The sequence below is a fragment of the Chenopodium quinoa genome, unplaced genomic scaffold (assembly GCF_001683475.1).
Source record: "Chenopodium quinoa cultivar QQ74 unplaced genomic scaffold, ASM168347v1, whole genome shotgun sequence".
Classification (NCBI taxonomy): domain Eukaryota; kingdom Viridiplantae; phylum Streptophyta; class Magnoliopsida; order Caryophyllales; family Amaranthaceae; genus Chenopodium; species Chenopodium quinoa.
Genome location: NW_018744874.1, coordinates 2,097,688 through 2,166,897, shown reverse-complemented (window position 1 = coordinate 2,166,897; position 69,210 = coordinate 2,097,688). Strand labels below are relative to the sequence as shown.

General features: G+C 34.8%; 10 protein-coding genes and 1 pseudogene across 12 annotated transcripts; 7 read left to right on the top strand and 4 right to left on the bottom strand.

Moving 5' to 3' along the window:
- Positions 1–196: 196 nt before the first annotated feature.
- Positions 197–838, top strand: LOC110704882. Its single transcript, XM_021882696.1, has 2 exons — positions 197–264; positions 313–838. The coding sequence occupies exons 1-2, from the start codon at positions 197–199 to the stop codon at positions 836–838; spliced, it is 594 nt and encodes a 197-aa protein (XP_021738388.1).
- Positions 839–10,536: 9,698 nt separating this feature from the next.
- Positions 10,537–15,771, top strand: LOC110705147 (protein SHI RELATED SEQUENCE 1-like). Its single transcript, XM_021882991.1, has 2 exons — positions 10,537–11,342; positions 11,952–15,771. The coding sequence occupies exons 1-2, from the start codon at positions 11,030–11,032 to the stop codon at positions 12,302–12,304; spliced, it is 666 nt and encodes a 221-aa protein (XP_021738683.1). The 5' UTR covers positions 10,537–11,029; the 3' UTR covers positions 12,305–15,771.
- Positions 15,772–18,958: 3,187 nt separating this feature from the next.
- On the top strand, positions 18,959–24,945 carry LOC110705144 (DNA replication licensing factor MCM4-like). Its single transcript, XM_021882988.1, has 18 exons — positions 18,959–19,298; positions 19,395–20,063; positions 20,176–20,304; positions 20,403–20,484; positions 21,107–21,239; positions 21,318–21,389; positions 21,475–21,600; positions 21,687–21,800; positions 21,887–22,099; positions 22,211–22,309; positions 22,503–22,663; positions 22,949–23,045; positions 23,131–23,292; positions 23,404–23,484; positions 23,606–23,684; positions 24,301–24,437; positions 24,525–24,578; positions 24,660–24,945. The coding sequence occupies exons 1-18, from the start codon at positions 19,262–19,264 to the stop codon at positions 24,732–24,734; spliced, it is 2,520 nt and encodes an 839-aa protein (XP_021738680.1). The 5' UTR covers positions 18,959–19,261; the 3' UTR covers positions 24,735–24,945.
- A 154-nt stretch (positions 24,946–25,099) lies between these two features.
- On the bottom strand, positions 25,100–27,979 carry LOC110705146 (pentatricopeptide repeat-containing protein At4g21065-like). The gene has a single exon (XM_021882990.1). It carries the CDS (start codon positions 27,006–27,008, stop codon positions 25,296–25,298), a length of 1,713 nt encoding a protein of 570 aa, XP_021738682.1. The 5' UTR covers positions 27,009–27,979; the 3' UTR covers positions 25,100–25,295.
- A 109-nt stretch (positions 27,980–28,088) lies between these two features.
- On the top strand, positions 28,089–38,412 carry LOC110705145 (V-type proton ATPase subunit a3-like). Its single transcript, XM_021882989.1, has 18 exons — positions 28,089–28,367; positions 29,580–29,624; positions 30,466–30,588; positions 30,719–30,826; positions 31,203–31,310; positions 31,405–31,578; positions 32,546–32,683; positions 33,416–33,523; positions 33,685–33,792; positions 33,899–34,047; positions 34,505–34,658; positions 35,527–35,687; positions 35,802–36,008; positions 36,235–36,418; positions 36,525–36,608; positions 36,694–36,887; positions 37,579–37,638; positions 37,841–38,412. Exons 1-18 carry the CDS (start codon positions 28,233–28,235, stop codon positions 38,043–38,045), a joined length of 2,445 nt encoding a protein of 814 aa, XP_021738681.1. The 5' UTR covers positions 28,089–28,232; the 3' UTR covers positions 38,046–38,412.
- Positions 38,413–38,947: 535 nt separating this feature from the next.
- Positions 38,948–41,588, bottom strand: LOC110705143 (cysteine protease RD19A-like). Its single transcript, XM_021882987.1, has 4 exons — positions 41,081–41,588; positions 40,276–40,395; positions 39,848–40,094; positions 38,948–39,559 (listed from the first exon to the last, which is right to left on the bottom strand). Exons 1-4 carry the CDS (start codon positions 41,549–41,551, stop codon positions 39,282–39,284), a joined length of 1,116 nt encoding a protein of 371 aa, XP_021738679.1. The 5' UTR covers positions 41,552–41,588; the 3' UTR covers positions 38,948–39,281.
- Positions 41,589–44,535: 2,947 nt separating this feature from the next.
- LOC110705140 (ABC transporter E family member 2-like) lies at positions 44,536–50,436 on the top strand. 3 transcript variants are annotated; one of them, XM_021882983.1, is made up of 13 exons: positions 44,536–44,666; positions 45,571–45,692; positions 46,149–46,234; positions 46,376–46,473; positions 46,558–46,675; positions 46,757–46,846; positions 47,083–47,387; positions 47,504–47,699; positions 47,778–47,963; positions 48,130–48,399; positions 48,663–48,908; positions 49,134–49,269; positions 50,037–50,436. In XM_021882983.1, exons 2-12 carry the CDS (start codon positions 45,590–45,592, stop codon positions 49,251–49,253), a joined length of 1,818 nt encoding a protein of 605 aa, XP_021738675.1. In that variant the 5' UTR covers positions 44,536–44,666; positions 45,571–45,589; the 3' UTR covers positions 49,254–49,269; positions 50,037–50,436. The 3 variants fall into 3 exon arrangements, with proteins under 3 accessions (XP_021738675.1, XP_021738673.1, XP_021738674.1); XM_021882981.1 differs by having other exon boundaries at positions 44,537–44,666; positions 45,538–45,692; XM_021882982.1 differs by having other exon boundaries at positions 44,542–44,630; positions 45,538–45,692.
- Positions 50,437–51,083: 647 nt separating this feature from the next.
- Positions 51,084–53,521, top strand: LOC110705142 (purple acid phosphatase 2-like). The gene is made up of 8 exons (XM_021882986.1): positions 51,084–51,384; positions 51,499–51,699; positions 51,803–51,914; positions 52,029–52,258; positions 52,346–52,484; positions 52,573–52,793; positions 52,896–53,017; positions 53,122–53,521. Exons 1-8 carry the CDS (start codon positions 51,181–51,183, stop codon positions 53,312–53,314), a joined length of 1,422 nt encoding a protein of 473 aa, XP_021738678.1. The 5' UTR covers positions 51,084–51,180; the 3' UTR covers positions 53,315–53,521.
- Positions 53,522–53,616: 95 nt separating this feature from the next.
- LOC110705141 (sugar transport protein 1-like) lies at positions 53,617–57,092 on the bottom strand. Its single transcript, XM_021882985.1, has 3 exons — positions 56,253–57,092; positions 55,788–56,110; positions 53,617–55,083 (listed from the first exon to the last, which is right to left on the bottom strand). The coding sequence occupies exons 1-3, from the start codon at positions 56,386–56,388 to the stop codon at positions 53,977–53,979; spliced, it is 1,566 nt and encodes a 521-aa protein (XP_021738677.1). The 5' UTR covers positions 56,389–57,092; the 3' UTR covers positions 53,617–53,976.
- A 1,182-nt stretch (positions 57,093–58,274) lies between these two features.
- LOC110705139 lies at positions 58,275–61,893 on the top strand (annotated as a pseudogene).
- A 1,303-nt stretch (positions 61,894–63,196) lies between these two features.
- On the bottom strand, positions 63,197–66,062 carry LOC110705138. Its single transcript, XM_021882980.1, has 2 exons — positions 65,283–66,062; positions 63,197–65,157 (listed from the first exon to the last, which is right to left on the bottom strand). Exons 1-2 carry the CDS (start codon positions 65,986–65,988, stop codon positions 64,385–64,387), a joined length of 1,479 nt encoding a protein of 492 aa, XP_021738672.1. The 5' UTR covers positions 65,989–66,062; the 3' UTR covers positions 63,197–64,384.
- Between the last annotated feature and the right edge of the window lie 3,148 nt (positions 66,063–69,210).

Sequence of the window (69,210 nt, the reverse complement as noted above, 5' to 3'; positions counted from 1 at the left end):
CAAGGAACACGTAAATATTAATGCCATAAAAGATTCGGTTATTCCATTTTTATTTAAATTCAAAAAAGCCAAGTACATTTCACATTTCACAAGCAACACCACCATTTCTGTGATAGATAGATAAGCAACCAAATTTTAGAGAGAGAAACTCACATCTACTTCAAAAATTACCCACAAAAAACTTCAACAATCATCAATGGCGAACCAATCAATTGTTTCAATCGCAGCCCCAGAAGATCTCTGCAACTGGGAATTTGTCAATCGGTTTGATTTTGAAATTGGGGCTGAATTTGATGTTGATGATGATGAAAGCATTTACGATCTTGTTGAATCGATTGATTCTCTCTCTGTTTCGTCTTCATCTGAGGTAGATGATGATGGTGCGAAAGAAGATGATGAAGAAAATGAACCCACAAATGATGTCATCAAGAATCTCGATTATGATGGTATGAAATGTTCTAGGGTTTCTGATTTGGGGCAAAATCATGATGTTGATTTGAGTAAGTTTGGTGATGATTATCATGAGAAACCTGATGTGTTCTTTGAGTTTTCTGATGGGTCGAACTTGAATTTTCATGGGTATGTTCATGATGCTGCTGCTGATGATGTTCAAGATGATGAAGATGATGATGATGTTCATGATGATGATGATGGTGGGTATGGCATGGATGATGAATTGGTACCATGGGAAGTTAAAGATCGATTCGTGAGACAGAGGATGATAAAATCTGGGAAGAATTCGTTTGGAAAAATGGCGAAATCCAAGAAATCTGCTCGTGTTTTTACTCGACCTGGTTGTGTTCGTGGTAAGCATGGTTTAGGGCTCAAAGTTTACTGAAGATAGTCTTGATTAACATGGTAATTTGGACCATTTTATCATTGATTTTAGGTGTTAATTTTAGTTGATGTTTCTGTAATTTTCTTTTCCTTTTCCTTTTTAGTTGGATGATTATGATCATGGGAAAGAAATTGTAAGTAAATTGTCTACTTCGTATGTAGTAATCAAAGTATCTTGTAAATAAATTGATCTTTCTCCAAAATGATTGGATGTTATGTTAATATGGTAGATGCTTCAATTGATATTGTGGCCCTATGTTATATGATTCTTTTCGGGTCTAGGCTGAATTCAATTACGATAAGATGGTAATGTAGGCGGGATTTGATTCCATACGTTATTTACGATTGGTAATGTAGGTGGGATTTAATTCCGTACCTTAGCTTATGTGATCAAATCGATGATATTGGATTTGTGGTTTTAGTTTATGATGGTTACGACTTATAGATTCCTCAACTGTTGGTAACAATTTGTTGGCATTTTCATAAGTTTCTAAATGGTGGGTGTAGACATCTCTTGGCCTTTTCCTTTATTTTGCTTTTTTATTGATGACATAATGTTATAATTTGGAGGTAACTTGTTTGGAATTATTGAATGTGGTTGGTGTTTCGTGAAGAACATGTATGTGATAAAGATTTTTAAAAGTCTATTACTCCTAGAGTGTTTGTTAGATTGTCATTTTACTCATTTAGTTCATAGTGCTTGTTTAGTCGATTACAAGAATTGAGGTTGTAATGTTGGGAATCCGTCATTTTGAGATTTAGGAAGTTAGTGCTTAATTAGGCGATTACAAGAATTGAAGTTGTAATGTTAGGAGTCCATCATTTTGAGATTTAGGAAGTTTTTGGTTGTGCAAATTTTCATTTTGCAAGTAAATGATTCCACGTCTAAATTTTTCTATGAAATTTTCTGTTATTACATTTATTTATATCAACCAAATAAACACATATAAATATTAACTTTGATAAAGACTATCGACCAACAACCATAGACCTAACAATTCAAAAAAATATGAATTATACTATACAATTATGTAAAACAATACTTTTATGATGTATTCCCTTCACTATTAATGTTTTCCCTATTTATAGTATTCATTTGAAGAGGGGATTTTCGATTTTGTTTAATCAATATATCTAAACATATGTATGTTGGATTATTTATTTGACATCTTTTAAAACACATTTTATAGAAAGATGGATGATCAAATATTTGATTGAAAATAATGTAAAAGATAAACATGTGCAACGTTTAAAAACGAGTAGATTAGGATGCTATGGGCATATTGCACGAAATAGATTAGTTAATTTTTTATTTTTATTTTTATTTTTATTTTTATTTTTTTTTTACAAAATTGTTTTGCGATTTGCTCAAAGTAGGGTGGTTTCGTGAAAGGAACGAGTTGATCATTGCTTACATTAAATTCTGCAGAATATACAAGTGTACAACATGTTTCACTTTATACGCAATTGTTATTAATTTCTCATGTTATTATTGCTAGAATAGTGTACAAGATTGAAGTTTCTACCATTCTAATTAAGTTACTCCGTATAAAAGGATTTAAAGAGGAAGAACAGGATTACAGCTAAATAGCTAATGGGTATTGTACGATCGATAATACGAGTAAACCTCTAAGTTAGTTGGCTTAACTAGGAATGAACAACCAGTTTATGTAATGATCGAGAATACATAGATATGGTTCATACGAGTCCATAACGCTCAAAACCAAGATAGTTCAGGTTATTTAAGTAAATACTTGTCCTTACATAAAGTCAACAATCACGCTCATTAAAAGTGAAAATATTTTTAAAAAAATAAACATGAATTATATTGATTGGTGTGCAATTTTGACATGCATTTCTAACTTAAAACGAGTACTGGTGCTTGTTAGCAAGACCCAACATAACTGTATGTAATCAACTTATGGCTACTTATACGAGTAATAAATTTGATAATATAAGTAACAAAATTAGAAATAATAAGCATTAATGACATTGTTAGACACGTGATTACACTATTACTTTTACACTTCTATGCAGAACCATTTGAAGATAATAGTAGTCATAGTACTATTACTACTATATACAAGTACTTAATGGTAAGATCGAGTTACGTATAATACCGTGCATATCATGAATCTCTACCTAATAGTTAAAGTTTAGATATTGAGTGGGAATGTAATATACTTATCTCGTGGTTAATACTTCATTAATCCTCCCTTTCACCTAATTACGTCAACTATTGGCCAATAGGAAACTTTAATTTAGTTGAGCTATCATCAAATATCTATGTATGTACGTAAGTCACATTCTAAGTGATGTACAATAGATGGACACCTAACCATTATATATTTATATATGATTACCTACCTACCTGGATACCTTGTTGCAAGTTTGATGGCCAAGGTGAACAATTATTAACCATTAAATTTGATTAATTATTGTTCAAATAGTGTTTTAAAGTGTGATTTATATTAGCTTTATTCTTTCCTGTCATGAAATTGAGTGATATAGTGTTTTTTTCTTCTAAGGCTAAGACGTTATATGATGAAATGAAGAGCACATCAACGACAAAAGACTCTAAAAAATGGAGGGATGGAGTCGTCGCATATATTTCTTGCATTCGTTATAACATAAAGCGTCACTCATGTCTCCTCCTCACGACTTTACCTAGTCATCTAGTTGAAATGCCCCATATATGCCCCCTTTAAACCCCTTATATTTAGTGACTAAAACGAGTGGTTAGACAAAGAAAAATCATTGACATTTCGTGGTATGGCATATCTCATCCCACCAAATCCTTGGTGTGTGGCCTTTGGAAGAGAAAAAGTTTGATGAAAATGACCTCTTATTTTGGACTCCACATTTACTTGGAGATATGATATGATGTTTTACACTGTTACCTTCTTAAAAACACCCTTTTAGAGATGATTTCATGGCCAGCATTGATAATAATTGTATTTTGATATAAATTGTTAGTGGATTTTTTTTGTATGATAAGACATTTTTAGCAATATGCTAGTTAATAGTACCATGTCATTGTGTCTCAGTGGCCCATTAGCATGTGTTATTTGTCTTTTGCATTCAGCCCATTTGCTATTTGTAACTTGAATTTTAATGTTAGATTCAATTGTTGCCTACTTCTTTTCAACATACTTTTTCATGAACAGAGTCAACTGTTGCTGGTCAAGATTAGTCCTATTTTTTTACTACGGAGTAATTGTACTGAGGGTCTGTTCACATTTACTGAACTGAGCTGATTAGAGCTGAACTGAACTGAACTGAGCTGAAATAAATATTTTATGAGAGAGGGAAATTATGAGCTGAACTGAACTGATTAGAGCTGAACTGAACTGAACTGAGCTGAAATAAATATTTTATGAGAGAGGGAAATTATGAGCTGAACTGAACTGAACTGATTGGAGCTGAACTGAACTGAACTGAACTGAAATTAAGTAAATGTGAACAGACCCTGAATCTTGGCTAATTAATGTAATTGTGTTTTTGTTGCTATTTTTCCAAGTATTGTAATTTTTTGAAATGGGTAAAGGCTACAAGCACTTATAAAGCGTCGGATAAGAAAACTAAAAGTGGAAATGTTAAAGTAAAATTAACATTAATTACATCAATTGATGTGTGATTTTGTTATACATTCCTAACTTAAAACTATTTTAAGTAATAATCTAACACCCTGAGACACTGGTTAGCAAGATCCAATTTTTTTTAAAAAATACGATACTAACTTAGTATTATAATTATTTTTTATTATGGCGCAACCAAATGCTTTTTACCCTCCAAGTAATTTTAGATGAAATATAGTAAAAAATTTACATGGTAGCTAGGTGAAGAGCTAAATGGCCATTCAAATGCACAATCTTAAGAATGTTAGTAAGGTTGTTGGTAAGGTTTCCTTCTTATGTCAAGAATGTAGAGTGGGCCGGACCAGGTCCATTAAAATCTTGTTGAACCAAGCCTCATTGTTAGTTAGTCAGTGCTTAAAAGTTAAAACTCAACAAATTTACTACAATCAGAATCTAGTACAGAGTAATTGTTTTTATGAGGTGACAATTGGGGATTTGATAATGGATAGATATTAAGTTTATTTCCTTGATTTAAATATAAGTATATAAGTGATAACCTGGTGATAAAAACAAAAATATACATTCAATAATCTACATTCTACGTAAATTGTACTGCGTATAATGTTTTAGGGAAAAAAAATGGATACAATAAGATTTAAATACAAACAAAGTATTACCTTAAGACTCTTACCTTAAATTCCAAAGGTTTGGGGTTTGAATCCTACCAAGTGAGATAATTGGAGGGTATGAATTCTCTTACCCTTCCCTCGAATCCCAAGTACCTGACCTATAAATAGTTAAATACTGGACCAAAAATTTGTGAGGGTCGAGGTAGGTTTGATTATATTCTTCATACCAATTATTTTTACTTTTTTTTTTTTAAAAAAAAAAAGTAAATTATAGTACACAATTGATGGGAAAAAAAAGAACACAATCAAACTAATGCGATTATGCATTTATGTGCAACTAAAAAAAATAAAAGAAGAAAAAAAAAATAAAAAACCCTTGATATATGCTTGGATGAGATTGAGTGACTTTTTTTTTTTTTTTTTTGACAAAAGATTGAGTGACTTTGTTATAGTGCATTTTAGTAGTTAAAAACTTACTCGTAAAATATACGGAGTACATCGTACACATTTATAAATCTTAAAATGTCCTTTATTAGGATATGAAATTACTTGGATGAGATTCAATATCAACTCTGTAGTACAACTCTTTAGACTATAACCGATCAAGAGAGTTAACATCTACATTTAATTCAATCTAAACGTTCAGCAACATTATATTCACCACATGGGCTTTTTATTTTTTTTTTAAAAATCATTTTCATTTACTTGCGAGTTAAGAAACATAATTTTTTATGCTTAAAAAGAACCGCAAACCGTATTGATGTAAAGTATCACTTTAAGACTTTAACCAACTATTTTGTGTTAACATCTAGTAAAGCATGTTGTTTATACGACCCCACATATCAATTAAACATTATTACACCAATTTCATTTTTTATTTTCTTCCTTAAATATATAGAGTCGAACAATTTATGTTGATTGATTAGATAACTCATTACAACTCCACGGTTTAATTGTAAAACTAAACTATTCTATGTTACAACAAAAATGCACCATTGAAGTTGTCGTTAATCATAATAAATTAATAACTAATACTCTCTGTAATTCTGTAAATAAGACAAAATTCCATTTTTTTTTTAAATAAAAATCTTGTAAACAAAAGTGTTAAGACATGAACGAACACATACATGACACCCTTTTTTTAACCCAAGTATGATTTTCACGTTGAGGTTATTATATCGAATGATCGGTTAGTACGAGTAGTAGAAATAGTGAATTACAAATGGTTGAATCTTCGTATATACGAAATCAGGGACAGTCCGCCGAAAGTGAACGTGTACTCGATGTACCTAGATACTGCTATTTAGGACATTTATACAACTAATTATTCCTACAAATATCTCATTAATTATTGGCCCTTAAGTTTATATTACCAATTTTTTTGCTCCTTAAGACCTTAAACAACATATTTTATTTTATTTTTTGACAAATTTAAGTTGTTTTCTATATGTCCAAAATAAATTTTTTTTTTTAAAAACATTTGTTTCTTAAAATGGTAATACATAGTAAAAAACATGCAAACAACGAAATAGCAAGCAACAACACGCATTATGTGGAGGAGTTTGTGTACAAGTTTTATTTTTCTAAGAGTGATTACCTTACATAATATCTAATGAAGATTCTATGATCAATTCTCGTCATCTATCCTTGTGGCACTCTAAACACTAAATTAGCAAGCAATAGCGCGCATTATGTGGAGAAGTTTGTAAACAAGTTTTATTTTTCTAAGAGTGATCGATTACCTTACATAATAACTAATGAAGATTCTATGATCGATTCTCGTTATCTATCCTTGTGGCACTCTAAACACTAAAATAAATAATATATTCATATGTACACATGAAGAATTGGTGAGAATGAAACTCCATTTTTTTAATCATAGACTACGTTGTAGTAATTAATTAAGTTAATTGTGTTCAATTATATACTAAGATCAATTTAAATTATTATATACTAATAATAATGTAATGTCAACTAACTAAATGTCCGGTAAAAAATAAAAAATAATAAAAAAAGAAAAAAGTCTAAAGGCCTGTTCATATTTACTGAACTGAATTGATTGGAGCTGAACTGAACTGAACTGAACTAAGCTGAAATGAATATTTTATGAGAGAGGGAAATTAAGAGCTGAACTGAACTGATTGGAGCCGAATTGAACTGAACTGAACTGATTGGAACTGAACTGAACTGAAAATAAGTAAATATGAACAGGGCCTAAATGGACAAGATTAGTCAGCAATATTAGAAGGTTATAATAAATCAAACAATAATTGTAGTCATGTCTTCGATTGTTTTTGGTAACCACTCTAAACTTTCTGACATTTATTCATTCTATTACTGTTAATTAAATTACGTTTATCATATTTAGTGATGATTTAATGTATATAAAGGTGCAAACATAATTGACAAAATTGTATGGCGTATGTTACCCTAGTCAGTAGGAGAAAAGCTGCTGGTTCCAAAATAAGAGACAAGTTAATATTAAGAAATCAAGGTATTATTTCCCATTAAAAGTGCATGAAAGTAACACTACTACTCTAACACTATTACTAATACTAATACTAATACATCCGCGTGAAATCATAATCAACTCTTTTACATGTCTCTATCTTTGTACCTTACAACTTTGGCCTATTTTTTTTTTATACAAATCAAGTTTAATTATTATATACGACTACACTAATACACGTTGATTGTATCTACAGTGTAATTTAATTTTCTTAATTAATCATTATGTACCTTTAGTACTTTATTAATTTATTGTTTCAATGTTAAGAAAAATAAAGAATTTGGAGGCTTCGAAGAACAAGCTAAAGAAAGTGCGCATTTACAAGAAGTGAGTAGTAGAAAGTATATGGTTCCGTTCTTCACATGCTGTGCATTGCAGATAACTTTGTCATGGTTTCAATATTATGCCAAGTGCCAACTTTTTAATGGTTAATGGTTGTCATTCTTAAGGTTTGGAATATTTGACTAAGGATTTTTTTTTTTAAAATTAATAAATAATGTCCAAGTTTACTTGCCAATAGAGAAAGGCATTTGAATTAAGTAAGAGATCAATGTAGTAAATCTATCAATCTCACCTCTTTTAAGCTCATGATTATTGAGTTGCTAATGTGGTAAATTTCAATGTAAAATGTCCAATTACCATTTCTTAGAAAGTGTAACACGATTATTCGTTTTTCTTAATACATGTTAGTTTGGCTCAACAAATAAAATACTCCATATTAGTTAGTTCAAGTGAAGTATACCAATTAGTTCGGTTGGTTATAATTAAATTCTCATGGAAATGCGTACTTAAGGCCACAAGAGGGTTTAGGTGATCAAATTTCTTTGTTTTGTGAGATTGAAACAAACTTTGCTATAAAATACAACTTTTTATGATTTTTTCAATCAAACAACTACTTATGCTTCTACGGAGTACTTCATATTTCATATATATAGAACTTTCAACTTGAATAGCCGCAACAAAATTTGGCTCAAGGGTGAAGCTAAGATTTATGGCATTTGTCCTTTTCCGGTCATGCTAAAGATTATTATTTCACCAGCCATGTATAGTCTACATGTAGCATTGTATTCCTCACGTACGATGTGTAACATGCAATGTTATTAAGTGAATGAATATAGGGGTATATAGCATAATAACATTTCCCAAGTTGTAAATTTCTAAGTAAAATAACAAATGAACATAATAACGTTTTCTAAAGTTGTACATTTCTAAGTAAAATAACAAATGAAGGAACGTTAAGAGTACGTTGATTCCTTGAGAATTAAATAAAATTAAGTTTAGAAATTAGTCAGGAATGTTTTTTCTTTTAAAAATCCACCTCTGCAGCACGTATACCCTGAATCTAGCTTAAATTAGTGGAAATTCCACTCTATACTCTAGAAATTGTTGTCGTCTTTGTTGTCTTTACCATTTTTTTTTTCATGTAAAGGTGGCACGATATTATTGGCTAATGGGGCCTTTGAGACCGCCTTTTTTAAGGGGGAAAAGAGAAGCAGTTAAACTTAAATCTGTTAAAAGTAGAAGGGTTGAACTTGACTTGCCATTAAAACTGGTGTACCTCTTTTATCTACTTTTTGTTCAGCTTAAACTATGAGCATATTTGTACTCAATTCTACTGTTCTTGCTTAGGGAATCACCCAACCAACACTTGTGGTTAGGAAGTTTTGTTATTTGTTGGAAGATATTATTCTATATTATTAATGTTACGTTAATGAAATTCTTATCTTAATGGCTTGTTTGGTAAATGAAATGTATTCAGTAATTCAGTTGTAACATATGTTTAAACTTATGATTAAAATTAGGAAATCTATAGAATGTCATGTGACGTCGTATTTAAATTGAAGTTAATTAATTAATTTCAATTAATACTTTGTGTCAACTTTTGTGTTTGGAAATATGTGAAGACTCACATATAGCTGAAAACTAGGGCTTACAGTTACCCATTTAAAAATCGATGATAATCTATAACACTAAAAGTTTATGGTGGTCAGGGTATTGAAGTTGAGAGAGTTTCAAGCATAACTCAAATAGAATACTTAAATACGTCACATTATGTACGTTTTGCTTATATAAGAGAACAAAATTTAATCTTATGCGCTAAAATTTGACTGATAACAAAAAAGTACTATGTATTATGTATGATTTGTAAGATGGGAGTAGTAGGGTTAAACGAAAGATAGGAATACAATGAGGAATCTGAGGACTGCGGAGAGGAAAACGACACAAAGAAAAATAAATTCCTACCTAGTCGGCTAGTCCTAAATAGCTAAACAAACCCAAGCCAAATTGAAAAAAAAAAAAAAAAAAAAAGCACCCAAGAGAATTCAAAGTTTAATTTCAATTCTCCTCCCTTTTTAAAATCAAGGAGGAATAGGCGGGACATAACGCTCATCAATAAGAATTTTTTTTACCGTGATACTTTCATAGGTACACCTGTAAAAATTACAACTTTTATGAATAATAAACGGTTAAAATTGTCGATTTGAAACATTCAAAAAGCTACATTATCACCACCTATCCTAACACATAGGGTAAAAACTAAATAGGGTTATTTATAATAGAGTTGGGGAAGAACAATTTCAATTTCAAACACTCACTAGCTTATTTTGTTCACCCCCTCGTCTCTACGTAGGGTCAAGTAAAAGGAAAAAAACACACAGACTTTTTCCGGAAAAACAGGACAAAACAAAACAAAGCAAAAATCATCTTATTACATAAATTTTAAAATAAAAAATAAAAAATAAATGAAATTAAAAAGAGCAAATTAAGCCAAAAGCTAGCAACCTGAGTTTTTATGCTACTGTTCTAAAAGAGTAAGTACTATTTGTTCTGCTTCTCTTTGGAGACTGTGACTATGTTTATCTTCTTCCATTTTCTCTCTCCTCTATCTTAAAACCTTAACCATGATAATAATAATATTGATCATCACTTATTATTATTATTATTATTATTATTATTATTATTATTATTATTATTATTGCATACTATTATTTTTATTATTTCAGTCACTATTATTTTAGATTATGATTGAAATTTTCATAGATTTCCTATGTTCCCCACAGTAAATAAATCCCACAATTATATCAACATACTTCAATTCTCACACAGTACTAAATTTAGATCAATTCAATTTTCATTTTAAACAACAATTTAACCAAAGTTAAATTGAAAGAAGAAAAAAAAAAAAATTACCCACAAACCTTATCTTCAAAATAATCTACAATAGTAAATCCTAGATCTTATATTATCCCACCACCCCAATGATCCACCACGCGTTACCTGTCTCCATATTTGTGTCTGTATCCGTTGTTGTTATTATTGTTATTATATAAAAATGCACGAATAGAATCGTGACATATTATATATACATAGCTAGAATGGTGGGTTAGTTCATTCGATCGATGCTAGTAGTAATAGTAGTAGTAGTAATAGCCGCAAAGTAGAACAAAATTTAAAGAAAAAGTGATAAATTGTGGATGATGAGATCCTCAAGTGGAGGAAGTAGTAGTACTAATACAAGTTGTCAAGATTGTGGAAACAAAGCAAAGAGAGATTGTGAACATATGAGATGCAGAACTTGTTGTAAGAGTAGAGGTTTTCAATGTGCAACTCATGTTAAAAGCACTTGGGTTCCGGTTGCTCGAAGGCGTCAAAAACAACAACAACAGCAACAACATCATCAACAACACGGCCGCCTCGCCTCGTCGAATACTATGGATCATTATAATCAATACCTTCCTTTACCTCTTTCTCTTTCAAACATTCATCATCATAGCCCTACTTCAGCTGGTAATAAATTATTTTTCACATTTTTTTTTTTAATTTTGTCATTTTTGAAAATTTTATTTTATTTTTTGGTTTTTTTGGGTGTTTTTTGTTTTTTTGGTATGTGATATAGCTAGGTCAAGATTAGTCCTTTTCTTTTTTTTTTTTTTGAAACAAGATTAGTCCTTTTCTTGAGTTTTAGCTTTTTTTTATTTTTATTTTTATTTTAGTAGCTTTGTAGCTATGTTATGAATCTTATGATTCTTTAAAAGAAGTACTATTCATGAGTAAACCCTAATTATTGTACCTCCTTTCTCTATCTTTCCCTTTCTTTCTTTGAAATTTCTTTTGTTCTTTTTGACAAAATTATTACACTTGATTTTTTTTCCCTTCTTTTGTAACAACGCTAAATTATTTAGATCTAGCTTCATGTTACATTTATATAGTAAGTACATCTTATTATACAATTTTTGGAATCTTATCAATTAATAAGTTGTTTTTATTCCAATTTTATTTATTCATTCACTATTCCCACAAAACCCTAATAATAATCATTTTTTGTTATCTTCATGACTTAAAAATTGTCTAGGTTTATTTGTGGAAGTGTTTTAATTTTGTTGATAATTGTTGCAGGGCTAGAAGGGGGGAATTTTCCGGCAGAAGTGAATTCCTCGGCGACTTTTCGATGCATTCGGGTTAGCTCAGAGGATAATGTGGTGGATCAATATGCTTATCAAACCTCAATTACAATAGGAGGGCATGTTTTCAAAGGGGTACTCAATGATCAAGGCCCCACCACCGCAAGACGCGGTGGTGAGGCCTCATCGATCGCCACAAGCGATCATCTCCCGTTCAATATCACGGGTACCGCCACCTCCATGGCGGGTGGTGCTAATATATACCACCCTCCATCCCTATATTCTGCTCCTAGCTTCAATGCTTTCTTGCCTGGTATGCAGTTCTTCCCCCATCCAAGGCCTAATTAATTAATTAAATTAGTGTAATTAAAATTAAAATTAGTCAATCTTGTTTTTTTTTTGTTAAATTGATTTTTCTCCTCTTGCCAAATAATTAATAACAATTAATCTTATTATATTATGTTAATGTTGTCTTTAAGCTGGAGCATATAAGACAATTTAAGGACAGATGAGAGACATTACCCAATTTGTTAATAATTCCAATGGCCAAATTATTTGATCTTGTCTCTCTAATGTCTTAAACTTTATTAATTTTCAATTCTATTTAATAAAAATGTTAGTTCTCTTTTGTTGGGGATCTGTTGTATATTATGTATGTTTATGTTTTAATTAATATGTCCTTTGATTATAATATATGATCTTGTTAGCTTTGTTGATAGATTTTGCAGTGTTTGTCTTAAGTTGTTTAATTTAATTAAGGGTGCTTTTCTTTCTTGTGATGAGCTCAATGTCAATCTTTAATTTGCTAATGAATTGATTATGCTTTGTTAATCTTCTCCTAAGCATACTTTTTGCCCCTTCTTATCTGTTTCGTTGGCGGGATTAGAATAATGCAATTGTAGTTTAAAATAATTAGTACATACATAATTGTATAATTAGATTTAGGCTTAGATTAATGGCTTTTGTTTATTTGTCCTTCATGCATGCATTTCCACCTGATCATATTGGTAAAGCAAGCATCATTTCGAAGAACCTCTTCTTTTCATACACATGTAAGAGAACAATAATCGTGCTTAATTAACTAGTACGATTTCATTTCTTAATAAGACTTAGGATATAGAGGTCTTCCTAGAAGCTAAGCTAAGGTTATGTTTAATTTGTTCAACTAAGGATTTTCGAGGGTATGTCGTAGTGAGTTGTGATTATTATTGAGATTTGGAGTGATTTGTGTTTGCAATTTGCTCAACTAGGATAGAACTTGATATGATTAAGAAATAAAAGTGCTTAGTTAGCTATATAATATAAGGAAGTTTTAGCTAAAATAGTCAAATGCGAATGTACATATATAGTTAATAAATTTAGATTAGTTTTCTTTCCTGATTGGCTAATTTATTAGAAGTACTAGCTAGTGTAATCAATAATAATCATGTATAGGCTCACAAGTTCAGCTTTTTGTACAAAAGAAAGAATACTACTTTTAGAATTAGACTTGTACAAGTACAAGGTAAGATTCAATCCCTCCTCCATAACTTCACCTAACATCGGAGAGATATTCTTCTCTAATGCTATGTTACTCAGACTCGACTACAAATATTATACATGGTCATGTTTAAGTCTATTTTATGAAGATGCTTAGGTTACTAAGAGGCTGTCTTATAGTGTGGTTTCTGAAATGCCTCCATTTTAGAATCCATGCTTATGGTTTATTGCATAATGCATCTGTTATTTAACTAACTACTTATCTATATATCATACTAGAGATCAAAATCATCAATTTTCTAAGTTGTTTCTTTTATGTTAGTGTGTCTGAATCTGCCTTTCTCTTGATGCACATCTAGCACCTAGAATTTAGTTCACACTTCTTTGTCATGACTTGAATTACGCTATCAATGTGACTATTAGGGGCTGTATATTATAAAGGGAGATCGGTAATATGAAACCTATCATGTTGCAAGTCTCTAATAGTGTGAAGGGATGTCTCACATATTTTTGGCCATATTTGAAATAGCTCAAACATGACAAGATGAGTATTGTTTTATGTCCCCCCAACTAAGTCCTTAATTTCTTTTATGTTAGGCAACTTTCATGAAACCGGGCCATAATATAACTTTATTTAAACTACATATGCTGAAAGTTAGCAAGGAATAATTGCATTTCTTTTAGGTATCACCCTTAAAGTTTTGGACATATTTTTGTGACTTAGTTAAAATTCTCAAAAATAAGCAAGAATAAGTGGGCATCTTGTAACTTTGTTGGGTAGTACAAAGACTTTTTAAAATAAACCCTAGATTAAGCATTCTCTTTCAATAAAGAGACTTTACATTACACTAAATTATGAAAATAAAAAGATTGATACCCTTAAGTGACACAAAATACCTTTAAAGGAATATATCCTTTGTACTTAAGATTGAAAAAATTCTTGCGTGCATTTTCAAATATCGACTCACCTAATTAATATTATTAATCTTATGCTTACCTTAGTGACCTTTACTTGTTGATTAAAGTTTACAAATCCCTTTTCCTTATTAGGAAAAAGGTTGTGGGATTGATTGAAGTACGTCGTTATTAGTTTAATTAGATTATGGCGATTGTGGACATGATTAAGCTTTAATTTCCTAATTAGTTGTTAATTATAGATGATGATGTTTCATGATGCATTTAAAGCACCTGATCTTAGCAAAACAATGTGCTTAATGCTTTCTTAAAAGGAGGATATCACTAACTCAATGAGTTGTACTATGTCTTTTGATAGATACATTCTCTTTTTCTTGCATTTCCACCATACTAAAGACTAAAGAGCCTTCTTGGAGCTTTCTCTTAAAAAGATGTGCATTAATGTAAACTCATAACTTTAGTTGACATTTTCTTAATCTTTGATTAATTACTCATCTTATGGAATGTGGAATAAATGTATAATTGCTTTTGTTTTTAATGTTTGTTCTAGAAATTTTACACCAAAGTGTAGAATTGAGGCTCATGTCGAAAAATGATTCGTTATTTCATGCAATGTATTGATGCATTACTTTGTTGCTTCTATTCTAGGCTTTTATTCAAGATTTTGAGTGTTAATTAATAAAAACTCATGTGTCTTTTGGATTGTACTTAATTTTATATATACTTGTAGGAACTTAATTTGGAAAAATCGGTTTTCCGACCTAATAAATAATATGATATAATTGTTTACTTAGCTAGCTAATAACCAATGTTGTTAAGTTGTAGCGAACCACTTAAAAAGTTATGGTTTCACCATACCACTTATTAAATTTTATAAAATATCAACGTCTTATGCTTACACCTTATACATTTGTGTTATTTTTTTTCATGATATACTACCTCCGTTTCATATTATTTGCAACGATTTGACATAAAATAGAGAGGGAAAATGTCTAAACGTTGCAAATAATATGAAACAGAGATAATATGTTTTAGTACGTATTATTTTTTTAAAAGTATTTTATGTGTTGGCTAAGTGAAATATGCTGTAAATAAATCTGTATTATGTTGATATGCCACTTTCTTATGCTCTTTTTTTTTTTAAAAAAAAAAGAAAGAAAAAAAAAAGTGCTTATTTTGGTGTTAAGCCGCAAACTAGGGAGAAAAGGCAAAGAAACCTATTTATGAACACTACAACTCTACAGTACTGCATCAATTTTTCAGATTTTGACGATGAATGATGATGTTACCGGACATTAAGTTGCATACTGTTTGTTCATTGGCTCAAACATTTTGAATGTCATTCATAGGAATATTGATTTATTGGGTATTATCTACTGATTTAGTAGTTAAAATTTTGTGTCATTCTATTACACTTTGTTTTATTACTTCATGCATATAATGTGATCATATCACTTCCACATTTTATGGAATTGGTATGTGGAGTGCATGAAATCATGGGTACTGAAAATGTTGAATTGATAGAATTTTGGATGTTAGTTTGTACTAGTATAATTTTAGGTCCCTTGGGTAACTTTGTGATTATTCCATGATTGCGTTAATCATATATCTTGTGGATCATTAGTACCGTATTTAAGTTATCGTGTGGCAAAGTTATAAGAGGTAGTATCCATGATTTTAGGTTTAATTTGTTGCCGATTGTAATCTTTGTATCATAGCGTTGCCTAGTGGCTTCTTGTGTAGCCAAATAGCAAATCTTGATACGAAGTAGAAGTCTTGTTTTATGTAGTTCCTTAAATGGGTATATGACGGATGCTTATACAATTAACGGATCATCAAAAAAAAGTTTTTTTTTTAGATGATTGTTAATCCCTTCAATACATACCGTGGTCAAGTATGTAATGCGATGTAGCTTAGCAAATAACTTTATGTAAGTACGAAGGGAAACTTACTTATAACTACTAATAGAGATCATAAGACAACCAATGAAGTAAATAACTATACATGGGACAAAGGTAATGATAAAGTGTCATATATAATCAAGCATGATTGTGTATGTTAAGATTGTTAACATATGTTGTCTACTTTCCAATTTTGGATAGCAAATGGACAACTAAGGCAAACATTTATATAGATAGGTTTTGATTCCAAAAATCAGGTATCAAAGGATTCACATTTTACGATTTTAAAAGACGTACGAGTCATTATCATGTCAATTATAGGAAAAATAGGTAATTTTTATCATGTTAGGGCTATTAAATAAAGCTACTATAAATCTTAAATTTGATAAGATAGAAATACCAATAAAAACCTCTATCTAGTTTTATTTTCAAAGGAACATTCTTTTATAAGCTCACTCTTCTAATGTTAAAAATCGATAGGTACTATATAAATATTGGACTTTTATGCCTCTTCATTGTGTATGTTAAATTCAAAGGCACAAATAATGCAAAACCTCCAAAAGTACTAGCATTGAAGCACCATTTCATCCCTATTTCTCCCCCTTTTTTGTACAAAACAAAATGTTCCTTTAAATTATAAACTTTATTAGGCTGCATTACAAAACAATTAAAAGTGTATACAACATAATGCTCCATTTTTCATACGTTAAGTTGACTTATTAAACATAAATTGTATTAGTGTCATGGAGCATGGGACCTATTTTACATCAACTTTATTGAACAACAAATTATAGCATGCAAGTATCCTTAAAACAAGGGTCCTAGTTCCTGAGTTTTGAGCCAATCACTTTAGTGAGAATTCTGCAAAATCAAATTATCTTCGATCAACTCGAATATGGAGAAGCATACAAATACTGTTATAGACTGTGAAACAAAGTGCAAAAAAGCAAGGTCACTTTAGTCCTAAATCTAAATTGTATTGAATGTAAAAATGAGTTGAACAGAACAAAAATGAATACAGTATATAAAAATAAATACTTTCTCTGTTTTCTTTTATATGTATTAATTTGACTGATATATTTGTCGGGACACAATTTTGAACATTAATATCTTTACTTGTCTATTAGTAAAAGTTGTAACAAAATTATATTATAAAATTAGACATTATGACTAATCTAATATATAATAACATTTATTTATTTTATAGAGGTGAAAAAATTAAGTCAAACATAGTATATGAGTAGTGTAAAAATCAAAGTGTTGTGCATTAGGCTTCATTTGTATTGACAGCGAACTTTTTTATTTTTCATTGTTTAGAAGGACGAAAATTAGCAATGATAAATCATTTACTTAGGAAGAGTCAAGAGACCGAGTACTTCAAATGGAAAGGTTATATATGGTAAAATGGTAATTATAAAAAGTGAGGGAAAAAAGATATCTAAGCTTGAAACTATTGATGAATTGGTGGCTTAAAAACAGGGGCCAGTAAAAACGAAAGAGGAAGCAAGTGTAATAATTATGAGAATCTGTAAATTCAAAGGTTTATTCGTTCTGCTGTTCAAATACAGTTGAATTCATATTCCATGAAGGTAGGGGCCTTAACAAGGAGTTACACCAATCGATCTTCCTTAAATCTTTTCATCTTTTTTATGGAATGCGCAGATTGCGATTTATATAACAGTCATCATGATTTTATGTAAAGCACTAAAGCTAATGATATCAATGTTGATTTACTTGCTCAAAAAAATAGTATGTGGTAGGAAAAATGAGACATGCAATTCTAATAAATTGTGATGATTAGTTAGCTATACTAATATTTGTGATGATTACCTATAAAGGTAACAATAGCGAAGATGATTAAGCAAGTAAGAATCCTACGAACAATTTTAAAATGGAAGTGGATGATGAGTTAAAACCTAGAGATGTCATTTGTAGCAAGCAACTAAGCAAGTAAGAAAGGTTCTTTCTAAGATGGGTGTGAAATTAGACACTATGCTATTAATTGGCAATGTTGTGTTACCCAAGTTGTAACACTAGTCAACAATAGAAATTATGAAGAGAATGTAATGATAAAATAGGAACCAAAGACATGAAGATTTATATGATTGGGTTGATCCAACATACTTTATAGGTTGCAAACATGAGAGCTTGTCGTAACCATCAATAGAACAAAGGCCGGTCGATTTCTCTTTATATGAAACAAGGAAACACTTAATTTAGTTCCCAAGAAATAATCCGATAGTTGTGACAAGCAACAAAAAAATTAATAACATAGACAACAAAATCGTACAACTTATTGATCTTTTGTGTTGCTTATGATGCGGAAAGTGTGCTCATATACACAGTACAAGCATAACCTTTCTTTCACTTAATTGTCTAATTCAACATTTACACAATAAGCAAACTCACTTACATGTATGAGCACAACAATGCAAATGAGAAAAATTAATTTCAAATGCACAAACTCCATAATTGGTTGTACTTTAGAAGATACAACGAGCATAATTCACTAGAGAGATGGTAACTTCAAACAAACAATGGGAAAAAAAAAAGCATTAACCAAGCTAAAAAGTTTAAAACCTAATTAACTTTTGAACTTAAGGTATGTTCTTTTCACCTTAATTCAATTCAGTTGCTAATTTCCTTCTCTCATAAACAATTCATTTCAATAAATTAGAACAAACCTTTAGTCTTGACTCTTGAATGTTGGCATTTGGACCTAAAAGTTCTAAATGGCTAAATCACTTAAAATCAACTCTAGCCCAAAACAAAAGGCTAAAAATATTATTAGCCCATCAATTAAGTACCATAAAGCCCACAATACAAAGCCCATAAAAATCAGCCACTCACATTTTCCGTTTTAACCTAAACCCACTAACCAATTCTGGCGGGAACTACACTCATTTCCCGCCAACTCAATCCCCCAAAACAACACTCATTCACTCACTTTCCCCAATTTCTCCCAAAAAAAACCCCAAAACCTCATTTTCTCTCTCCTAAACCCTCATCAATGGCGTCCGATTCTTCTCCTGGCAACATCAATGGAGGTAACCCTCTCTTTCTCCCTCCTCTTTCTCAAAAACCCATTCCATAGATTCATTCAATTTCAATTTAACCTAAATTTTTCCACAATTTTTTTGCAGGTCCTTCTTCCCCAGATGATTTCGCATCTAGTCCAATCGGAAACACTTTCTCTTCTCCCGGCGACGGAGGCGGAAGCGGCGGAGGTCGGCAAACTCGCCGGAGCCAAAGACCCACTTCGTCGAACACCTCAACTCCACTTCGGTCAAGGCTAAACCCTTCAAATGAGGCTAGAACCCCTTCTTCTACTGGGTCCCGCCGAAGAGGCGGACCGCGGCGAGACCCAACTCCTTCGACACCCGTTGCCCCCACCCCGACATCTTCCGAAGCTGGGGAGGGGTTTGATGGTGATGATGCTCCTCCAATGTATGTTTGGGGGACTAATATTAGTGTTCAGGATGTTAATGGTGCAATTCTTAGGTTTTTGAGGAATTTTAGGGATGAATCTATTGATTTTGAGAGTGGTGAGTTGGAAGGGAAGTATATGAGATCGATTCGACGAGTGATTGAGATTGAAGGTGATTGGCTTGATGTTGATGCACACCATGTGTTTGATTATGATCCTGATTTGTATAATAAAATGGTGAGGTATCCTCTTGAAGTTTTGGCGATTTTCGATATCGTTTTGATGGATATTGTTGCCAAGATTAAGCCCCTTTTTGAGAAGCATGTTCAAGCTAGGATCTTTAATCTTAAAGTTTCTAGTTGTATGAGGAATTTGAATCCTTCTGGTAAACCTTTTGTTTTCTCTAAAACTAGCTTTAATCATGTGTTTTTGATGTTAGCCATTTTTTAATTGAGAATGATTGTGAAATGGGTGTATTTGTTTTTGATATATGATAGATATTGAGAAGATGGTATCTTTGAAGGGAATGGTTATTAGATGCAGTTCAGTTATACCCAATATTCGAGAAGCGGTTTTCAGGTGTCTTGTGTGTGGTTATTTCACTGACTCCCTTGTTGTAGACCGAGGTACATCTTCTTAATTTGCTCATTTTGTTGTATTTATGCAAGTGTTAAGTTGAGGCTTTTTTTGCTGAAGTGCTTTTAATTATTTGCAACGTTAACAGGAAGAGTTAGTGAGCCTCCAGCCTGTTTTAGGGAAGAATGCAAGGCAAAGAATTCTATGTCACTTGTTCACAATAGATGCAGGTATATCAATCTAACTCTTTGTAAAACTGTGTAATGCTGCTAGTTCTGATATTTTGTACTTCATTATATGTATAATTTCCCTTAATATAGTACAAAACTACAAATGCCATTACAATGATGATTATAGAGCTTAAGGAAATGTACTGATGTAGTGGTTATCAGAACTAGTGTCAAAGGAGGATTTCTGCTTTAGCTGTTGATGCTTAAACCTTTTTTTTGCTAACCGTTTATCATATATTTAGAATTCCAACATACTTCATCCTCGGATTTTGACAATGTCGTTCAGACAAAGTTTGAGGGTCAAATGGTATCTTGATATTTAAGTTAGACACATGAATTAAAGTCAGTGTGGAAGAGCAAAGTAGCATAGTTTTGAATCTTTTCTTTCAGGAACTCGGGAAGAATGTTGTCTTAATATTTGATTATGTTAAGAATATGTCGTAGGGCATGTGAATAGATGCTCCATTTTACACTTCAATTTTAGCTTAACAATAGTGTTGTGGTGGAATTTATTTTTAAGAAAGGGTGTAAAAAATACCAATCAGTCAAGAATGCTGAGCTAGCTGTAGTAATTTATAATGCAGCTTCTGCTAAAACTAGGCTTACTGTGATTTTCCATCAGGTTTGCTGATAAGCAGATTGTGCGGCTCCAAGAGACACCAGATGAGATTCCTGACGGAGGGACACCTCACACAGTGAGCTTGTTGTTGCACGATAAATTGGTGGATTCAGCAAAGCCAGGTGACCGGGTTGAGGTGAGCAGTTATATCAGAGGGTGACTTTCCATTACAAACTCTTATCACATGTTAAATTGCGGTCTTTGTGTGTTCTAGGTCACTGGAATTTATAGGGCAATGAGTGTCAGAGTTGGACCTACACAAAGAAATGTGAAGTCATTGTTCAAGGCATGTATCTAGCTCTTGCATCCTTGTATTTTTTGAGACACAAAGAGGCCATCTCTTAACTTGACGGTACCTTTTTTTTTGGCAGACTTATATTGATTGTCTCCACATAAAGAAAACCGATAAGTCAAGGATGCAGAATGAAGACCCCATGGAGATAGATATGGGCTCAAGCAATAACGAAGAAGATATGAATGTCGACTATCAAAAGAAGGTAACTGAACGTTACTGTCTCTCAAACCTCATATCAATTTCAATTTATTGGAATCTTTTGGCTGACAATGCACTTCCTGTCTTTAGGTGGAGAAATTGAAGGAGCTGTCAAAGCTGCCTGACATATATGATCGGCTAACAAGGTCATTGGCACCAAATATTTGGGAGCTTGATGATGTCAAAAAAGGCCTTCTTTGTCAGGTATACAGAATTACTCATCCAATCAAACTGAATAGTTGAATTCTTAGTGGATTGATTCTTATGCTGCTACATTTTCCAATCTGTAGCTGTTTGGTGGTAGTCACTTGAAGCTGGCGGCTGGAGCTAATTTTCGTGGTGACATCAACATTCTTCTTGTTGGTGATCCTGGAACAAGCAAGTCACAACTGCTTCAGTATATCCATAAGCTATCTCCTCGCGGGATATATACAAGTGGTAGAGGAAGTTCAGCTGTTGGATTGACTGCTTATGTTGCCAAAGATCCTGAAACAGGGGAAACCGTAAGATAGTACTTATTTTATGATTTGTTTGAATCACTGCTTCCATTAGTATAAGTAATGCCATATGGGTTATGTAACATATCCTTCATGTTATATGTTTTGTGAATTCAGGTTTTGGAGAGTGGAGCCCTTGTTCTAAGTGATAGAGGCATATGTTGCATTGATGAATTTGACAAAATGTCTGACAGTGCACGAAGCATGTTACACGAGGTAAGAGTTCATCACCAATCATGCTGCTTTGAGATCATCTTGCAATAGCTGTGTCAATTTTACATCATGCCAAGCTTTTGATATAATCCAAAAGAAGCTCTCAGCTCTCACATTTTCTCTTCCTATTGCATTAGTTTATTTTAGTGCAATTGTGTGATCCCTAACTTCTGGTTCTGAATTCAACACAACTTAGGTGATGGAACAACAAACAGTTTCAATTGCGAAGGCTGGAATCATTGCTTCCCTTAATGCTAGAACCTCGGTATTGGCTTGTGCAAATCCCAGTGGTTCGCGTTACAATCCTCGTTTGTCTGTTATTGACAACATACACCTTCCCCCTACATTATTGTCAAGGTAATTATACACACCTGCATAACACGCATTATGTTTACTAATATACTATCAACCTTACAACTATGCTCCTATTAACCACTTTAGGTGATAATACATGTAATCCTGCATACTAACTTGAGTGGATAGGCATTAACATGCCCAAATGTGGTCTATCTGCATATCATACATTATAGTTTTAACTATATTAGGTTGCACTCTGAAGGCTTAGAAGGATTTTTAAAGATAATGTAGAAGCCCTATGTTTTTGTGTATCAATTCAATTTTTTTTTATTTTTTTTTTTACAGGTTTGATTTGATTTATTTGATACTTGACAAAGCTGATGAACAGACAGACAGGCGTCTGGCAAAGCATATAGTTGCTCTTCACTTTGAAGACCCAGAGGTATGATCAAGTTCTGTTTTTTGTTGCAAGAGAACATTCTATTGCATTCAGCACGTGTCTGAATGTCTTCTATTACAATCTGCAGAGTATACAGCAGGATTTTCTAGACCTTCAGACATTAACTACTTATGTGAGTTATGCAAGAAAAAATATTCATCCGCGGCTTTCTGATGAAGCTTCTGAAGAATTAATCCGTGGATATGTTGAGATGAGAAGGAAAGGAAACTTTCCGGGTAGTAGTAAGAAGGTATAGTAAAATCCTCTACAGCTTTTAAAGATTCTTCTAGTTTCAATGCTTCATGGGACATAAAAGTGGTTTTATGTAATCCATGATTTATTTAATTTCAATTATGATCAGGTTATAACTGCAACCCCTAGGCAACTTGAGAGTTTAATACGACTTGGTGAAGCATTGGCTCGGATGCGTTTTTCTGAATGGGTGAGTAAATTTTAAGACTATCATGAATTGACATAACACGGTGTTATTGGAGAGGGACTTGTATTTAACATGGTGCTATTGGAGAGGGACTTGTATTTATTTAATATCTTGGTACATTCAGGTTGAGAAGCAAGATGTGACTGAAGCTATTCGGCTACTAGAAGTTGCAATGCAACAATCAGCAACTGATCATTCTACAGGTAAATGCATATTCAATTGTATACTACGTATTTAACTTTTACAGAACAGCAAGGATGACTGCAGATACTTGTTCTTGTCAACCGCAATATCCATCTTTTACTCTTTAGTTAGAGTCTTATCTTTAAAATGCAAAATGCACCATTTCTCAAGAGTCAAGACTATTAATTACGTACAATACATGATTATACCATTCTTTTGTATGTGTGTCATCATTGGTGGAGAAATAGACCGTTTCACACATTAACCTGTTAATATCTGGTGTTAGTTGCCTTGTTGTCCCAAGTCCCAAGCCCCAAACCTCTCTCAATTTTGAACAATACATGATTACACCCGAAAAATTGCCATTTTAAGTAGTTGCAGATTTTTTATCCTCAAATATTTAATTTCAGATGGAGTACTTTTCTCTATCTATATCCTACAATAAATGGACTCTCGTGGTAATAGAGGGAATATGAACAGCTATTGTTTTGAACTATGTATAGCAATTAACAAACTTATTTTCGTTGTGCTGTCTTAGTTCTATATTAGTTCATATACCTTGTCCAGCACTCCATCTCCAGCATTAACTTTTGCTGCGAGTACTCAAATCTCACATTTTGAATTACTTCCTCTCAGGAACCATAGATATGGATCTAATTACAACTGGGATATCAGCAAGTGAAAGGATAAGACGTGAACAAGTGCTGTCTGCAACCCGCAATGTAATTATGGACAAAATGCAACTTGGCGGACCATCAATACGCACATTAGAGGTAACAATTTATATTTAGATCCCATGAAGAATCTGTGTATCAAATTTCTGAGGTCTGATTCTGAAATTCGATGTATTTACCTGCCAGCTGCTTGAAGAGCTGAAGAAGCAGAGTTCTGGTGCTGAATTCCACCTTAATGATGTAAGTTATAGCATCTATCGGTTTTTATTTGTTTGTTTATTATTTGATTGATATTGACTTGTTTGCTCTCCAATGTAACAGGTTCGGAATGCATTATCAACTCTAGCAAGCGAGGGATTTGTATCTGTTCATGGTGATAGTGTAAAGAGAATATAGAAGAGGAATGCAGCAAACCTCTGAATCAAAAGAATATTCATCAAGAAACAGTCCAACTGTATCACCCTAAAACCTGGCATGTACAAGTTTCATGAATTTCAGTGATAATAGTTCATTGTAAAAAGACCGCTCTGTAAGGTTCCAGCAAAATCTGTAGTGTTATTGATCTTATTATTATATGAATGCCATGATCTTAGACAATTTTTTGTGATTTGAGTTCTTCAGTTCTTGTCATTAGATAGTTGGTCCTTGTGTTAGAAATGCTGGTTGAAAGTATCAAAAGAAAAATTCCCATGAAACCTGAAATTAAGGAATGAGCTACGATAATAAAGAAACAAGCTGCTGGAGATATGGAACGAGAGGCGTCTTGTAAAGATTTGTTGTAATAGTGTTTAACAGACGGGCCTGCTTTCCTGTAAATATGATGGATTATGATGAGATCTTTCAGACATGCCTCTACTTTTTCTCAACATAATTACAAATTGTGTAATGCCTAACAAAGACCTAGCACATTCATTCCATCAACAAAAAGAAGTGGAAAGGGGGTAGCTGGAGATAGGTTCACCAGTAATCTCCACAGGAGCAGACCCCATTCCTAAAATGATGGAAACGAATGCGATCTCTAACTATTATTTCCCTTTCATACACTCTAGAAATCAATTTCATAAAAGAATGGCAATCTTCACAAGATCGCAAATTCTTCACAATTCTAATTTGGGAACCTGGTTTCATCTTCATCAGTCCAAAGGCAACAGCAAGTTTCTCACTATGATGAAGCAATTGTGTAGCCTTCTCATCATCATCAACTTCTAGCAAGACCTCTGAAATTTCAGGTTTATATCCTTCTTCTCTTAACCTCTCGTATATCTCTTCCAACTTCTTATAAATATTATGTGCTTCAATGTGACTCGAATCCCCTGCAGTGAAATCATGAACACTACCATCAACCTCAATCTTACTTGAGCCTGGTGTTTTCACAAGCCCTTGTCTGCTCATTGTTTCCCTACAGATAGCCTTATCATGCCATTTTCCAGCAGAGGCGTAAATATTACTGAGAAGTACGTAACTCCCACAGTCATCAAAATATACGTTCATTTCCTTTATCAAACGCTCTGCACGATCATTATCTCCATGAATTTTACATGCCCATACGACAGTTCTCCACAGCACTGCATCAGGCCGAATCAGCATCTTCCTAATAAAATCTTCAGCCTCATCCAACTGTCCTGATCGCGCATAAAGGTCCACTATACATCCATGATGTTGAAGGTTAGGTTTGATTCCATATTTCTTTCTCATTTCTTCAAAGTAACGATAAGCTTCAGTCACCCAGCCCGCGTTCCTACATGCTGCTAGCACAGCAGTCATGGTCTGCTCATCAGGCATTACACCCGATTTTTTCATTTCTTCAAAAGAATCAATAGCCTCCTTAATCATACCGTGACTAGCAAGGCCATGAATCATGGCAGTCCAAGCACACACATCCTTATCCAAAACCTTGTCGAATACTTCCCTAGCACTATCAATACACCCACATTTACAATACATATCAATCAAAGCAGTACTAACATTAGCCATCAAACCAATCCCCTGTTCTTCAACAATCCTATGAGCCCTTCTCCCAACCTCGAACGCCCCAGCCTCAGCACAACCCCTCAAAACCGACACAATAGTCGCATCATTAGGCTCCACACCACACTCCACCATCTCCTCAAACAACCTAATCGCTTCGACAGCTCTACCATTATCAACTAACCCATCAATCATAGACGTCCAAGCAACAACATCTCTCTCAAGCATATTATCAAACACCTTACGTGCACACCCCAAATCACTACATTTCCCATACATATGAATCAAAGAATTACAAACATATTTATCAGACTCAAACCCCATTTTACAAATCAAACAATGAACCTGTTTCCCCAACTGGGTATCCCTCAATCTACCACAAGCCTTCAAAACAAAAGGGTAAGTAAATTTATCCGGTTTCGGCACGAAACCATGAGATTGATCATTATGCATTGCAAGAAAAAGAAAGATTGATTGATAAGGGTCTGAGCTTTCGCAGTAAGCTCGAATCATGGTGTTCCAGTAATAAGAATTTGGGGTTGGAAGACAATCAAGAATAAGGCGCGCATAATTGAGGTCACCTGAAGGTGAAAGAGCAGAGAAAGTGAAGAGCTTGCTGTAATTTTGATGGTGGGGTTGTGCGCCTGATTTGAGTGCTTGAGCATGGAGTTGCATAGCCTGAGACATGGTGGTTACCTCCATTGATGAATAGCTTGAAGACAAGTAACTCTAGTTTTTCTACTGTAAATACATCTTATCTGTAAAGTATACTCGTGGAAGGTGATGAGTTCAGTTGATTTTGGTCCCCTATGAATTGATTGATGAGCGGAGAAAATCGGGTTGGCAACTGCCGTTATTGCCCTTGGTGAATATACCGGACCCGGACCCGACGTGTAAAAAATATCTTTGGTGCAACTTACATACGAGTGTATATAAATATTTTTTATTTTCGGCTATTTCACCAAATGTTATTAAACACTTTAAAAATTCACCAATTGCCATTGTACTTTTCAAAATTCACCAAATGCTACCCAGTTTTTTAAAAATTCACCAAATATCATTAATGACCAACGGCTGTTAACTCCATTAGTCATTAGGGTTTAATAATCATGACACATGTCATGATATGATTGGAACATTTGTCTTAATTCATAAAAATTTTAAAAAAAAAACAAAAAATTTCCCAACCACCTACCCACCACCACCAAACCCTAACCCCTCTCCTTATCTCGTCGGAAAACAGCCGGTCACCACCTTAACTACCAACAATCGGCCGACTGGCCCTTTAACGCCCCACCTGACCCACTATCGATCCCCAAAACCTCTCACACAAACTGCCCCGACCCCATAAAAAATACTCTTTAAGTTTCTTATTCTTTTCAACTTAAGTTATGTTACCTTTTTTGACCTACTTTAAACAAAATACTCCGTACTCTTTATGTTTCTTATTCTCTTAAAAAATACAAATTTATAACTCAAAACCACAAGTCACATAAGTGAAGATTATCAGTAGTCGACAACTCTCATTAGATGAATGAAAATTTACTAGCCGCTTAACACTTTTTAATCATTGCCCATAAATAATTAACTCAACAAGTTACATTTTACAGTGACAGTAACCCTTAATTAATCTTAATTAACGAGGAATCTAAACAAGAAGAAGGTAAGAAAACATAAAACCAGGTTATGGCTGTCAGACGAACGTGGTAGAAGATTAATCAATCGAATCATTATTTAATTAAATTTAATATTATAATAATAAAAACACAAAAATTTCACAGTTTCTCTCTCCTCATTCCGTGACACTGTCATCATATATCTTAGCCAAAGACAAACAGAGGAAACATCACAAATTACCAGGGAGAGGAGGAGAGAGAAAGCAATCTCATCGAGCGAGCGAGGAGAGAGAAAGTTGCAGCAACAACAATGGTGGGATGTTGTCCTCCCATGGATCTGATGCGGTCCGAAGAGATGCAATTGGTGCAGCTCATCATTCCGCTTGAGTCTTCTCATCTCACCGTCTCTTATCTCGGTGACCTCGGCCTTCTCCAATTCAAAGATGTTCGTGTTCCAATTCAAATTCATTCATTCATTGATTTTTTTGTTTTGATTTTATTGCTTAATTGTTTATCGGAATTCCTGATTATTGATTGTTGTGAGATGTTGAATTTTGATTGGAATTTTGGTATCTGATTGTTGATTGGATCATATTTTGTCTTTTTCTGGAATTTTGATGATTAGGGTTTTTGTGGTTATTTTGATCATCGTTTGTTGCTGCTCTGAATTTTGCTACTTTTTGTTGCGGAATTGTTTCTGGAGTTTTTTATTTGTGGTTTGTGATGCTTTTGTGATTTAAAGTTTTTAACTTTTAAGTCTTTAGGTTTTTGAAGTCAACGGAGTGAAGCTGAGTTTGATTAATGCAATGTGTTGCGTTGATGAGATTGATACTTTGACATGGAATGATTCTTGAAAGAAAGGTTTTTTGTGTGTAAAGTTGATAACTTGTTTGCTGCGAAAGGTGCTTTGAGTGCTGAGGTATGCCGAGGTTCGACTTTATGTGATTAGTACTTGGTAGATGAAAGCTTTTTGAGGTGTTGTGGTGGTAAGGGAAGAGTTTGATGTATGTTGGAGTGTATGGACTGATGTGCTGGCTATTTTAAAGTATTTAGATTTTTGATGATTTAGAAAGGCAACGGATAGAAGTTGGCTTTGACAATGCATTGTGTCGCGTTGTGGATATTTGATACTTATAATATTAATTTTATCCATGAAAGAAGTGTTTTTTTGTAAATGGAGTAGCTTACCTGTTGGCTGCGAAGGTACTTTGGGCGCTGAGGTATGTTGAGGTTATGTGCTTGGCACTTGTGAGATGATAGCCTCTTAAGGTGTTGTAAAACTTGTGATATTGAAGGGAAGAGTTTAATGTGTGGAGAAATTATATGGATTGATGTGCCAGTATCTTTGACCTTGGAATAATGGAAAGAGATTGTGATGTATGGTCGATATAGTAACAGCTACTGCCTTGAACATCATGGCTTCATGACACTTATACACTTGAAATTAAGAGCTAATGTACCTAGCTTGTAGAAATGTGTTGGTAATAATTTTTAGGCTTGTGATGTTTGTTCAACATCATGTTTGTCTAATTGTGCTGTTTTTCTATTTGTTATTCTCTCCAAACTTTTCTGCTTTCACCTTGTTTGTAAGAGGCATCGTGTGATTGTAACTGTGTGATATATACTTTTCTGACATCCTTTTTTTTCTTTTTTCCAGTTGAATTCAGATAAGAGTCCTTTCCAGCGAACTTATGCAAATCAGGTATGTTGAAATATAATTACGCCATTTATTTATCTTCAAATTGGCCTCAAGTATTCAAAATGTCTTTCTAGGCCCTACTTTGTTCATCCTTAATCATGTTGCAAACTTGCGTTGTAGTGTTTATTGGTTGAACATATCCCACTTCATCATTCACCTCAACGGATTGGATACACTTAAAATATTTGACAGCTTGCACGTGTTTAGTACTTAAATAAGTTAAACTCAGCATTACAAGTCCTCCTTGGCTCTTTATGCCCAATCTCAATTTTCAGTTTGTTGACTGTGGATTTGGATCCTTTTGTTCAATGAGGGCGTATCAGCTGAATAGCAACTAGTCCTTGTAACAGTTAATTGATGAAGGCTTACTTGTTGACTCTTTTCATACATGGAATTGTGATTACCATATTTTGACATCTTCTAGCTTAAGTAAAAGGACAGCCTTGAACTGTTGTCTATACTTCTTAAAATAATCTTAGTACAATGCATTTCCTGTGGTGTTCCTTGGTTTGAATGATTTTAAAGTAAATCATTCTCCTTCAATAGTAATCCCTGAAAAGAGCTTAAGACGTGATTTGTTCATAGCCTCACTTGTGCGATGCATTGAAGCTCTTTTAGCCTTACCTCTACAGTTGTAAAAATATTTGTCTTTGGTAAGGTCCAAAAGGCAACCGATTGATCTAATACTTCACAGAAAAATAATTCAGGGACATCTAAGTGAGCAGTTGATTTTTTCCATTGTATTCAAAGTTTAAAAATTACTAAATTAGAAAGTCTCAAATGTGCTTTATTCAATGTATTTTTTTGCAATTTGGTTGACTTGGTTTTGTAATTCTCTCTGAAGATTAAAAAATGTGGAGAGATGGCACGTAGATTGCGATATTTCAGGGAACAAATGGCCAATGCTGGCATTTCAACTCCACCGAAGTCTTTCTCGACGAATGATATCAAAGTGGATGATTTGGAGGTATGTTTCTCCTTTTTCATTTTGCTTGTCATTATTCACATCCAGATTCTTTATAAATTTTGTGTTTGAAGGGAATTAAAATTAAATATGGTTTACTGACTTAGTGACATGCGGTTTCGTGTTTATTCAGGTGAAACTTGGAGAGCTGGAAGCTGAGCTTATTGAGATGAATGCAAACAATGGAAAGTTACAGCGTACTTATAATGAACTTGTTGAATATAAACTTGTTCTACAGAAGGCAAGCTATTCATTCTTCTTTGAAGCTCTTCATCATTGGACCTGTCCATATTAGCCCCCCTTCATATTAAATATATAATCATCCAACATGGTGAAGCAGTTGAATACTAAGACTTTTAGATATTAGGGTGTTGATTTAGCTATAGCTGAACAACCTCAGGCACCCATCCCATATTCCTGTAGCTCTGAAAGAAGTAGTTGGGTGGCAAAAATTAATTTTAGTGTCTCATTCTTTCTTACATTGGAGTGCATAATCTTTAGGAACATATTTCAAAGACCAAGTTGCAATATCAAGATACATAGTGTAATTAATTATGCATGAATTATTTTGATTGGTCAGATCATATTGAAAATGGCTTTCTTTTATTTCTGTTCAGGCCGATGAATTCTTCCATTCAGCTCAAAGAACTGCGGCTGCTCAGCAGAGAGAAATAGAAGCACAGCAAACTGAAGAGTCCTTGGACACACCTTTACTGATGGATCAAGTAAGCTTGATTTGATCATCTGTTTTGATTGTATTTACCCTGTTTACCTGCTTTTATTTTCTCTAGAATAATTTTTTGATGGACTTGTGTTCAGGACAAATCGGGTGATCCATCAAAGCAGGTGCAGCTGGGGTTCTTTACTGGCCTTGTACCCAGGGAGAAATCTATGCCATTTGAAAGGATCTTGTTTCGTGCTACTAGGGGCAATGTTTTCGTTAGGCAGACTACAGTAGAGAATCCAGTGATTGATCCTGCTTCTGGAGAGAAGGTTCACCTATTATCCTTTCCATGCATTATTTTTAATGCTTTGGAAGAATTTTTCTTCCTTATCAAGTTTAATTTTGAACCAGTCCTTTATCATTCACCCCTTCTTTCTTTCCTCCACGTTGCATCTTTTCAGCTCTACCTCCTAGTTTTGACAGGTGTATAAATTTGAACTTATAACCGATGTGGTTTTGGATTGAAAAGGAAATGTTGTTTATGTATATATTATTTTTGTAGTTCTCTCAGCTGATGACTGGTTTTTTGGTCATTGTTTCCTCTTAAATACCTGATTTTTATATGCAGAGTAGTATCAAGGGTAATCCTTTGATACTATCAATGGCCATGGGTAATAGGTAATGTGTGCAAAGTTGCATTTATTCCCAAACTAATCTGGAATAAATTATTAAATTAACTTTTCTCTGAAGATGACTTTGTTACCTGGACTCTTCCACCTTAAATGCAGCATATAGCTTTTCAGCCAAGAGTCAGTAACCTGGTATTAGTTTAATTCCTTCGTACTAGTGGCTAGGACTGTTTACTTTGCCAAACCAGTAAGTCCGGCACTGTATTTCTAGGGTGAGTGTGCTTGAATAGCAATAAAGCTTTCTGTATCATCTTCAATTTTATTTTTGTAAAGATCTTGAAGTCTTAAAATTGTAATTATTTGCGGTACCTTTTCTACTAGGATTATAATTGTATTTTATTCTTACTTATGGCTTAAAGGGCTTGATGAGGAATTTGTCAATAGTAATTTACTGAAATATATGAGAAACTGAAAAACTAGAATTACCCATTTTGTCTACAATTTACTCAAGTACTTCAGCATGTGGGTGATAGAAGGTGGATTGTATTGTAATTCAATGTCCATTGCTTGTAGGCTGGGTTTTTTGTTTGTGTGGAGCCATTTCAAGTTTCAACCATAGTGATTATTAGTCTGGCTCTTTTACTAATTTTTGGATTCTAATTTTCAGGTTGAGAAAAATGTCTTTGTAATATTCTATTCTGGAGAAAGAGCAAAAAACAAAATTCTTAAGATATGTGAAGCATTTGGAGCTAACCGTTATCCTTTCAGTGATGACTTTGGCAAACAAGCTCAGATGTTGAAAGAGGTGTGCTTTATGGAATTTGTCTACCATTTACTTACTTTGTTTGCCTCTTCTCTGGTTATTTTCTTGTATCTACCTTTGATAAGATGATGAATTTTTATAACTATCCACATCCACTGCACCATTCTTCATTCTCCAGTAAATTTTTTTTTTTTTTTTGAAAAAAAAAATCCTCCTCATACAGTGGAAAATTGAAGCATGCTGAGGAATTGGGAAGTGGACTGTTTTGATAAACATATGTCATCTATTCTGCAGATCTATTATCTGTCATATTTAAAAGCTATATTTTCCTTGAAAAGTTTTTCTTAGCATCATTTATAAGCTTTGCTTGTGCCTTTTTACTGTAAAAGTATATTCCTTGATTTGTCAACTTAACTACTTCCATTTCTTATTAATTCTTCTCCTTTTTGTTCTGAATGTTTCAGCTTGACTGTCTTAATTGCTCATTTGCCTCACTGTGAATTTACATTTACATCCCCAAATTTCTCAAAATTTGTGAATGTCAACAAACACAAACACCATTAAACCTAGAGATTAATGGATTACTATACCTTAAAGCAGCAGCGTTGATAAATTCACTTCTTTGGCTTCTGTTTAGTTTTCCTTTTGAGTAGAGTGGATATCTTTTGCTTGTACAACTTTTTCTTTTTGTGAAAATTTACTTACCTTTGACTTCAAAGCCCCTCTTTTTCCATGGAAAATGCAAAATTCTGACCTTGCATGGTTGGATTTTAGGTTTCTGGTAGACTTTCTGAGCTGAGGACTACCATTGACGCTGGACTTCTGCATCGTGGAAACTTATTGCAGACTATCGGTGATCAGTTTGAGCAATGGAACATTCTGGTCTGTTAGAAATTCTCAATTCAATTCAGCAATTTGTTTGTGTTATTAATTGAAATTTTGAAAGCATTTAGTAAATTTTCTTGCTCAGCATTTCCAATGATTTGTGGTCAAAATTTGAAATTTTGGATTTTTTCTTTCTTTTTTTCCTTTTTATTTTGAAGGTGAGAAAGGAGAAATCCATTTACCACACATTAAACATGCTCAGCATGGATGTAACGAAAAAATGTCTTGTTGCTGAAGGGTGGTGTCCAGTTTTTGCCACAAAACAGGTAAACTTCTAATATCAACTGTCTAAAGTGTAAATTTTTGGTTAATTGTGCGTGCAAATAGTTTTTGATGCAGTGTTGAAACTGAAGTAATGCTTCATCTATACAGATCCAGGATTTGTTGCACAGGGCGACGCTGGACTCAAATTCACAAGTTGAAGCTATATTTCAGGTTCTACATACAAGGGAGTCACCACCAACTTATTTCAGGACAAACAAATTTACATCTGCTTTTCAGGAGATTGTTGATTCATATGGGTAAGTTATCTTAACTTTGACGGCTAATTGTTCTGTTCTATGAATGTTATGTCTTTATCACATACGTAGTATATATTATCCAAGCCCGAAAGCAGCAAATAGCTATAATCAATATTGAAATTAACCTTCCTTATAATTGTAGCTAATAAACTCTATACCTTTAGACAACAGTGCCTCCAAACCCCATCTTTTATCTCTGGTAAATTTTTCACGGGTTGTAAGATGACATGATAACATACTTATGCATTTGATCTATGTTCTTGTGTACTTGTTTGCAAGAAAATGGTGCTTGCTTTGCTTTCTGAATAATTGAACTTGAGTGGCTTATGTCCTGAAAAGCTTATTTAGCTCATGAGTTTTTTTAAAATTGTCGACTATATGGTGGTGCAGCTTCTTTATCTGCTTACATATGCATCAATTTTCATCATTGCTAAAGTAATTAATGTCATATCTGCAGGATTGCTCGGTATCGAGAAGCAAATCCAACTGTATACACAGTTGTTACTTTCCCATTCTTGTTTGCAGTCATGTTTGGCGATTGGGGGCATGGTTTATGTGTGTTACTTGCAACTTTATACCTGGTAGCCAGGGAGAAGAAGCTTGGAAGTCAGGTGATTCTCTTAAACTTAATGTAACAATCAAGTATCTCTGAAGCTGTTAACATGAGTTTTGTGAATTAACTTCATGCTCAAATATTGTTTAGTCTGCTTCCTTCCTACTTTGTTTACTGGCCTGAAAGTTATCTATTTATGTTTTGGGCTAGCAAAATCTTCTGACATACTGCATATGCAGAATGGGGTAAAACTACCGTAAAAGATTATCTAAATGAAAAATGCGAGAGCATTTTATTTAAAATTTGCAGCCATCTGTACAAAGCTCTTTCCTGAAGAAAGCACATGTGGAGGAGCATATGCTCACAATATTCTCCTCCTATGTGCAGGTGTAATGTAATAACATAGTTTATGACTAAATTATCATACTGGATTAGGGATCAAGAACAAAAAAATAATATTATGCTGAGGAAAGTCCTCACTTTCACATGTTTGAGGAACACAAATCATTGGAACTTCTGGAACTCGTTGCTGGACGGTGCCAATCTAGATTTTGAAGACAATGTTACAAATTAGTAGAAGTTCCATTATTCATATGAACAAACATTTTTATTTAACAGAGATATTTGCTTATAAAGCCCTTGTGCTTTAATATGATTTGATATTTGTCACCAAGATTCAAATATTACTGCGATATATTCTAGGTGTGGTGCACAAATATATACAAAGTTTATAAATTTCTCATTGTTAGAGTGCCATATATAAGCCATAAGGTGGTGTTTTCTGAAATACGGAGATTACTAAGACTGTATTCTGTCAGTCAATTCTTAATTGTTATAGATTTTGGCTTTTGTAATTTTGGTCTAGGCTTGATTGTTGCTCAATATTTTATTTTATCTGATAAACATTTATTTATTTATTTTTGCAGAAACTTGGAGACATCATGGAGATGATGTTTGGAGGTCGATATGTTATTTTGATGATGGCAATCTTTTCAATTTACACAGGCTTCATCTATAACGAATTCTTTTCAGTCCCATTTGAATTATTTGGAAAGTCAGCCTATGCATGCCGTGATCCTTCCTGCAAGTATATACAAAACTATTGCTTACTGTGGTCTTTGTTTTTTTTTTTTTTTTTTTTTATTATTGCACTTTTCATAGTATTGTTTTGTTTATCTGTGGTTATGCAATTGCATTTCAGGGATGCAACGACTGATGGTTTGATTAAAGTGAGAGATGCATACCCGTTTGGATTAGATCCTGTATGGCATGGTTCTCGAAGCGAATTACCTTTCCTTAACTCCCTAAAGATGAAAATGTCAATTCTTCTTGGTGTTGCCCAAATGAATCTGGGGATCATGATGAGTTTCTTTAATGCTAAGTTCTTCAGAAGTTGTGTGGATATATGGTATGTATTAAAAAGTCTGACTCAGTTCTAGTGCTTATGATTTTGGACAATAAATGACAGCATTTGCAATATCACTAGGCTATCAGCTACAATGATTTTGTCCCTCTTTGCTTCTTGATTTTAGATTTATACTTAAATCTTATTCTTATAGCGAAATGCAACGTGGTTTCTTGTAGCTACAGTTTTGCACTGGCTTTGCCACTGACCTTTAAATGGTTTGCTGCAGGTTCCAATTTGTTCCACAAATGATTTTTTTGAATAGTTTGTTTGGATACCTCTCCTTTCTTATTGTATTGAAGTGGTGCACTGGCTCTAAAGCTGATTTGTATCACATAATGATCTACATGTTTTTGAGCCCTACTGACGAATTGGGTGAAAATCAGCTTTTCTCTGGCCAGAAGATGACTCAGGTCTTTTATCCTTTTTAACACCTGTTTGAGATTAAAATTTTAATTCTCACATATTTGTATCCTTGGTTATCTTACTGTTTGCACTTACTTTCTCCCTGTGTTTCAGGTTGTTCTGTTGCTGCTAGCCCTTGTGGCTGTACCTTGGATGCTGCTTCCAAAGCCTTTTATCATGAAAAGCCAGCATCAAAGTGTAAATTTCCAAGACATTTGTTGAACTTGTTAGTTGATCAAGTGTAGGTTGTATGCCTCATTGCCCAAATTTAATTTTCTTGCAGAGGCACCAGGGTGAGTCATATGTTCCCCTTCACGCAGAAGAAAGCCTTCAAGTGGAACCTACAAACGGAGGTCATGGAGATCATGAGGAATTTGAATTCAGTGAAGTCCTGGTGCATCAGCTCATTCATACTATAGAGTTCGTGCTCGGAGCAGTTTCAAATACCGCGTCATACCTTCGTTTATGGGCGTTAAGGTATTTGTTGCTAAATGCTGCCAATCTTAAGAGACTATTAATGCTGAACAACACATAATTAGCAATCCTGTTGTTGTTAATAGTAGTATTTAGCCTGAATTATAATTGGACAATCACTGTAATAACTGGCCGGATAATTTCAATCTATCAGATGACCGGATGCTAAAGATTGCATTTTGAAAAAAACCCTTGGTACTAGCAACACTAGGTTCATATTGCACTCAACGCATGCCTGTCTTTGTCTTTCAGAGCATATTGGTATGCACAATTTAATTTGATGCAAGAGCATCATTGAGTCTGAGTAAGATATATCGCTTACATACTACACAAAATGCATCAAACTTGAAGGATTTTGGTAAAAAGAAATGTATGTTAGAATTGACCCATGAGAACACTTTTAAAGGTCTAATGTACACCGTAAGGTTATCTAAAATATGGACTTTTATGATACAAGTTAATGTAGTATATTGGTTTGGCATTTAAATTCTTTAAATGAATATAAAACCTCAAATATAATCAAAACATGATTAAACAATCTATGTAAGCTAAACAAATAGGAATTTTTATATATGTTAGAAATTAGTATTAAAGATAGTTTGACATCATGGGAATTAGTTTGAATAAATTGATGAGATAACTAATACTGTAATTTTGTCACCAATGGCTAATGGTTTCTGTTTTTTTTATGCAGTTTGGCTCACTCAGAGTTGTCTACAGTGTTTTACGACAAGGTTTTGATGCTAGCATGGGGGTATGTCAAAGCAAATTTCCTCTTTGCTGTTTGTTACATTTTGAAAAATTAGATTTTAGCCTTGAGAGAATGCTAGTGTACTTCTATTGAGTGCAGTGTTTCCACTCATCCACTCGAATTGTACAAATCAAAGAGGTTATGAGTTTTGTTATATGAGCAACAGCTTGGTTGAATATCCTAATTTTTTTCCTTGTCATTGCAGGTACAACAATGTCATTATTCTTATAGTGGGTATTATTGTCTTCATCTTTGCTACTGTCGGTGTGTTGCTAGTCATGGAAACCCTTAGTGCATTTCTACATGCATTGCGTCTCCATTGGGTGGAATTCCAGAACAAGTTTTACTTTGGAGATGGTTACAAGTTCCTCCCCTTCTCATTTTCTTTGATTGGCGAAGAAGAAGAGTGAATGTTTCAGATATAGCTTAGCCATTTCGCTAGGAAGTTGCGAGTTGTTGATATTTGATTCCTTAATTTATCTAGCTTCCTGGAGACGGAAGTTGGGAAACGCCCCTTTGAGGGACATTTGCGAGAATTAGTTTTGCACAGTGAAGAGTTTCAGACCTTCCAATTGTTTATTTGTACTTGGAAGAAATAAAAGGCCTCAGAGAGAAGTTACTGGCCGTGTATCATAACAAATCAGCTGTTTGTGTGTTTATGTACAATAAGTTATTCCTTTGAACATCATTGTTCATGATGATTAAACACCAAAATGCAAGTCATTATTGTAGCTTTTATCAGAATAATGTCAAATTAGACATTTTGGGTGATCATTATCTGTTGATCTAATGACAATCTTTAGCCGAATACGGCTTTTTTATTCTTTCATTCAGCACAGTCATCTTAGGTCCTCAACAAAGGAAACACTACAACCCACTATTATTAGGCTGTTGATGCAGTTATACGGGGTTATTTAAATCAGTTAACACTGAAAAAAATTGAATGTTTTAGTTCGGTTTCCTTTAGTTTGTCGGTGCGAAAAATTCACAACAAATTGTTTCTATGCATCGTCTGGGATTTGAGGAACGTCAAATGATTGCCTCTTTAGTTACAATTCTCAAAATCAGTGTTGTCCAGTGTCCACTGCATAGATCAAGATGGTTTTTGTCGCTCAAGTAGATCGTCTTTCACGGGTTTGTTAAATAATTCGATTTATCGGACAAAACGTGTTAAGGCAGCATAATGCCATTATTAATTCAGTAGCTTATGAAACAACAAAAACATTCTCATATGTCAAAATAATGCCTGTACTGGTCTTATGGCTCAAAAGGTGCCATAACTCCTCACCAATAGACTTTATAGTCTAGATGATTAAAATAGAAAAAGAGACTCAATTGATTTCCAATAACTATAAAATATAAGCAACCAACAATTTGGAGCGATAGTCTAAATGGACATACACTGATACAATAATAGTACAGATCCTTTGATAATAACACATACTAGAGACACTGATTTTCATTTTTATGCTCTTTCAATGTGACATCCTTCCCCTCCAAAGACTTACAACATCGTAACGATGGAAGAGAGGAAGCCTTGAATACATAGTTTCTTGTTTCAGGCTTACTCCTTTTACATTAAATGTACAGTAACGTATGCTGGTAGCATGGGTATATGGTTGCTGCATTCATCATACCCTACTGACTTACTGAGAGGTAGCAGGAGCTGCGGCAACAGTAGAGACCAAAGTGTTGACACCACAAAGATCGTAGCCCCTACATAATCTGTAATACCCATTCTCTCCCCAGTATTCACCCCACGAGTTCTTAATGATCCAGTATGGCTTCTCTTCCTTGCGCATATCAGAGTAACCAGAAGAACCAAAGCCAACCAATAGCACTCCGTGCTCTAAATCAGCTGAGCATGTCAATGGGCATGAAACTCCACCTCTGTAGCTTGACATATAACGAGCATTTATGCCCACTGCAATCAAGATGAGCTTAAATTAACGAACTGCAGATGCACTTCAGTAAACCAGAAGAAGAGAAAGAAAAGTAGATGCACTTTAGTAAACCAGATGAAGAGAAAAACAAATAACATGCTACACACAGGAGCACCATCCAAATAATAGGCTTCCATTTCAAATTAGATATGATCATAAATCTATTCGTGCATTACTGGAGTACATATATTCACGAGGAACATAAACATCCAAAAAAACAAGAGCTATCCATTTGAAACATCGTAAATTGACAGAAGAAAAAGGCTTACCAGCAAGAGGTCCATTTTTCACAAGGTTTGCAGCAATCTGGCCTTCATCAACAGGGACAACGCTGAAGTTTGCTACCTTAGCTGCTATCTTGCTCTTGTCAAATTTGCAGCGACCATTTCTAGCAGTGTATGGATAGTCCTCCTCTCGCATCAAGCCACCAGCTTTTAGAAGATATTCAAAGGCATTGTTCATCAACCCACCTTGGCAACCAAGGTCACAGTCATCTGGTTCCCCCTCTGGATCACACTATCAAATGACAACTAATTACATCAGAGAGCATTTAATATTGCAAGCCTAACATAGACTACATGAATCTCATATTTCAATTATCTACAACTTCCTACAACAATAAGAGATGTACCAATATATTAAAACTATATAGTGATGTTTAAAAATTTGTATAAAATCAGGAAGTATTGGTGCAAACCTCACGATCACAATCCAGAAGCTGTTGCTCACTAAGGCTCTCAAGTTTCCCTGTCGCGATAAAGTGTGCACCTTCCATGGCTCCAGTGGTACTAAAGGACCAGCACGAACCACATCCACCCTGAATATCACACATCAAACCACCACATTAAATCACAATTGATGTTCCGATTCAAAAACTAGGAATCATTATACATTCCCAGTATTGTAGGCTTAAAAGTCAAAGAATGTCAACCAAAAGAATGTACAGCACAGTAGCAAAGTCAAATATCAGATTAAGCATCATATCACAAATTTAGAAAGTTCCTAGAAATTTCTCAAAGTTGAAGTTACAAATCTAACAATATATGTGAAGCTTAGAAAAGGCAACTTTCTACAGCAGCATTCACAGCTACAGCTGAGATGCAGAGTCAAAAAAAAATTCACAACACATAACCCAAATTCACCTGATTTAAACAACAATCATCACTAAAATTACCTAATTTGAATCTAAAGTTTGATCATTAATTCACATTATCTATAATTAATACTTGACTTGTAAATTTGTAATCTTTTCTTGACACATTGTACTAGAACAGCTAAAATTTTAGCATATCCTAAACAAAAAATTGAAAATAATCTTTAAAAACATATCAATTTCACTTTTCATCCTACTATTTCTAACATAAGTATCCTATTGGATCAGAACCTCTCACAAGTCAACTCCGCCCAACAAAACACGAATAAATTAATTGAATAACATAACATGATCATAAAAAATTCATAAAAATAACCAAAAATTAAAAAATAAAAATAAAATTATAGACCTGATCTTTAGGAGGAGTAACAGCACCAAGTTTCCTCCAATCAAAATCAAGAGGAAGATCATCAGTAGGCAAAATAGGAGCCTTATTAGCATGAGAAGGATACTTCAACCCATTCTTAACACCCAGAAACTGACTCCTAAACTCAGACTCACTCAAATCGGAAAACCGGGTCACCCCATGAACCGCACTCGGGTCAAGAGCTTGATTAACCTTAGCTTGCCGCAAGTTAGCCTTAAAGATCTCGAAACGGTAATCGTGTTCTTCTTGAGTAGCGTATGATTTTCCGAAACGTTTCTTGAAGAGAGAGAAATGGTGGTGGGATTGTGATAAGTCTAGTGAGTTGGCGTCTTCATCGACGACTTGACGGATGAGGGAGTCGTCGGAAAATTCGCCGGCGCCGGGAATGTAGCCGGAGACAGCGGTGGTGAGGATGAGGAGAGAGAAAGTGAGGAGAGAGAAAATATGAGCCATGCTTTTCACGTTGTGTAGATGAGTGTGTAGTGAGGATTGGTTGTTTTTTATAGTGAGTGTGGGATAGGTTGTTGGACAGGCGGGAGCGTGGGCGAATTGTGTTATGACACGTGGGGAAATTGTACTGAAAATTATGCTGATTTTTAAAAATTTTATTTTTTTAATGTTCTCGTGATTATTAATGATGATTGTCTGAATTTAAAAATGGTACTGTACTTGTATTAGTAGTGATTTTCTAAAAATTAATAATTGCACAAAGCGGTGGAAAATATCATGAATTTTATGTACTACACTACACAACTTTTAAAAAAAAAAATTGATTTTAATAATCCCTCCAATTCCCAAATAGTAATCCCATCTATTGATTATTATTTAATGATCCATTTATAGAGGTCATCTTCTCTTATTGGTCCTTTATGACCAATAACTTGAAGAACGGGAAATAGAAGTTACTCATCCTGAGTAACAACAAATGTAACTCAAGGGGCACGGATGTAATTTCGTGCTTTTAAGTTGGGGTTAAAACGTCCACAGCATATTTCATAGCAATGGATGAATTCCTTCCATCCTCAACAACACCCTCCTTCTTCCTCCATTCTCCCACCAGTAATCCTTGGCCCTAGCAGTACCCTTCTTCTTCTCCACCGTTCTTCCACCTTCCCTCCGCAAGAGTAACACCTCCGCCAGAACAAGATGCTAGCCCTAAGAGGTTGATATGGCCCTAATTAAAACTATTTGTTCCTAGGGTTTCGTTTTGTTCCGCCGCGAAGCGGCGTTTAGGGCTTGAAGCCATTGTTATCGAGGAAAGAAGAAGAAAAGGGGGACAACGGGGAAGAAGATCAGAAAAGAGCGCGTGTACAATAATTATTATACATCTATTATAAAGATAGCCTAAAGTAATCAAAAGTTATCCTTGAAATAAGTAAAAGTTACAATCATTTACATAAAATGACCAATATGCCCTCGTTATGTATTTACTTTTTTTTTTTTTTTTTTTTTTTTTGAGATTTCCATAAAATTAATAAAAAAATTAGAATTCTTTTTTAAAAAATTCTTAAATCGCTCCAAAGCGGTCCGGTCCGGGTTTTAAACCGATTCTTTTGGTCCAGTTCGGGTTTGGTCTAGCTTAATTGGTCCGGTGTCCGGTTTTAAAAATTTTAATTTTCGGTGTGGTCCGAGTCGATCCGATCTTGGACCGATGAACCACCCTACTCATATCCAGAGGGAAGCTTTAACAATTCGTAGCAAATGAGGATAGGGATAAAAACACCCTTTATCCTTCCAATTCTATAACTAAGGGGGTGATATAAGGAAAAGAGATAGGCTAAAAATACCAAATTACCATTAGGTTGTGTTTGGAAGCAAGGAATTCATTTCAAATAGTTAAATTGAGTTTCTGTAATTGAAATAATGGATTTCAAATTCTAAATCTTTGTTTCCGAAACATAAGTATTTCAAATATAGAAATTCAAATTCTATGGGTATTCAATAATGTTGTCCTTGAGAGTGAGAGATAACTCAAGTGGTTAGAGCTTCCCTCCCGATTTCAAGAGATCCTAGGATCGATTCTCACCCCCGCCCTTATGACTCTCTAAACACCAAAAAAAAAAAACTGTTGTCCCAATACCTCCATCGTCCATGAAAAGGACCCAAGCCATTAATGAAATTGAAAGGATAAGGAAAAGGTAGAAGTTAGTAAAAGGGTATTTTAATAATTTTATTACTTATCTTATTTCTCATACTACCAATCATGGGATACGAATTATTAATCCTTATCACACCCAGGGGTGCTAATTGAGTTGAGTAGGTCGCGAGCAACTCGTACTCGACTCGGTCAACGCTCGACTCGAATTCGACTCGACTCGAGATATTAACGAGCACAAGTTGAGCAAGCTCTAACTCGACTCAATAAGCTTGTGAGCAACTCGATAATATATTATTAATATATAATTGGCAAATAAAGTTACTATCTTTAAACAAATTTGACACTTATTAAGCCTTAAAAATCGAAACACTTATATCATAAAAAAAGAAGAGAGTAAATTTTTAATAATATCTATATATATATAATAAGGAAAACAATGTAAATTGAACAAAAAATAAATATAGGCATATAATAATAGAAGGACCTAAATTTTAATGAACATATTATGAGCTACTCGACTCGACTCGAAACTTTAATGAGCACGAGTCGAGCAAGTTTTATTTGCTCGAAACTTTAGCGAGCACGAGTTGAACACATGTAAAAAGTTTTCGAGTTGAGTTGAGCACCCCTCAGCTCGTGATCGACTCACTCGATAGGCACCCCTAATTACACCTATCGATTCTCTATCTTTATCCTCCCTCCTTATCTTACCAAACATTTTTTTTAGGCAATCCCTCCAACCAAACATGAAACACCTAAGGGAGTAAAAAAGTGCCTAAGGGAGTAATACAAATACTAGAATAGACCCGCTCTACAATAATTTATTGTAAACTCAACCTTCTTGTATACCATACGAATGTGATTATATCATACGAGATGTGATTATATTACTACAAAAGTGATTATATCATTTTGAAACTGTTATATAAATGTATAACTCAAAAAGGGAATTTATCATTATAAAAAGTATCAAATACTAAATTACATCATTTCGAAACAAGATTTTTAAATTTTATCATCCTAAAGATAATTATATAATCTCATTAAATGGTTTAATATGTGATTATATAATTCAAAATATGACTCACAAAAAAATAATTATATCATCAGTGATTATATCATCCACAATGTGATTATATTATTTGAAAGTGTCAAATTTTGGGTGTACAATAATTTATTTTAGACCGGGTCCATAAAAGATCAGGGAATAAAAAAGTGCCTGAGTAAAAAGTGGATTTTAAATTAGTACAATAAAAGTAAATTATTTTTATTTTTACTAAAAAAATAATAATAATAATAATAATAATAATAATAATAATAATAAAAAAAAAAGATTAGAAACCCTCTTACGTTTCTTTTCTCTCCCTTTAGAGCTTTTTAGTGTGTTCGCTGCACGCCTCCCTCAGTCCCTCCTTCTTCTCCATTGAAACGCTTGTGAGCTTTCTATCCTCCATTAAAGTTGCTTCTGAGGTACCTTAAATTTTTTTTTTTTTCCATTTATTTTTGTTATAATCTAATTTCAATTTCAGAATCAAGTGTTAATCTTCAATTTAATTCTCAGTACAGTCAATTTAGGGTTCTTTGAAGGTGGATTATTGAACAATTAGTTATAAAATCTGAACGTATGAACGATTATAACTTCCGATTTTGTTGCTAGAATATTTCTATTCATGTTCTTAATTGAGAAAAATTTGACGTGATTTTGAGCCTAATTTGATAATTGAATCAAATTTGATTGCTAATGTTTTGTAAAATTTTGTTACTTATGTCTTTAATGTTAGGATAGAACAATGAAAATGGATTTGGTTGCTTTTGCCGTGCTATAAAGTGGCAAACACGGTGATCACAAATTTATTTTTTATTCCTAATTGTACTCTTCTATTGTGATCGTTTCGTGGAAAAACATCGATAAAGATCTGTCTGATCACTTGTGCTGTTATTGTATTGTGTGGAGAAACTGTGGAATCTGTGGCTCCTCACTCGTTTTTCGATTACTATTGTAGTTATTATTGAAGAACAAATTTATGTCATTCTTTAGAGTTTTTAAATGTGTTATATTTTATATCATAATATATAGAGGGATGCATATTCATAACCTGTTTTAGTTGCTGTAATTAATTTTTGTTCCGTGACTAAGGATTGTTTATTAAATTGTAGCTCATTTTCTATTGACTTGGTTGTTGTGTTTTCTGGTTGACATTGAGTTACTTTTGTTTATTGTCTTGCAAAAATTAAGAGTTATGACTAGTCTTACACTTTATCTCGTGTAATTAGGAGATTTTTACACGTCTTAGTAGTAACTTCCATTATTGTCATTCACTTGTCTTGCTCTATCTCTCAGTGGCGTAGGCTTATTGGGTGGTTTTCCTTTTAGTACAACAAGAAGTAGCAGGATGTCAGAACGTCTGACACGTATTGCAATTGTGAGCTCTGATCGGTGCAAGCCGAAAAAATGCCGTCAGGAGTGCAAAAAGAGCTGTCCTGTGGTTAAGACAGGTGTGCACTTGTTTTCTGTATTATAACTTGATTTATCATTCTGGTGCAATAGTGTTACTTCGGCTTCTTCACCTGCTTTAAATATTCTGAGAGATTTGCTTAAATCTATATTTGTTGTTGTACATAGATTTTGTGGTATATTTTTGGTGGTGATTGCTGGTTATTCTGATATATTTTTGACTTGACAATGTTGCTTGAGAGACTTATTTACTGACCTTATCACGGGGGCAGTGGTTTTCTAAATGTTCTGCCCCCCCCCCCCTCTCCCTTCCCCTGAAAGTGAGTTTGGTTCATGAGCTATGATGACGGAGAAAAGCCATGTACTTTGTGAAAGCTTATATGTAAGCAGGTCAAATGTATGTCATACTGATTGATGGATACACTTATTAATGTATAGATTTGGTACGTTATATGATCTGTAATGAAACCTTTATTACTTGTTTTCCTTCATCCCAGGGAAACTATGTATTGAGGTTTCTCCAGCAGCAAAGCTCGCATTTATATCTGAGGAGCTGTGCATTGGGTGTGGTATTTGTGTCAAGGTCAGCTATAATCTATGCTCCCTCTTACTTACCCATACATATTAAAAACATATGCTCATATTTATGTAGACCACAATTACATTGTGTGCTGCTTATTGCTTTTTTTTTTTTTTTGACTCTATGTCTCAATCATGGATGCAGAAATGTCCCTTTGAAGCAATTCAGATCATCAATCTTCCAAAAGATTTGGAAAAGGATACAACACATCGTTATGGCCCCAATACTTTCAAGCTACACAGGTTTGCTGGTTTGGGGTCCTAACATACTGATTTTATGTTCCATCTGATCTTTCAGTTTTAAACGGTGAACACATTCAATTACAGGCTACCTGTCCCCAGGCCAGGGCAGGTTCTTGGTTTAGTGGGAACAAATGGTATTGGGAAATCAACTGCTCTCAAAGTTTTAGCTGGCAAATTGAAGCCCAATTTGGGAAGGTTCAATGTAATATGCTCAATATCACTATTTTTGTTGATTGTTTCGTGATCTCTTCTGCCTATTCACCTGCTAGTGTTTTTTCTGCAGAATCCACCTGACTGGCAGGAAATCTTAACATACTTCCGTGGATCTGAACTGCAAAATTATTTTACACGCATATTGGAAGATAATTTGAAGGTAGCTACTCTTTCTAGTTTTAAGCCCTTGCTTACCTTTATTACTGAAAATGGTGACTACTAGTTTACCATCGAGTATTTTTTGTAATTTTGATTTCTGTGCCTTTCTTTTTTTTTTTTTTTTTTTTTTTTTTTTTTTTTTTTTTTAATATGTTTTGATGTGTTATTAGGTGGGAGCACTTCTTGTCTATTTAGTTTTGCCTCTTTTCTTTTTTAATTTTGCATATATATGTATAGGCTATTATCAAGCCCCAGTATGTGGACCATATTCCGAAGGCAGTCCAGGGCAATGTTGGACAGGTGCTTGAGCAGAAAGATGAGAGAGATATGAAGGTTGTACTTTGTGATGATCTGGAGCTGAATAAAGTTCTGGATCGTAATGTTGGAGATCTCTCTGGTGGTGAACTGCAGAGGTTTGCTATTGCAGTTGTTGCCATACAGGCTGCTGAGATCTATATGTTTGATGAGCCTTCAAGTTATCTGGATGTGAAACAAAGGCTTAAAGCTGCTCAAGTTGTTAGATCATTGCTTAGACCCAATAGGTATTTATTCATATTTGATCTCTCTCTTACCGTATTTGTAGCCTTGTAAGGGGCCTTGTACTGGATGAACAAGTAATTGAAAAGCTCTTTTTGTGTTGTTTACTTGTGTGTTTCAGCTATGTTATTGTCGTGGAGCATGATCTAAGCGTTTTAGACTATCTTTCAGACTTCATTTGCTGCTTGTATGGTAAACCGGGTGCATATGGAGTTGTCACCCTACCATTCTCTGTTAGAGAAGGAATCAATATATTCTTGGCTGGATTTGTACCTACAGAAAATCTTCGTTTTCGGGTTGAGTCTCTTACGTTCAAGGTAATCTTTCATCTACACTACATACTTTCAGCTGCTCTTTACATACCATTATAAGTCATTTCATGTGTGATTCTTTAGGTTGCTGAGACACCTCAAGATAACGCTGAGGAAGTTGAGACATATGCTCGATACAAATACCCAACAATGACAAAAACTCAGGGTGGATTTAAACTGCGTGTTATGGAAGGTGAATTTACTGACTCACAGATTATTGTGATGCTGGGAGAAAATGGAACGGGGAAGACAACATTTATTCGTATGCTGGTATTCTTGCCTTACATTAATTAAGAGATGAATAGTTTGAAATTTTCCTGGAAAATATTTACTCTGGGTTTTGGTTATTGGAAAAAAAAGAAACCATATGCTATTATGGAAATGAGATCTTTGGTGGTCTAGGATCCTTAACCCACTTTTAATTCTGAAATTTCAGGCTGGTCTACTGAAGCCTGATACTGTGGAAGGCTCTGATGTGGAAATACCTGAGTTCAATGTTTCTTACAAGCCCCAGAAGATCAGTCCAAAATTCCAACATAGTGTGAGGAGTCTATTACATCAAAAGATACGGGATTCATATACTCACCCCCAATTTATCTCAGATGTTATGAAGCCTCTTCAGATTGAGCAGCTAATGGATCAGGAAGTTGTGAATCTATCTGGTGGAGAATTGCAGAGAGTTGCATTAGCTTTGTGCTTAGGAAAGGTAAACCTATTTGTTGGTGTGGCTCACTTGCTCTCTGTCTCTTCTGTCTTTTGCTTCTAATTTCTCATTTCTTGGTTGATACTGTGTGATGTATGTGTGGGATATGTTGTGGAAACTTTTTTTTAGTATGCAGGTTCTTTGGGCATAATAATGATGTATACATGGTGAAATATTATTGAATGATTGGCTACTAATTCTTCTGTTTGGCTTTTAGTAATTGAAATGATTCTTCTTATTACATTAAGCATTTTGTACTTATGCAGCCTGCAGATATCTATTTGATCGATGAACCGAGTGCGTACCTCGATTCTGAGCAGCGTATTGTTGCTTCAAAGGTGATAAAAAGATTTATTCTCCATGCCAAGAAGACTGCATTTGTTGTCGAACACGATTTTATAATGGCAACATATCTAGCGGACAGAGTGATTGTGTATGAAGGAATGCCATCTGTGGATTGTGTTGCAAATTCTCCCCAATCATTGCTGACTGGAATGAATCTTTTCTTGTCTGTAAGTATCACTCCTTTTTGCTTTATCTTGTTGAGCATTGTGGATTATTTCACAAGAATTATTAAGTTTTAAATGGATTTTTGTTGTTGAGGGTCATGCTCAGATGGCCTATTTTGGGAGTGTTGGGATGTAGCAAGATTTTCTGCTTGGTGTGGTTTTTTACTTTGTTTTGTTAATGCTAGTGATGCAATTTGTAACTTTTTTTTTTCCTTGGAATAATTGCAGCATCTGGATATCACATTCAGAAGGGATCCAACTAATTTTCGACCTAGGATTAACAAGCTAGAGTCCACTAAGGACAGGGAGCAGAAATCTGCAGGAACTTATTATTACCTGGATGATTGATTTGGCTCTCACACAGGTTTGCTCTTCTGCCTTTTCTAGTAAGTCTTAGTTCTGTTGTCCAACTGTGTCTCAGTGTCTGTGCTTGTCCTTGGTCTGGTTTTGGAGGCTAAACTTAGGCTCTGCTGTTTTGGTGGAATGTTCCTATGCTGTCTTTGTTTTTTCGGCAGAGTTTGTCGCCATTTGGGGTCTTTGTAGGAGAATTATGGCAAGCTTATAGATGGAAAAGCTATTTGCAATCTGGTTTTCAACATTGTGAAAAACGTGAAGCTCTCTTAGTTTCATGATAATCTTTCCTCAAAAAAAAAAAAAAGTTTCATGATAATCTTTTTGTTTACTCTGTCCAAAGTCATGTGTTACTCCCTGTTTATTTTGTTTTGTATTTAAATAATGCTTTGCTTTGTTTCTCCAGTCAAACTACTTTTTTTTTTTTTTTTTTGGTTTGGTGGACTTGAATCACAACACAAAATATGTTTTTACTTATATTATTGAAGTCTCATATTGTAAAATAATCATTCCGTATTACCAATATATCATGAATAATGTTAACCTGCCAATGCCGTAATTTCTGACAGATATGCCGTAACTTCAGTATAATCAGACTTTTGCCTTGTATGATAGTGAATTGCAAAAAAGTTGCTCCCTATGCGAGATTTATATCGGCTTGAGACATTTTGCATACTCCAATAACCTTTTGCCGTTTTCCATTCTAAATGATGCCCTTTGCATTTATCTTTGATTTTGTTCCCACCAGCTGAAGTCTGTAATTTGATTGCATCTTTGCAGGAATTTTTGCCAGCAATCTCAAGAAGAAGTTGCAGCATTTGATCTGTTGCTGGCTATTGTTATTTTGGAGCTGAGGGTGATGGTGATAGTTTGAATTTTGGGGTGATCGAGGGTGGCCTTCAGATTTTCCTCCTCGCATACTGATTTATTTGTTTCCGTGATCTGTTACTGTTATTTCATTAGTGTTAGATCTCTTCTGTTGTGATAAAATTTTGCACCATGTTTGGGCTAGATAAAGATTTTAGCTTTAGCGCGAGTGAATTTTGCCTTGGCCAATTTTGGCATTGGTTTGAATCAGGATGATGATTTGTCTTTGAGGGCGTTTGATTATACTGAAGTGATACAAATCAATAATGTTTTCTTGATAAAATCTAATAGTGCGTGTTATTTTTTGTGCAAATCTTAGGGTTATTCCTCTCTTTTTGACGAAGTTGTTAGAGCTACACATTTTTTTAACTTGCGAAGTTGCCTCCCAGTGAAACAATAATTGCATGTTAATTTTGACTAATTCGCAGTGGATAAAACTTACGAATTCTGCACCCAACCTCAATAAAATTTTGGTTAGCACGTCTAACCAATTTCGAAGTACACTTGTGATTGCAAATTATTAGATATCTGCTATATTGAGCTGCAGGAGTCATCTGCCTCTGTGATTTGCCTGTAGATTCTGTATCGGCTCTCGGATGCAGACTACATCCAAGTTGCATATAATACGAACCGGAGGTAGGAAGACAAATAACTATTGACTTAAAGGAAGCTACCCAGATACAGTGTAAAAGGAAAACCCCAAAAAAAGTAATTTAAAAGGCTCTTTGATCAGAAAGATAATGTGAAATGTCCTACAAAGTACTGTCACCAAACTAGGAACTTTTTAATAATTTATTGGTCAACGAAATTTAATTATTGTCACATATCCTAGTTTAACGGATGGCATCAGATGTGATTCTTCTTGGAAATTCAACTAATTAGTGTATATACAGACAAAACTCATCTTTCTTAATGAGTATATTCTCAACTTTTATGGATATTCCAGTTGATTTATTGGCTAATTAACAATTTCAACAACATTTAAATTTTCATTTCATCATTTTTAATTATACATTTTGGAAACTATATATATGTCTGCAGTGGTACCTCAAAGTTTATGCAATACAAAATGGGTGGGATGAAGATATATCATAGTCCTTGTTCAGGTGCTCTCTTGGTTCTGGGATTAATTCTGAATGTAGCACTGGTTAGCAATGCAGGAAAATCAAGTGCTTTCGTCAGGAAAGTCGAAAAATCTGTTGATATGCTTCTTGACAGTGATGTTTTTAGACTACCTCCAGGACATAATGCTCCTCAACAGGTACCTATCTTGATATCTTCCTACCAGCATTGAGCTGGGTGTTTTGCCTCTTGGTCAATGCTGTATTTTTTTCTCCGTTGTTGAGATTGTTTTTTCGGGTTGTTTTGTTTGAAGGTTCATATAACACAAGGAGATCATAATGGAAAGGGTGTGATTGTGTCTTGGGTTACTCCAATCGCGGCAGATTCTAGTTCAGTGGTGTATTGGACTGAAAACAGCCAACATAAGTACACAGCTGAAGGCATAGTTACCAAATACAAGTACTACAATTACACTTCTGGTTACATTCATCATTGTACCATTGAAAACTTGGAGGTTAGTTACCTTGTTCTTGGTTTGTTATGTTCTTGTTCGTTCCAAACTTTTAATAGAATAGAGTTGTTTCTAAATTAATGTGTATGTATATAAATATTTGCAGTATAATACCAAATATTATTATGAAGTTGGGACTGGAAAATATGCAAGGACTTTCTGGTTTGTGACTCCACCAGAAGTTGGTCCTGATGTACCATACACTTTTGGTGTCATAGGCAAGAAATTGATTTCTGACTAATAAAATGCCAAATGAAGAATTAAAATGGTTTCTATTGTGTTGAAATAATTTGGTTTTTGAACTTCCTTTGTTGTTTTGAATTGTTATGCAGGTGATCTCGGCCAAACATTTGACTCAAACACGACGCTTACACATTATGAGATGAATCCAACAAAAGGGAAGACCCTTCTTTTTGTTGGGGACCTATCTTATGCTGATCACTACCCATTTCATGACAATGTGAGATGGGACACTTGGGGAAGATTTGTTGAGAGGAGTGCAGCTTATCAACCATGGATTTGGACAGCCGGAAATCATGAACTTGATTATGCCCCTGAAATTGTAAGCACTCTTAACATTTTAAAACATGTACTGAAAGCACTCAAACATGTACATAAATTCTGATTCTATCAGCATTTTCTTCTGCAGAATGAAACAGTGCCCTTCAAGCCTTACACTCACCGATATCATGTACCGTATAAGGCCTCAGAGAGCACTTCTCCTTTATGGTATTCAATCAAGAGAGCTTCAGCATTCATTATTGTCTTGTCCTCATATTCTGCATATGGTAAGAAGTATCAAAGCTATTATGTTACCAAAAATTAGTTCAAAAAGGGAAAAAGTCCTTACTGTAATAATTGGAAATTTTGATTTAGGTAAATACACCCCTCAGTATGAATGGCTTGAGAATGAGCTTCCTAAGGTAAACAGAAGTGAAACACCTTGGTTGATCGTCTTGGTGCACTCGCCATGGTACAACAGCTACAACTACCATTATATGGAAGGGGAGACCATGAGAGTCATGTATGAGTCCTGGTTAGTGCAGTACAAAGTCGACGTGGTCTTTGCTGGTCATGTGCACGCATATGAAAGATCTGTAAGTAATCTAAGTATAGTCTTATATGGTCTAATTTTTCACAATTAGAGCGTGAACATACAAACAGTCTGTATGGCTAATTAATTGTTTTCCATTTCACAGGAACGAGTGTCTAATATTGCATTCAACATCACAAATAACCTATGCAACCCTGTAAAGGACCGTTCTGCTCCAGTATACATAACCATTGGCGATGGAGGAAATATTGAAGGATTAGCAACCAAGTAAGATCAATTCAACTTATAACAATTCTTGCCTATAATTCTTCATATTTTTTGGTCAAGTGCTGAAAAGAAATTGAACTTATTTGGCCCTATTTTGCTTGCAGCATGACTGAACCCCAACCAAGTTACTCAGCTTACAGAGAGGCTAGTTTTGGGCACGGAACATTTGATATAAAAAACCGAACTCATGCTCACTTCAGCTGGCACCGTAACCAAGATGGTTACTCTGTCCAAGCCGATTCCATGTGGCTACACAACAGATACTGGATGCCTGAGGACAGTTCCTCTGACAATTGATGTTGATCACAACAGAAAAGAGTTATTTTCTTCTCACAGAATAATCTCATTAACTTGTGTATTCCCATTTTGTATCATAGAGTAATGCTTTGTTGGTGCATACTATTCCTATGTTAATTTTACATCATTCACTAAACAAAATTGCACTTTTAAAACATAATATTATAAGTTCTGATAGCTGCAATCAGAAAAGGGTTGGTTAAAAAACCGTTGTGATCCTCATTTTATGCAATTGTAGTCTTCTTCCTTCCTTTGTTATTGAGCATTTGGATGATGTATCCTTGCTATGAATCTTCCATAATTTTGATCAATCTTTTCTTTACATGAGATGACCGGGGTTGGGATTCTCGAGTACTTGGTTATTTGTCCAATTTCGACAAATATATGTTTTGGTGCTATTGTGAAATGTGAAGTTAAAGTAGTAAAAAAAAAAAAAAAAAATGCACTTGGCAAATTTGATCAGTAATGAACATACTTGAATATATGAATATCAGTACTTAGTAATGAATCCATTACACTACATTGACCAAAAATTTAAAATCAAATTTATTCTGCCAGTAATGAACAACAAATAAAGAAATAAGTAGCAAAGCAGTAAATATTAGCATAAATGAAGTAAATAAAACTTTTCTGTCAGTCTAATGGACACAATCGGATAAGATTCAATTGATGCTCTTGGGAGGCTGCCTGTTCTTGGCCATCTCAAGGTCATTATCATCATTATCAGGGATGAAGCGGCACCAGAACCAGTGATTCTTCCACACAATGCTCATTTCTTCAATGGGTATGCCCTTGGTCTCGGTTAGAAAGAAGTAGATAAACACGGACATAACAAAGATGAAGAAGGCAAAGAAGAGGAAGAGGCCGAACTTGAGGTGGCAAAGCATGGTGAGGAAGACCTGAGCCACGACGAAAGTGAAGAACATGTTGACTGATACATTGATACTTTGTGCTGCAGAACGAATTTCCAAAGGGAAGATCTCACTTGGCACGAGCCAAGCGAGTGGACCCCATGACCAAGCAAAAGCACAGACATACAAGCATATGCAGAGCACAATCAGCATTGCATACCATTGGGGAAGTTGTGCTGCTGGGTTGCCACTCACCCCAAACTTAACTCCTATAAAAATCGCGACAACTACTTGACAGATGAGCATCTGAACCCCGCCTTGCAGGAAAAGGAGCCTTCTCCCCCATTTATCAACACCATAGATGGAAACAAAAGTGGCCAACACATTGAAAGCACCAGTGATGACAGCAGACATTAGCGAAGCATTGTCATGAAATCCAATAGTCTTGAAAAGGACGGGGGCATAGAACATGATGATATTGATACCAGTAAACTGCTGAAAGAAAGGAATTGCAATTGCCATTGTAAGATGAGGCCTATACTTTCTTTCAACCAGGTTTCTCCAAGGATGATCCACCTTATTCGAGGCCTTACTAGCTTCCACCAAGTCATTAAACTCCTTGTCTACTTCTTTAATTCCTCGAATCCTCCTAAGGTTCTCGATGGCCTTGTCATACATCCCTCGCTCAATCAAGGAGTTTGGAGTGTCAGGGAGAACGATGGACCCGATAATGATGATCATAGCAGGAATTGTGGCTCCTCCTAAGCTCAACCTCCAACCCCAGTCATAAATTTTGGCAAAGAAATAGTTTACAACATTGGCTACTAATATACCAATTGTGATTGAGAGTTGGAAGACAATATTCAGTGCTCCTCTGTACTTGTATGGTGCCATCTCAGCTAGGTATAGTGGTACTGACTGTTATATGCTCATGATCACACAATGACACAAATTAAGCATAAATTAGTAATAATGTAATTATAAGATTATAATTAATTAAATTTATAAAAGACTTATAGTTCAAATACATATAATTCCTTGGAATACTCTGCAAAAGACTTAGTTGCATGTTTATCAATAATATGATCATAACATACTACACCAAATTAAAATATAATCTGTGAAATTATAAAATACAAGAACTTTTTCAATATGATCATAACATACTACTTCCTCAAAAAAAATCATAACATACTACACCAAATTAAAAAATACTATAAGAAATTATAAAATATTTCTTCCGTTTTTTAATACTTGCAACACTTTTTTAAAATGAAAATGTCACAATACTTGCAACGAACACACCATAAATGGACGTTATTTTGAGGAAAAACTATAATATTTCCCTTATTAAAGCACATGATCTACTAGATTACAGTCCTAACTGTCAGATAACACAACCGCTCACCCCATATGAACCCCACATACTTTAAATACCGTGAAAAAGTGTGTTGCAACTATTTAAAAACGGAGGAAGTATGACAACTTTTTGGTGACATCTTAGAATAAAATAAACAATTCTTGACATCTTAGAATAAAATAAACAAGTACTTAAGTACTCGTCTGCACTGTCTAACTTGAGATGTGTAATTAATTAGTTTTTTAATTAAGTAATTAAATACCTGATTAGCAAATCCAACACCAAAACCGAGAAGAGCGCGACCAATAATCAGCATAGCTACATTTTGTGCAAAAGCATTGATGATAGCACCAGAACAAAAGAGAAGACCTCCAAATAACATGGATCTTCTTCTACCCAATTTCCTTGTCACAGTTGAAGCAACCAAAGAAGCTAATAAAGCTGTTACATATAATGTTGAAGTAAATAATGTAACGGTTTCACTATTAAATTTGCAATACTGGTTTGTTGAAGTGTCTAGCTCTTCTTTCTTGTATACTGATGGGAAAAATTCCTTTAGAAACGACGGCATAGATGTCACGCCCCCTAACAAAAATAAAACGTACACAATAACACATTAGAAATACACGAGTAATTGTAACTTTAACCAATAGCTATTTTTCTGACACGTTGATGCAATACTTTATTTTGAGACGGATGGAATATATATTGTCCGGTAGTGTATTACCTGAAATTCCTATATCGTAACCAAAAATCAAACCACCCATGGCCGCGACAATGCATGTTGCTAGCACAAAAGGTGTTGCGTTTCCGGGGTACTCTTTCTGATGTTGAGGAACAAATCCTCCTGATGGTATTGGCATGTTGTTTTTCTGCGAGAGTGAAGAGCTAAAGTTTAGAGGGAATTGAATTGAATTAAAGTAAAAAATAAAGAGTGTTTAACAAATATTTCGTATAATAGCTAGTTTTTTTATTATAGAAAAGGAGTATTATGATGTTTTTTGCAAATAAATGAATGAAGGGTGTATTTATAATACATAAAGTATGCATATTTTTGGAATTTTATTTTGTAGGAAATGTTTTTGGAAACTTGGCATACCACAACGAGGAAAGTTTACACGTACGTTTGATAGATAATCTAGACGTGGTGCATGCATCAAATAAGTGAATTGTAGACGTAATTGCCATTTATTTTTTTTGGACATATTTTAGTAATTGCCATTACTTTTTTTTTTTTTTTGAAAGAAAGTAATTGCCATTACTACTGCTGAGGAAGATGATTGAGAAAGTGAAAAAAAAAGGAGATAAATATTTGTCAAGTTTCTAAAAAAAATTGCATTAGAGTACACTCTAATATTGTTCATTTGTTCTTATTATACGGAGTAAAGTTTATTTTTTTTTTTTTTTTTTTTGAGTTCTCTCTCTTAGATTTGACAAGAATTTATGTACAAATATCTCATTAGAGTTATCACGTGTTTTCATTATAATGTACTTCGTATATAGTAAGTGGTTGAACATTGCTATATGCCTATATTGTTGGATTAATTTAAAATATGGTACAAAATCAGATTTGGTTCAAAATCAAAACACCTAAATTCAGGTTCAATTTGGATTTAGGTTCATAATTTTGCAGTTAAAAATTATAGATATCATTGATTTCATGATTTGTGAATTGTGACTAGACTCATTTGTAATGGGCTTTACAGGCTGGCCATCTTGCATAGTTTTCTAATAGGCCCATTGATGAACGTTCGTTTGCTAGACTCCACACATTCCTTGAAATAGATAATGTGAAATCAAGAAGTTCCCAATTAACTTATTTGAACATAAGAAAAAACTACTTGTATATCAAAATTCTCAAGACAAAATGAAAATATGTGTGTCCAACATAATTTACAACTATTAGATTCTGATTAATTTTTATATAGACGATCACAAAAGAGATTTAAAGGAACATTTCTTTGTTGTGAAAGTCTTGAAAACCAAATGCCGAAATCGTGGGAATAAATAAAAGAATAACAAACCAAAAAACATTGTAAGATTACAAACTTATCAATTGATTAACTGTTGCCTTTTTCTAAAAGCAATGCAAAATACTCGCATATTTTGATAAAAACGGCCCAAACCTTATCATCCCTACGCAATCTCAAGATTCTCATTATTCAAAGTCGAAAGTTGACTTTCACAATCATGAAAGATACCCATACTTTTTTTTTTCTTTTTTAATTATATTTTTTTTTTTTTGAAAAACTTTTTTAATTATATTAATCAACCAATAATCAATTACATAAATCACATGTTTGGGTACTAAAATGGTCATACCCATTTTAGTCTTGGGTAACTCTACCCATATAAGCCCAAAGGGCATAAAAAAGGTATAAAAGGCCCCAAATAAGTCAAATACATCAATATGGCCTTCAACGGCCTGCATATGTAATTTTAGGGCTCATAAACCCACTTATGTACTCATATAAATACCCCTCAAAGGGCATAAAGTAAAGGGAGGTCACTCTTATCATCTAAGATGACCATACTCCTCCACTCTCTCCCCTAAACTCCTCTCAAAATATGCATTGTTTGGCAACTAACTTGGGCGTCGGAGGCTCTGCCCCGGGTTCAACTTGCAGGTCCATTCAAGGCCCAAATTCGAGGTTCTCAGACACCCCTCCAAGGCCCGGTTAGCTCATTTTTTGCCGAAACATTACATATTCACATTATATGCGATTTTATACTCTTTGAATATTCTCCTAGCAATATTTTCCTATTCACAAAGAAAGCAAAAATGCTATAAATATAAGAAGAAATTAATAAAAGGGGACGAAAATACTAAATTTTGGGGATTATTTTCTCCAAAATTTCAAATTGAATAGAAATGGCTCCATTGCAATCTTCCTCCCAATTTGGTTCAATTTTATGGGTTTTTGTTATTCTGGGTTTGATTTTAAACCAAGCTCTGATTTGTCATGGAGGAAAAACAAGCAATTTTGTCAGAAAAGTGGAAAAAAACAATTGATATGCCTCTTGATAGTGATGTCTTCTCTGTTCCTCCAGGCTACAATGCTCCCCAACAGGTTTCTTTCTTTCTTTCTCTCCATTAATCATTACTCGTAGTTATAATTAAAGTCCGAGGGTAATGATGTAGACGAGATTTGATCCGAGGTCTTGTGTACCACCCCGAGTCCCTACATTCACATAATTGCTTATTTTATGATGAAATTAATACCCATTTAGTTGTTAGTTAAATTTGATTTATAATCCAAAGTTTGCATCTTTTCACTCAAATGAATCATGGGTATAGTCTTAATTTGGGATAGAATCATTCCTTTTTTTGAGTTATGAAAATTAATTGAATATATTTTGGTTTTTGTATGGTGTGTGAAGGTTCATATTACTCAAGGAGATCATGAAGGAAAAGCAATGATAGTTTCATGGGTAACAATGGAGGAACCAGGTTCAAATGAGGTGGTTTACTGGAAAAAGAATAGCGAAAAGAAGAAAACTATTAAGGGCAAAATGTCGAAGTACAAGTATCATAATTATACTTCTGGGTATATACATCACTGTACCCTAAAAAATTTGGAGGTTAGATTTTGAACCTGTTTTTTTTTAATTCAGTTCTAAAGTATTAGAAATTGGTGTGATATTTTAATGTTGAGAGTCTTCAATTATTAATAGTGTTACCTAATTCGCTAATCCCCACAAACTATGGTCCAAAACGTACAAATTGGTCCAATAGAACAATTTTCGTGTCGTTTTTGGTGTAGTTTACCTATTTGTAAAATATCCTTGTTGTGAATCTGTACATGCATTTTTTATATCAGACATGGAGTGTTATGGAGTATTAGTACATTAAATTAGAACATTAATTAATTAGCATATTGTTTTTGGAATGTTTTGCAGTATGACACTAAATATTACTATGAAGTAGGTGTTGGACAAACCCCAAGAACATTCTGGTTCAAGACTCCACCTAAAGTTGGTCCTGATGTTCGTTACGCTTTTGGTCTTATAGGTAGGTAACTATTTTAGACTTTCGGTATTCATGGATCTTTGAGAATGGCTAATACTTCCTCGATTTTGTTTAGAGTAATGAGCAATATGATTGCCTTTTGTACATGATATATGTCTGAAGTTCCTTACCCTGATCCAATTAGTGTGAGTCATTTTTGCAGGTGATCTAGGACAAAGTTATGATTCAAACGCGACTCTAACACATTATGAACAAAACCCGATCAAAGGGCAAACTGTTTTGTTTGTTGGGGATCTTTCATATGCAGATAATTATCCCAATCATGATAATAACAGATGGGATTCTTGGGCTAGATTTGTTGAGAGAAGCGTCGCCTACCAACCCTGGATTTGGACTGCAGGGAATCATGAGATTGATTTTGCTCCTGAAATTGTATATACTTCAACCTTTGTTTCCTTTGAACTTATTCTTTGGAAAACCAATTAAGTTAAACAAATTAAGCTTCTAGAAGTCTGTTTTCTTGCATCTATATAGTTTCCTTATTCTAACTTATCTTCAGTGTGCACACTGCTAAGCTATACAGAAACACTTACTATCAGCTATGTTGTAACAGGGTGAAACAAAGCCTTTCAAACCATTTAAGAACCGATATCCCACACCTTACAAAGCATCAAACAGTACAGCTCCGTTCTGGTACTCAATCAAGAGAGGCCCTGCTTACATAATCGTTCTATCATCATACTCCGCATATGGTAAAGTCCTTAATCTCCTTTTAAAAGTAAAAAGTACACAAGAATATTGAGAACTTTGAGTTTTATTTACGCGATCTAGCAGCTTGAGTACTGAGACGTTGATGAGTCTTTTTTAAGGATAGTTCTAAAATGTTTGAAGCTTATTGGTTTTAAATAATAATCTAAAATATGGAAACATATTGATTGTTCTGTAAAAAAATTTGGGAATATAAGTTTTGGTATTGCTCCCGAATTTTCAAACTAATGCTTGGACAGTGTCACTCTGCATTTTAAAACTTCTCAGTTCTTGCATAGTTACAATGACCATCAAACTTCAAGCATCATGTTTGATATATAAACCCTTGCTTGTTTTATGACTCTTTGTGTTTGGAGAATAGAACAACTCTTTCTATCAGCAGTTTACTTTGTAATTATTATAACTGTGATTACTCCTTTGCAGGAAAGTACACCCCGCAGTATAAATGGCTTGAAGAGGAGTTACCAAAGGTTAACAGGAATGAGACTCCTTGGTTAATTGTTCTGGTGCATTCTCCATGGTACAATAGCTACAATTACCATTACATGGAAGGAGAGTCGATGAGAGTCATGTATGAGCCCTGGTTTGTCCAATACAAAGTTGATATCGTCTTTGCTGGTCATGTTCATGCTTATGAGAGATCAGTAAGTTCGATTTGTCTTTACTTCACTAAAGCTTCATTTTCTTAAACCAAAAGTCCCTTATTTGAACTTACTATTGCATTAGCCCTTGTCTCAATTAATTTGAACGTACCTAAACTAATTATCGATCCTTAACTCATTCTTTTTTTTCCTTCTGATTAGGCCTTATTTTCCCTGAATTAATTATTTAGGCGAAAGAACAAACCCAACTGATAGAAATGAATTTAGTGTTCTGCCTTTCATAATTTTAACTTCTGAAATGAAATGCAGAGACGTGTATCGAATATTGGATACACCATTGTCAATGGAGAATGCAGACCAGTTGAAGACCAATCTGCTCCTGTTTACATAACAATAGGAGATGGAGGAAATCTAGAAGGTTTAGCAACGAAGTAAGACAACTACACCAATTTATTGTGTTTATGAATCTAATACCATTCCTTATTTTCTCCCCTCTTAATAATGGCCCTAACATCTAATATATAAATCTGCAGTATGACAGAACCACAGCCATTCTACTCAGCTTTTCGAGAAGCCAGCTTCGGACATGCCATTCTTGACATTAAGAATCGGACTCATGCTTACTATAGTTGGCACCGTAACCAAGATGGTTCCTCTGTGAAAGCAGATTCAATGTGGTTTTTCAATAGATTCTGGCATCCTGTTGCCGAATCTGTTAATGCTGTTATTTGATACTAGACATTCTTCAACATACTGCAAGGTGCCTCGTTCTCTCATCTATTTCTTTTTTTTCTTTGTGTGCTTTGTTAGGTGTAATTGTTTAACCTATAACGATCACAAGGCATAAGATGTATACTAATGGTAGAGTAATAAAGGTTACATAAAGCATACAGTTTCCAATTCCCCTGTATATCCTTTAAGCTATCTGAACCTGATGTTATAAGTCATAAGAAAGCTTTCTGCTTGTTACTTGTTGATGAACAAGTAAATTCCGCTAATGAACAGAAAAGTATGCAACGAGTTTATCTTCGATGGTAAAGGAAACCCTTGCGTTTCTCTGAAATTCTAAGGAAGTAGAATTTGTATTGTAAACATATTTAGCTTATGTTAGATGAAAGCAAAGTTTTTAAGGATTTAGCGCTACAATTCTACATCATACTCGTATATTGTTTATCTGGGAAAGGATTAAAGGCAATACACTTAATGCGAAGGGGTGGGGGGTAGCCAACTTGCAAGGCTGCAACTTTAGTGTTTTAGCGTTAGAGAAAGTGTTTCCGGCTCTTCAAACTCTGCTGGATGGGGTTTATTTAGATCAAAGATCTTTGCTGTATCGACAGGTAAGAGAGCTTGCACAATAATTAAATTCTTCCCATCCTTCTTTTGATTATCTACTTGGGACATACAGTGGCTTGTCTCTTCAAGAGTTTGAGATCCTTTGTGCACCATCTGTGCCAGAAAGCCTTTGGGTTTCCATACCCTTCTCTTCCTGTGCCTTTTCTTTTGATGGATTGAGCTTTCGGTTTCAGAGCATGTCACTGAAGATAGGAGCTCAAGATTAGAGGTCATTGAGGGAGAAAAAGGCGGTATTTCTTGGTGCTCAGGGATGTGTTTCTTGGCAAGAGGTGATGTGGATTGTGTTTGATTTGGGCTAGAAGGGCATAGGAATGTAGAGTTTAGTGAGCTTGACATGCTGAATGCAGAGTTAAGATCTTGTTACACACTTTGAATAACTGGGGTAGGAAAATTTTACATGATTTCGGTCATTCTAGGATGCAACCATGTAGGTAATGAAGACCTACAAGATTTCTAAGAAATGTTGGTTGTAATTTGGCATGCTTTGGGAGTGTTATAATGTTTATTGAATGAGGGGAAGGGGGTGGTATATGGTAATCAGAATGACAGTCATGGCGGTGTAAGTGGCGCCATGGTGACTCTTGGTGGTTGTATCTTGTATAGGGGATGAAACAGAGGAGGAAAATTTAGAGAATTAACTTTGCAATAAAAAAATTTAACTGTAATTATGAATATTTCAATTTTGTTTCACTTGGGATTGGAAGAGGCAATTTGGCTATTTTACCTATTTATAGAGCTCAATAGAGGCCATTGCCGCGTTTGCTCTGACATGGTAAAGTTAAGTACTTCATCTTTTAACAAGTATGGATGTCAATTAGATTAGTTGGTTAAAGTCTCGAGTCTTGATATCTAAAGCTCGAATTCTATTCCATCTACATACACCATCTTCCTGTTTGAACTCTTTGCACAAAGGTGATTAGATGATGGATCGGGCCGGACCAAGGACAAAAAATCAACCCGTTTGGAGGGGGCTGGGCCGGGCTGAATTTTATCAGCTCTAGGACTTTGCACCAACAGAAAATGCTCAATAAATGATCTCACTCACTGTAGCATTAATGGAAGGAACAAGAACGAGAACAATGGCTCAGATGTTCAGCTTGACTATGGAAAAATCTCACTTGACTTTTGACTGAAGAACAAAAGTTTAGAGAGGAAGAAAGAAGAATATAAGACTTTGGTTGGTCATTAGGAGACATGCACTTATTTCAAGAACTTAGGTGATAATTTTATACTATCTTCTTTTGTTTTGACGAAAAACATTTTTTTAAAAATGATTTATAATGAAGAATGATCTGAAAAGATCATAAAATTAATATATTTTTAATTTTTTACAAGAGAAATATTATAGAGTAAAGGAAAATATGAGCGGAAGGGAGAAGATGGATGGGAGGGGAGAAAAGAGGTATAACTATATAAGGAATAGGAACGTTTTAGTCTGAGTTCAAGAACTTTGAATTTTGGACTTGGTTATTTGTTTAATCCATACCATTTTCGCGCAAAAAGGACATCATTATCCTTAATAATGTATGGGTGATATTGTCTTAGATATATAGCTCACTATTTGACTATTTTAGTATTGCTCAATGTGAAAAGAGTATGTAATACTGTATCCCATATAATTGCTAGATGAGAGACGTACGGTACGTTTTTGGGCGTTTGGAGTACATTTGTATCATTGTATGGGTTCGTTTCTCCACCGCATATTATCGTTGGCGGAAGTTAACTTAACTTAATATAATGCCGGAGATTCTTTCATTCAAAAAAAATAAAATAAAAATAAAAAATATGGGTGATATATACTTGTAATTGTAAAGCCAATAATTTCTTATGCAACCCTCACATCCTCAAAAACTTTGGTAATTGGCAGAGATCCTTGTTGTGTGAGAAATTTTATGCAAAATCACATAAGTATGGCATATAAACTTGGTAGTAAAATGTACGTATTAATTATTTTTATTAAAAACATATACTACGTATTTGAAGACATTTTGTTACAAATATATCTCAAATTCTCAATCATATATCAACCATACTATAAAATGCTGAATATTCTTTAGGACATTCAACCTTGTACATATACTTATGTACTTTATTATATGAGGAAGTAAATAAATAAATCTTATTACTTGTACATTTCCATCACATATATGGAAATAATACTTTGAGTTATCTCTTGCAAACAACCCCACGTCCATTCATCCCACTACCACAGTTCATGCTAGCAAGCTCCATGGTTGGCAATGAAGTCTCTTCTTGAGCACCAACAAACCTTGAAGCCAAACAATCCATGGCGAAAATGCTACTACTAGCATACTCCCTTTCTCCTCCCATAACCGGCATTGATACTCGAGTATTAACTCGACTCACGTAATCATTTGCATAAGTTTTCCCTAGCACACCATCAACCTTTCCGGTTAATGATAGAAACTTGAACCCGAGATCAAGATGAGCAAACCGATCCTCATCGGTAACACCATAGTTGTGCACCCTAGAGTCTTCATCAGTAATAGGTACAACCTTAGCCGTGACCTTGAGTTTTCCTTGGACTTCAACGATAAGTTCGTTGGTCTTACTTGTTCTTGTTATGGTGACTAAAGGAGTGGAGGTGGATGACCATTGAGAGCCTTCGGTTTCTTCTAGGTATATTGGCTCCCCGTTGAAGGCCAAGGAAAGGCGGTCATTGGCATCATCCCATACGGAGGTCTTCTTAGCGCCTAAGAAGAGACGATGGTTGTCGAAGAGGACTCCAATGGATTGAACCCATGTAAAGTCACGTCCCATGTTTGCATTTCTTTTACCGATGAAGTGTCCGTTGATGTGGAGGTTGGGGTCGGTCACTAGGCAAAAGTCTTTGTCCTTCTTTCCATGGAAGTAGAAGGTGATACCATCTCCTCCTATGAAGCGAGGGTCTTGACATATGGCTCCTGGATAGTCACAGTCTACGTTGTACACAAACATACAATTAGTGGCTAATTTAATAAGGAGTAGGAGTCAAAACATAAACAAAAATACAAAGTGTAAGTGTAATATGGTTTAGTAGATTAAAAAAAAAAAAATAACTTACTGCAGACAGGCTTGCAAGTGACACAATCGACTTGACATGAAGTAGGGCAATTAGCAGGACATACATGCTCTTGGTTATAACATTGTCCGTACTTCTTGTTGTTACATTTAGCTCTCTTTCTGTAGCCAGCATTAGAGGAAGGAGGAGAAGATGTCGAGGGAGTAGGCTTTGAAGGCGATGATGGAGTAGAAGGAGAAGGTGTTGGTGCCTTAGGAGTTGATGGTGTTGGGTAATATGATGTATGAGAGTTCTTTTTTCCTCCACCAGATGATGATGAAGAGGGGGAGGAGGAAGAGGAGGAAGAACCAGAAGATGCAGCAGCGGCAGCTGCAGCTGCAGCTGCAGCTGCTGATGATGCTGATGATGTTGCGGATGAAGAAGCAGATGATGCTGCAGATGAGGCAGCAGATGATGCTGCAGATGAAGCAGCGGATGATGCTGCAGAAGATGATCCCGAAGGTGAATGATGTTCACTTGTTGAAGTAGAAGAACAAATTGGCTTACATGAAGCACAATCTACTTCACAACTATCAGGACAAAATTTAGGACAAACATGCTCCAAGTTGTAGCACATCTTGTACTCCTTTTTATTACACGACGCTCTTGAAGGGTTTTTAGCGATTCCTGGTGGAGTACTTGCTGCCTCGGCCATGATAGCCAAAAACAAAACAAAGAACCCAAGATAAATCATCTTGGGCAAACCCATTTTTCTTAATTAGTTGATTATAGCACTAATGAATATTGTAAGTTATACTTATGATTAAGTTATAATTACTAATATTCAAGGGCTGATGATGATATATCCTAAAACAAACAACTGCTTTTATAGAAGTGTAAGAACTAGGAAGTGTAGGAACTCAAGCTTGATGAATTCATAATTAATATTAATTTATTATTTTCATTAATTGTTGGGTCAAAAGTTAAATATATTCCTTGAAGAGTTGAAGTCATATTACATACACATGCAATTATCATACAAGAATAAGCTTTAAAATCAGAAAATTAAATTTCTATGTATCTGAAGTGTAAATATAAAATGGACCGACCTTTTGTTTGATTGTTAATCCATGGTGCAGCTTTTTGCATTTTACATAATATTGGAATCACTTTAACATGAAGGAAGAAAAGGGGTATTTCTTTATTTTGACATTTAGCCAAAGCTTACTTGACTAATGAGAAATAGTTATATTAAATTGAAAGGATTCTTGACTATTAATGAAGTTAGTTATCAAGTTGAGGGGAAAATAAAAATGTTTATCTGTAACAGTGATTAGAAGATTAGCAAATGATACTTTGTCTTGCAAAAGGAAATGTTTAGTAAGCGTAATGCCTAGTTCTCGGGGTTTTGGGTGTGGAGGGGATTTAGGGATAAAGCTATTACCTTTACCGCTATTGTACACATGGTTTCTAATAATGGTATCAAGATTGATGGGTGTGGTAACTAGGGTGTTTAATAATCTTGGACCCGCTGGTTTGGTTCGCCCATGTGTTCGACTAGCATCAACCCACTATTAACCCGCGGCCTGCATTGCTTTGTAATATACAAAATGACCCTTTTTTGACCCAACTTGTTATCAATCCACACCAACTATCGATCTACACCCAACTCGTCCAATAACCAAGCTGGCCTAAACATGAAGTTACATATAAGACTCTTTTTTGGATACTTTCACACAGGATGAACAATAGTATTGTGGTGACTGGTGTTCTAGTGGGTGTACATCAATATGGACAAGAACAACCAGTGCATCGTAATGACTCAATAAAGGATGCCCAACACCTTAATAGGAACCAACCAAGTTGGTGAAATGAACAATCTCTTCAGTTCTAGCTAGTGCGTGCAACATATTTCCAAAATAGCCATATAATTGATCAATCTAACTGATTCTCGGGATTTTATAGACTTTGTTTCGGGTGAAAACAATGGGACCTTGTCGAAGGTCCGACGAAGTGGAGAAGACTGGATTCGGTCCAAGTGATGTTGGGCCGAAGGTTTCCTGCACAGTAAACACACGTAAACTAGCCTCGGGGGTGTTGCCGAGGAAGGCCCCTCCGATGCTAAAGTCTGTACAGTGTGTAGAAAGAGAACACTATGCAAGAGAATTAATTGCTTGAGGCTTTGTTGAATGAATGTACAAATGTAATATTGATGGCTTTTATACCTTTGCATATATGGAGAAGTTGGGCCTTAGCCCAATTGGCTTGCCTTGAGGACTGATCTTTGACTTTAGCACAATTAGAGAGTTGAACCTTTACCTTGGGCTTTTAATTGGATCATTTAATGACTAGGCCCAATTGGACTAAATTGGACCCAAACAACTTGCCCCCCAGACCCGATTTGGAAGGATGACGGGTCGGGTTTGATTTAATCAGAAAAGGAGGGAAGTGAATGATTTAATTAATCCAAAAATTTGAATTTAAACCGTAATTAATGAGATAACAACAGTTAAGGCGAATAATTGTGGAAGTTGGACGGATAATGGGCGGTTTAATCGCAAGGTCGTGTGTTTAACGGTTACTTAGTGGGGTATTTAAGAGAAATTGAAACGCGGACTTCCCGTATTCCCATTTTTGGAGATATAACTAGAGGCGCGTCATCTCTCCTCACTTATTCACCAACACAAACCCAGAATTCTCAAGAGAACCCAAGAACCCGCATCAAAACTTCGCAAATTCCCCGAGCATTAAGCTTAGAAACTGAGACTCGTCACTACCAATTCGTAAATCGGCAACTTTCGCTTCAGATTAAGGTAAATTCCTTTGATTTTAGTTTATTTTTCTTCGAATTTGAACTCCTTCCCCTTTTTCGACTTTTTCCATCGAAATTCATCAATGGTGAGAGGAGTTAGAGGTAGAGCCCGTGCTCCAAGAAGAGAAAGGCCAATTCCCGATCCCAGGAACAGGATTGGGACCTAGAATGGACAAAGAGCAGAGTCTGACCCTGCTGAAGGGATTAGGGCGACTCCCATTTCTTCGGCTCCTCCTCGGAGAACGGAGGGGCCGAGCGCTTCTGGGCGGGACGATGAAGTTCCCGCTGTCCTTTGGGATATCCTTCCCGGGTTTTCGGAGTGGGAGGATGCCGAAGTAGCTTCGGCCATGATAAAGAACCGCCCCTACTCATGGTGGGTGGAGAATGCCGAACAGTATCGGTTTGCCGAACAAATTGAGTTGCATTACAGCATCCTTGAAGCTGATGGGTATTGGTGCCGAATGCCCGTGGCATCCGATAGAATCCATCGTCCACCCCCGGGGTATGTGGGGGTGTACACAAGACAACTTCAGTATGGGCTGAGGTTCCCTTTGGACGTATTCGTCCGAGACTTGCTGATCCATTACAATATTTCCCTATGTCAGCTAACTCCCATTAGCATCCGAAGGGTGATGACATACTTATGGGTCTGCAAGTTCTTCAGGTATGTGCCGAACCTGCACTGCTTCAAAAAGCTCCATCGGCTAGTGCCAAATATTCAAAGTGGGCACGGAAGTCACGGTTCTGGGTGGTACCGGATCGAGTCTCGGCCCCAGTACCTAACCATGTGGCCGAACGACTCTTCAGACAAGGACTGGAGAGGTCAATGGATTTGGGTTAGGGCACCCACGGACCCGAGTCACCCTTGCGTCTTCAGCGCTCCCCGGTATCTTGCTGAGCCTGATCCCGACATGGGAAGTTTAGGTCCCCCTAAGATAACGGCCCAGATCCGAACCTTAATCAACAGAACATCTTCGGCAAGCTGCCGAACCGGGGGGGGCAGCGGCCGAATGCAGCATATCCCGAATACTTGGCTCCCCGATACGCATTATGTTTTCCAAGAGAACATGCTAGCAGCTGTCGGCCTCAGCCGAAAGTTTAAGGATGGTAAGCTTCTTCGGCTGGGGCCGAGGCCTTTTAATTATCTCTTTTCCTCTTTCACTTCGCTCTTTTATGATG

Bases quoted from the DNA above. Each gene is read 5' to 3' on its own strand.
- LOC110704882 (XM_021882696.1), top strand. From the start codon at position 197: ATGGCGAACCAATCAATTGTTTCAATCGCAGCCCCAGAAGATCTCTGC. The intron at 265-312 runs GTTTGATTTTGA...TGATGATGAAAG, and splicing joins AACTGGGAATTTGTCAATCG to CATTTACGATCTTGTTGAAT.
- LOC110705147 (XM_021882991.1), top strand. From the start codon at position 11,030: ATGATGAGATCCTCAAGTGGAGGAAGTAGTAGTACTAATACAAGTTGT. The intron at 11,343-11,951 runs GTAATAAATTAT...TAATTGTTGCAG, and splicing joins TCATAGCCCTACTTCAGCTG to GGCTAGAAGGGGGGAATTTT.
- LOC110705144 (XM_021882988.1), top strand. From the start codon at position 19,262: ATGGCGTCCGATTCTTCTCCTGGCAACATCAATGGAG. The intron at 22,664-22,948 runs GTAATTATACAC...TTTTTTTTACAG, and splicing joins CCCCCTACATTATTGTCAAG to GTTTGATTTGATTTATTTGA. The intron at 24,438-24,524 runs GTAACAATTTAT...TTTACCTGCCAG, and splicing joins CATCAATACGCACATTAGAG to CTGCTTGAAGAGCTGAAGAA.
- LOC110705146 (XM_021882990.1), bottom strand. From the start codon at position 27,008: ATGGAGGTAACCACCATGTCTCAGGCTATGCAACTCCATGCTCAAGCA.
- LOC110705145 (XM_021882989.1), top strand. From the start codon at position 28,233: ATGGTGGGATGTTGTCCTCCCATGGATCTGATGCGGTCCGAAGAGATG. The intron at 33,793-33,898 runs GTAAACTTCTAA...TCATCTATACAG, and splicing joins CAGTTTTTGCCACAAAACAG to ATCCAGGATTTGTTGCACAG. The intron at 34,659-35,526 runs GTGATTCTCTTA...TTATTTTTGCAG, and splicing joins AGAAGAAGCTTGGAAGTCAG to AAACTTGGAGACATCATGGA.
- LOC110705143 (XM_021882987.1), bottom strand. From the start codon at position 41,551: ATGGCTCATATTTTCTCTCTCCTCACTTTCTCTCTCCTCATCCTCACC. The intron at 40,095-40,275 runs GTTTGCACCAAT...GTCATTTGATAG, and splicing joins TTCTGGATTGTGATCGTGAG to TGTGATCCAGAGGGGGAACC. The intron at 39,560-39,847 runs GTAAGCCTTTTT...TCTTGATTGCAG, and splicing joins GAAAAATGGACCTCTTGCTG to TGGGCATAAATGCTCGTTAT.
- LOC110705140 (XM_021882983.1), top strand. From the start codon at position 45,590: ATGTCAGAACGTCTGACACGTATTGCAATTGTGAGCTCTGATCGGTGC. The intron at 45,693-46,148 runs GTGTGCACTTGT...CCTTCATCCCAG, and splicing joins CTGTCCTGTGGTTAAGACAG to GGAAACTATGTATTGAGGTT. The intron at 46,235-46,375 runs GTCAGCTATAAT...TCATGGATGCAG, and splicing joins GGTGTGGTATTTGTGTCAAG to AAATGTCCCTTTGAAGCAAT.
- LOC110705142 (XM_021882986.1), top strand. From the start codon at position 51,181: ATGCAATACAAAATGGGTGGGATGAAGATATATCATAGTCCTTGTTCA. The intron at 51,700-51,802 runs GTTAGTTACCTT...AAATATTTGCAG, and splicing joins GTACCATTGAAAACTTGGAG to TATAATACCAAATATTATTA. The intron at 51,915-52,028 runs GCAAGAAATTGA...ATTGTTATGCAG, and splicing joins ATACACTTTTGGTGTCATAG to GTGATCTCGGCCAAACATTT.
- LOC110705141 (XM_021882985.1), bottom strand. From the start codon at position 56,388: ATGCCAATACCATCAGGAGGATTTGTTCCTCAACATCAGAAAGAGTAC. The intron at 56,111-56,252 runs GTAATACACTAC...TATTTTTGTTAG, and splicing joins TTACGATATAGGAATTTCAG to GGGGCGTGACATCTATGCCG. The intron at 55,084-55,787 runs GTATTTAATTAC...AGCATATAACAG, and splicing joins GTGTTGGATTTGCTAATCAG to TCAGTACCACTATACCTAGC.
- LOC110705138 (XM_021882980.1), bottom strand. From the start codon at position 65,988: ATGGGTTTGCCCAAGATGATTTATCTTGGGTTCTTTGTTTTGTTTTTG. The intron at 65,158-65,282 runs GTAAGTTATTTT...TGTACAACGTAG, and splicing joins CACTTGCAAGCCTGTCTGCA to ACTGTGACTATCCAGGAGCC.